The sequence below is a fragment of the Meriones unguiculatus genome, chromosome 17 (genome assembly GCF_030254825.1).
Source record: "Meriones unguiculatus strain TT.TT164.6M chromosome 17, Bangor_MerUng_6.1, whole genome shotgun sequence".
NCBI classification, from domain to species: Eukaryota; Metazoa; Chordata; class Mammalia; order Rodentia; family Muridae; genus Meriones; species Meriones unguiculatus.
The window spans coordinates 11089379-11161467 of NC_083364.1; the positions used below are offsets into that span (position 1 = coordinate 11089379).

Below are 72089 nucleotides of genomic sequence, written 5' to 3' on the forward strand. Positions count from 1 at the left end.
ATGATATTAAAAGTCAACTACCCATAACCCCATTCACCCAATCCTGCACTGCCAAGCTTGCCACCCCCACGCCTCCCTTGCTTTTTCCTTTAAAAACCCCATGCCTTTTTCTCTCGGGGCTGTTCCCTGATGGTTTGGAAAGCAGCCCCATCACTCATTGGCCTGAATAAATCTCTTCTGTTTGTGGCAATCCATCTCCAAGTTACCTTCATCTGTCTCTCTGGTAATTGGGCTCTCGGTGGGCCTAACACCTGTTCACACTGGGATTTAATAAATATCAGTATACTGGCACCGAGACCAAAATTTCTGTATCTAGTTAAGACATTTATGATGCACAAGCCAGCGATGATCAGCAGAAACAGAAGTGTCTGGTGTTCTGCAATAGCTGAAGACAGAGTTATCACCCGGAAAAACAAGGAAATGAGAATGGCAACCATGGGCTTCCCCTGTTCTGGGTCATTTTTTTGTCTGCAGTGTACAGGGTTTGTTTGTTTGCTTGTTTTTGTTTTTGTTTTTCTGAGAGTACAGGAATCTCTAATGATTGCTGAGTGGTTTGCATAGAACAACATTTTCTCTTACAGCCACACAATCACCTCCTTGTTCTGCACAGAGTATGGTGAGTGCTCTATCATGTTGCAAAACTGCTTCATCTAATGGATCAACATGCTGATGGATCTTGATCTAGTTGGGTTTTACAGGTACCTTTTTTTTTTTTTTCAAACAAGGGAGCCTGGAAGTCAATATGAGCCAGCCTGGTTTGTTGGGTAGACACTCCAAGTAGCCATTTGTCTTCCTTGCCAGAGAGTTTCCTTTGGACTGAACCTTTTCAGTCTTTTGTTGAGGATAAGGGGTGACATAGATGATTTTGTAAATGGGCCTCAACTGAAATTAGGATGCCATTGTAGGGGCCCAGGAAGGCTGGAATGTTAACCAAAGCCTGGGAGGGGATTCATTCAGGAAATGGGGCACTCATCAGAAGCATCTGGTTTCCTGATCAAGGTAAAAGACAGGAAGCAATCATGGCAGCTGGACTGGAGTACATCAGGCTCTCCACTTTTGTGGACTGCCTGGGGCTTGGGTGCTGTAGATCACTTTTGGAGTGGTCTGTTTTCTGATTCTGGTTCCTGGGTGGTGACTGTCAGGTGGGTGGAAATCTGCCGAGACATATTCAGACTAGGGACAGAAGCTAAAGTTAAGGAACTTAAAGGAAACTCTTACATTTGGAGCCCCCCCCCAACACAGACACACACACATATTCCATCAGGAACAGGCAAAAGTTGGGGAATCTTAGTCTGTTGATTGCAGTTCAATTGACCTGTGACAGGTAGATAGATGCAAGTTGCAAACTCCGTGAGGCTCACATGAATTCTTTTAAGTTACAAAAGAGGAACTTCTGGAGCCTTCTACTTTTAAGTCATAATAAAAGCATGGGGATTTAAAAAAAAAATTATCTGGGGTTAAAAACATCAACATTCTTTTCTTTGTCCAGAGGTCTGGACAGAGGTGGTTTTAACATGATGAGAAGTAATTTTAGTATCAGAACTCCATTGATTACTATGTTAAAACTTTGAATTTTTGAAGTCTTGATATCACATATTTTTTGTTTTGGTTGTTCTTTTTGGTTTTTCAAGGCAGCCCTGGCTGCGATATTGAGCTTCTCCCAGGATGAGGACAGGTCTTGGCTAAAGTGCCCTGTCTTCACCTCAGAGGTTTGGAAGGAGAGCAATCTCAGCATGCAGATGTATGAACAGGTTCCGGCTTACACTGTTGGATCTTGTCTTGGACATCTGCTTTCCAGTTCTCTCGGACAACCTCACTACACCATGCAAGGAACAGCAGGCACAGGATCTTGCAAAGTATGTTCAAAAAACTCCAAACTTTATTAAATAAAAACTTTATTGAATAACAACACAAATGTAAGATTTACTGCTAATAAAAAATTAAAGTTTCCTGTATAAAAATAGATTATCATGTAGTTGGCAATATTCACACTAAATATATTAAGTCTATACCAATAGTGGGGCTAAGGTGACAGAATATAAATATTAACATGACATATTAAATTTCAGCTTAATATATACAAAGAAAACATCTTCAAAAATAGCTTAAGAATATATATATTTATATATATAATATATAAAATATATTTTTATTTATATATAAATATTTGTTTATTTACATATATATATATAAATATATATTTATTTATTTTTTTGGAATAAACAGTTTAGTACAGCCCTCAGCAGGGTGAGGCTTCAAGGAGTCCCGGGTTTACAATGCACATCTAGCATTAGTTACTCCTCTCCCGAGAATAAAATAGATGTCTTTACTTCCAGGCTGGGAAGTGTCTTGAGATGTCTCCGGCGCGTTTCTTACTTCTCCTGGATTGCTCGGATCCCGTGAACAGCAGCACACTGCGACGCTTCTGTAGTAGCACACAGTACCGGAAGGCAACCGGAGATTCACTCGGAGACAGGCAACTGGTGGCCTTCCTTTCAGAAATAACTAATGCAAACAAGCAGTCGAGAACGAAAGGCCGAAAATCGCCAGAGGCCGTCCACTGCCAGTTAGCTAAAACTTGTGAACAAAAACAGCAAAATTCAATCCAGCGTCGACCTCAGTCACAGATAAATCTTGACAGCTGCGTGCTTGTGAGCATGCGCTGTGCAGTCCGGATAGTTTCTAACTTTCGGTGGGCACACGTGTCTTCTGTTGTTGTTGTTGTTTCTGTCCCGACAGGGTTTCTCTGTGCAGCCGCGGCTGTCCTGGCCACAGTCTTTACACTCAGAACTTGTTCAAGGCTCTTCCACACCCAGTACCTGCAGTCCTTAGCCTCACCTGGGAAAGAGCTCGGAGCAGCTGCCTCGCAGTGGCCGCCAGGGGGCGCTGCTACAGTAAGCGCTTGTGCAGGATCTCCCACACCATCTTCTTCCTGAAAAGAGGCATGTGCTGCTGGGAGAAGGTGATGGGCTGGTCCCTGGAAATGTAATCTGCATATTTACAGGCGAACACGCCGCAGTCGCCCCCGTTCAGCTGCTGAGGAATCTCCTCTGCCGACATGCTGTGTTGCTTCCACTCCACAGGGCTCAGGTCGCTGTTCCTTCTCGCTTTGCTCTCCTCCCGCAGATAGCAGAAAAGCAGCTCAAGGATGTCGGGTCTCTTCTGTCCCGTGGAGTCCATGTAGACAATACTCTTCTTTCTTAAGTCTGTGACCGCCAGGCTCCAGTGCATGCCCAGGTGAACTGGGACCAGGATAAGTTCCTTGGCAAAGATGTTTACTGCCCGGGTCCATCTTCTGACTGACCTGTAGCCACCAGACTTTAACTTGGTGTAAAAGAAGGTATTAAATATGTGAAGTGCCCGGTAGCCTTGACTTTGATTTCTTTCCATGAGAAGATTCATGTAAAAACTGATGACTTTGTCGTTGAGCCACTGGGTGTTCCTTAGGGTCCACAGGTCTCCTCGAGTCATTTGCAGTTTGAAGGCACAGCTCAAGATCTCATCTTTTGACCCAGGGCCTAGCGCACTGCTGATTTCTTTCTCCATGTCCACTGTGACAGCAGGACCACGGTCCAGCCCTCTGCCCTTCTCTTGGTCTTCAAGAGCCTTTTTCTTGACCTCAGGTGTTGACACTTTGCTGCTGGGCATGCCATTGCTGACACTGTCTGTGCAGATTTGAGGTGTTTCCGATTCATGATTCTGCCCTTCAGCACAACCTTTGAGAGTCTTGGAGGTGTCCATGGTGCTTGTGTGAGTGCTGTGAGGGCCAGAGCTCACGGGGACGTCAGGTTGGAGGAGTTCCAACAGTCCTGGGCACTTTTCATTGTGGTGTTTCTCAACTTCTTCCTCCCTGTTGCTGTGGGGGGGCTTGAGACCCTGGCCTCCACCCACAGACTCCTCAGTCACAGCCTGTTCTGGGGGGCCTTTGGCACACTCTGGGGCCATTAGCTGTAACGGACCCTTTTCCTGGGGTGACCATATTCAGCTCTTGTCAGGCTCTTCATCCCCAAGCTCTGTTTCATGCTGTTCCTGTTTCAGCTTCTTCCACGACTGGACTGGCTCTTCTGAGCACACATCATCCTCTTCCTCTTCTTGGCGTTTCCTCTTCTGGCCTTTCTCTGGCTGTTCAGGGCTTATCGTTTTACCCTGCTTGCAAGGCTGCCTTATAGAGGGACTACTTGTATTGTCTTTGCTCAGCTTTTGGCTGCCGGCCATGACACAGCTTTCCGATGTCCAAGTCAAAGTGCAGGTCAGCTGGGCGTTCTGTGGGAGTTCTTGGGTTGTCCTCTTGATGGCTGAAGGCACCTTAGTCTACTGGGAGATGTCTTATCCACACAAGATAAGGTGGTTCAAGGTCAGAAACCGCAGGGGAAGAACACAGGTTTCCTTTGGCGCTGGGGTCAGTTAGGCCACCAAGACAGAAGGAGGTGGCAGTGTCAAAGGACACTTCTCACATAGCTGATCTTCTCTAATCTTGTCTTTCGGGTGGCATTTCCTCAGTCCCCCTATAGAAAGGTCTGTGGAGTTCCCACTCTGCGTTTTGTTTTTCCCTACTGAGGGAGAAGGATCGCTCTAGGGCACAAGGAGCCTCTGTAGAACCTGAAATTGTGGAAATCACAATGAGTGTCAGAGTCTTTCAGCCAAAGACAGCAGTCAACACACGTTAGAAGCAAGACTACTGTGTGCCTCCCTCCACTGTCACCAAGGATCTGGAAGGCCAGTTTCCACAAAAAACTGTGGTTTATGATGTGGTTTTATGCACCAGGGCAACATTCATTGGTGAATGGAGGCCCTGCCCACCATCTACCAGGTCTAGGGTCTTAAAGCTTGTTTTCATTCCTGGAATTCCTGTTGGAACTCCTGCTGGCTGAAGCAAACCCAAGATCAGTAAGAACTCAGAGGAGCAGAAGTTCAGCACATATCATGAATAAATAAATGTAAAAAACCCCCAAGTGCTGGGATTAAAAGCGGCAGCACCACTGCTTGGCTGGACAGATTTTTCAGGATGACTCAGCAGAGATGGCTCCGTGGTGAAGAGCGATGCTTTTCTAGAAGACCACACATTGATTTCCAACCCTGTCTTTGCAGCTTACAATCACCTGTAACTCCAGTGCCAGGGGAGCCGACACTCTCTTCTGGCTTTAAGCAGGAAACGCGCACACACACACACACACACACACACATACACACACTGCTCTTAAATATGTGAGAGTAAAACACTCATACACATTAAAAATAAATCTTAAAAAAATAAAAGCTAGGATTTGTACTAAGCCTATTTCTCTTTTCCCCCCAGAAAAACAGTGTCCCGGAGAACTAAGTAAAAATCATTGCTAAAATGTACAAAAGAAAATTAGAAAAAAAATGTAATAAATGAAAAGATAGTTATCCTTTCTAAAAGCTTTTAGAAATAGTTTGAGAAGCTTCTATGTCCTTAAACCTTGAAAGACAGAGACCAAACCATGTGTTTAAACTTGCTTGTAGCTGCTTTTCTCACACCCAAAAATCTAGACACATAACCAATCTCCATAAAACTCATATAACATGTGATTGATCAGTGGCGAAGCTTTGTAGATTATATATGATTTGATCGTTGCCAAACAGAACGGAGGACCAAGGAGATGGCTCAGCCCGTTTAGCTGCTCCCTGGCAACTCTGACCAGTTCAGGGCAATTCCTGAGTCACTCAAAATAAAAGACAGAACCCAGTCACCCGAATTATTCTCCGACCTCCACGTGTGCTGCGGCAAGCCAACAGTTGCCGCACCCCCAATGCAAATAAATAATGAACTGCAATAAACCCTGCCAGGTGAGCAAAGAGAGTGGCATTTTATCCTAGTGGATCACAGTGGAATGGCCATGCCTCTCACCCTGCAAATTCAGGCAACGGCCACAAGAGGGCAGAGAGAAACCACAGAGAAGAGCGCGCCTCTCAGCTCTTTCCTGCCTTCCTCTCTGACCCAAAGGAGCTTCTCAGAACAGAGAACTGCAGGGGCAGAACCAAAGCATCTGGACAACTGGGCTCCCCTTGATTACAAGGCTGGCAGGTTTAATCAGGGATCTCGAGAGTAACAGAACACACACACACACACACACGATAGATAGATAGATAGATAGATAGATAGATAGATAGATAGATAGACAGACAGACAGACAGATCGATGAGTTTAGATAGATGACTTACAGGCTGAAGTCCATCTAGTCCAGAGATGGCTGCCTATGAATGGAAGGTCCAAAAGTCCAGTAGTTTTTCAGCCCATGAGTGTGGATGTCTCAGCTGGTCTTCAGTAAAGGCTAGAATTCTACACAAGTAGACCGCAAGGACAGTGAAGGAATGGACTTCTTCTCAGTGAGGCAGTAACAGGCAAATAGCAAAAGCTCCCTAGTTCCATCGCCTTTTATAGAGGCTTCTAGCAGAAGGTGTTGCCTGGATTAGAGGCTCGGCTTCCCTCTTCAAAGATGCGGATTAAAATTAAGCAAGGAATCTCTCACAGGTGTGCCTTTTCATTTTGGGGTTTTACATAATACCAGATAACTGGAATCCAGTTGACAGTCAAGAATGGCCGTCTCAGCTGCCTTTTCAAGCCCCACTTCATGTTCTGGACACAGTTTGACATTTTTGACATTTAACCTTGTGTTCTTTCTTTCTGTAGATTCTGGTGTGTGTTTGTCTGTGTTCACGTGTGTACGTGTGTGCATATGTGTGTGTGTGTGCCTGTGTGCAGGCTCTCTCAAAGAAGTCAGCATGTGTGGGTTGAGTTGTGGGGCAGCAGAGCTGGGTTGGAGTGGAGTGGAGCTCAGTTGGTGGAACGCATGGTCCAGCAAATAAGAAACCTGGGTTTGCTTCCCAGACCACACACAAATGCATGTGATGGGGCACGCCTCTTCTCCTAGCGCTCTGGAAGCAGAGGCAGGAGAACCACAAGTTCAAGGTCATCTTAAGCAGTATAGGGCTTTCACAGTCTGCCTTGGATACAAAGAGCCCCGAATGATAAAATATAGGATATAGGAAGGGAGGTTGTAGATCAGCAATTACTGAGCATATGCTGTGCATAAACAAAGGCCACGGTTTAATCCCTACCACCTTCAAGATCCCAGAAGTTTGTTCACTCTACGAAGCTGGCTGTCTAAGCTGGTCCTCAGTATATGTTGAAATCCCAAAGAAGTAGGCTACAATGCCAGTGAAGAAATGCCTCAGCAGCAAGATGGATGAACTTTCCAGACAGAGGGAGAGTGAGCAGACAAAAGACAAAGACTCCCTTCTTCCAGGATCTTTTATGCAGGCTTCCACTGGAAGGTGTGGCCCAAATTTAGGGTGGGTCATCTCACCCCAAAGCATCCCTCTCAAATAACCCAGTCCAGGAAAATCCCGTCTGAAGGGGGACAGCTTCATGGAGGGCAAACCGATTAGATGCCCAGTGCAGAACAGCCTCCTGGAAGCTCCTCACACCAGCAACTTTTTATGGACTTAGCAGGTTATATTAGGGATTATGCATACTGATATACATATTTGCAATGCCATAACAATTAATGAAAGGAGAGGAGGCCATGGATCTGAAGCAGAGTGGGAGGGGAAATGCCAGGGTGTGGAGGGAGGAAAGGGAAGGGAGAAATGTAATTATAGTATAATTTCAAAAATCTTTTTAGAAAGTTAAAAAAAAGAAAAAGAAAAAGAAGGTTCTAAACTAAAAAAAAAAAATTAAAAAAAAAAAGGAAAGAAAATTCCTGACAGATGTGCCCAGGTGCTTGAGTTTTAGTTGATTCCAGATGTGATCAAGTTGACAACCCAAGATTACTCATCATACATGACATGCACACAATGGAAGAATTTTCATATGAAGAAAAATTATGGCTGAACATGGATAAGGTATGTCAAGTGAAATAAACCTGATAAATGCTGTATTATCTCACCTCTGTGTGATAATATAATCTGAAAATCTCTGGTTCATGGAAGAGAAGAATACAATGATGGTTTCCCAAGTCTGGGATGCGAGCAAAAGGAGGGGAAGACAGACCTCAGACACAGGTTATCAGAAGTACTCATCTTGCGTGCCTGAACCTGCTTCCCAGTGGCAAGGTGTTACACGTCCACAGGAAAGAGCAGACAGCAGGAAACAAGAGTCAATCCGGGCTCAGGAAGATGTGTGCTGGGATTACATCCTCGTTGGACCTTGTTCTTCTTTGCAAGCACTTTACTGATCGAGCCTTTTCTCCAGCCTGGATCTTCTAATGTCTTTCATTAAACTCTTTATTTATATGCGTATTGGATCTTTTTGTTTCATTTTTTATTTTTTTCATGTGAACTTAGTTATTTTCTTTTTTTTTCTTTTATTTATTTATTTATTTATTTATTTATTTATTTGTGTTTTTTTTATCAGTTACATTTTATTAACTCTGTATCCCAGCCGTGTCCCGATCCCTCATTCCCTCCCAGTCCCTCCCTCCCTCCCTCATCTCCACCGTGCCCCTTTCCAAGTCCACTGATAGGGGGGACCTCCTCCCCATTCATCTGATCCTGTTTTATTAGGAATCTTCAGGACTGGCTGCAAAGCCCTCCTCTGTGGCCTAACTGGACTGCTCCTCCCTTCGGGGGTGGGGAGACCAAAGAGCCAGTCATTGAGTTCCTGTTAGAAATAGTCCCTGTTCCCCTCACTTTGGGAAACCAATTGGTTACTGAGCTACCACAGGCTACATCTGAGTGGAGGTTCTAGGTTATATCCATACATTGTCCTTGGTTGAATGTCAGTCTCAGAAAAGACCCTGTGCCCAGATATATTTGGTCCTTGTGGAGCTCCTATCCTTTCCCCATCAGACTAACTCCCCTTCTTTCTTATGATTCCCTGTACTCTGCCAAAGGTTTGGTCATGAGTCTTTGCTTTGAAAACACTGCTAGTTAGAGTCTTTCAGATGCACTCAGTAGACTTCTGTCATACGTTCAATGCACATCCCATCTGTCTTTCTAAATGAGGATTGGTCATCTTACCCCATGTCCGCTCAATTGATTATCTTTTTTAGGTGTATAGATTTCATTATGTTTATCATATCTTATAGGTCTATATAAGTGAGTATATCCCATTCTTGTCTTTCTCCTTCTGGGATATTTCACTCAGAATGATCTTTTCTAGATCCCACCATTTGCCTGCAAATTTCATGATTTCCTCCTTTTTGATTGCTGAGTAGTATTCCATTGTATAAAAATACCACAATTTCTGTACCCATTCCACCGTTGATGGACATCTGGGTTGTTTCCAGGTTCTGGCTATTACAAATAGAGCTGCTATAAACATGGTTGAGCAAGTGTCCTTTTTGTGTACTTGAACAAACTTTGGGTATATACCTAGCAGTGGTATAGCTGGGTCTGGAGGAAGCACTATTCCTATTTGTCTTAGAAAGCGCCAGATAGCTTTCCAGAGTGGTTGTACCAGTTTACATTCCCACCAGCAGTGGAGGAGGGTTCCCCTTTCTCCACAACCTCTCCAGCATGTGTTATCGCTTGAGTTTTTCATCTTGGCCATTTTGATGGGTGTAAGGTGATATCTCAGGGTCGTTTTGATTTGCATTTCCCTGATGGCTAATGAGGATGAGCATTTCTTTAAGTGTTTTTCTGCCATTCGATATTCCTCTGTCGAGAATTCTCTGTTTAGCTCTTTTCCCCATTTTTTAATTGGATGACTTGGTTTGCTGCTTTTCAGCTTCTTTAGTTCTTTGTATATACTGGATATTAGTCCTCTGTCAGATAAAGGGTTAGTGAAGATTCTTTCCCAATCTGTAGGCAGTCGTTTTGTTTTGATGACGGTATCCTTTGCTTTACAGAAACTTTTCAGTTTCATGAGGTCCCATTTATTGATTGTTGCTCTTAGAGCCTGTGCTGTTAGTGTTCTGTTCAGGAAGTTGTCTCCTGTGCCAATGAGTTCTAGGCTGTTCCCCACTTTTTTTTTCCAATTGATTTAGGGTATCTGGTTTTATGTTGAGGTCCTTGATCCACTTTGACTTTAGTTTTGTGCAGGGTGATAAATATGGATCTAATTTCATTTTTCTGCATGTAGACATCCAGTTGGTCCAGCACCATTTGTTGAAGATGCTGTCTTTTTTCCATTGAATGGAATTGGCTTCTTTGTCGAATATCGAGTATTCATAGGTGTGTGGATTTATTTCTGGTTCTTCTATGCGGTTCCATTGATCCTCCTTTCTGTTTCTATGCCAATACCATGCAGTTTTTATTACTTTTGCCCTGTAGTACAGCTTGAGACCAGGAATGGAGATACCTCCAGATGATCTGTTGTCGTACAGGATCATTTTGGAGATTCTGGGTTTTTTGTTTCTCCATATGAAGCTGAGAATCTTTTTTTCAAGGCCTGTAAAGAATTGAGTTGGTATTTTGATGGGAATTGCATTGAATCTGTAGATTGCTTTTGGCAGGATGGCCAATTTCACAATGTTAATCCTACCAATCCATGAGCACGGGAGATCTTTCCATCTTCTGATATCTTCTTAGATTTCTTTCTTCAGAGACTTGAAGTTTTTCTCAAACAGGTCTTTCACTTGCTTGGTTAGAGTCACACCAAGGTACTTTATGTTATTAGTGGCTATTGTGAAGGGTGTTGTTTCCCTAATTTCTTTCTCAGCCTTTTTGTCTTTGGTATATAGGAGGGCTTCTGATTTTTTTGAGTTGATTTTGTATCCTGCCACTTTGCTGAAGGTGTTTATCAGCTGAAGGAGTTCTCTGGTTGAATTTTTGGGGTCGCTCAAGTATACTATCATATCATCTGCAAATAGTGACACTTTGACCTCTTCCTTTCCGATTTGTATCCCCTTGATCTCCTTTAGTTGTCTTATTGCTCTGGCTAGGACTTCAAGTACTATGTTGAAGAGATATGGGGACAATGGACAGCCTTGTCTTGTCCCTGATTTCAGTGGGATTGATTTAAGTTTCTCTCCATTGAGTTTGATGTTAGCTATAGGCTTGCTATATATTGCCTTTACTATGTTTATGTATGTTCCTTGTATCCCTGATCTCTCCAAGACTTTAAACATGAATGGGTGTTGGACTTTGTCAAATGCTTTCTCAGCATCTAAGGAGATGATCATGTGGTTTTTCTCCTTCAGTTTGTTTATGTAGTGGATTACATTGATGGATTTCCATATGTTGAACCACCCTTGCATGCCTGGGATGAAGCCTACTTGGTCATGGTGGATGATATCTTTGATATGTTCTTGGATTCGGTTTGCAAGTATTTTATTGAGTATTTTTGCGTCAATGTTCATAAGAGAGATAGGCCTGAAAGTCATAAGAATTACCAAGATGCTTTGCTTCAGAGTGACCTCACTTTGTGTCCTGTAGGAGAGAACACAGAGTGTTACAGAATATATGAGGCCTGCTCGTTTGGCTCCATTCCTATGGTAGAAGATGTGATGACAGCTGGCCACTGTGGAAACATGTCCAGTCACCACAGCGCTCCTCTGCAGTTACTCAAGGCCATGGGTGCCCCCCTTATCTTCATCAAGGACTGGAAGGAGCTTCCTGCCATTTTAGAAAAGGAGAAGACTGTAACTTTACAAGAAAAGATTCAAAGAAGAAAAATGTTACTTCACTGGTACCAACACTTCAAAACAGAACTAAAGTGGAAATTTACTAATATTTTAGAATGCTCATTTTTTATGAATAATAAAGGTTAATCATACCTAGCTGTAAGTGTGTGTTCTTAAGTGTGAATATGTATAGCACTTGATAAGGCAGCTCCATCAACTCAGTTTCACGGAAGGGACCACATGTTCTCCTTTTTGGCTAATGCTGTATACAAGATCAAAGAAATGGTGATATTTTACTGAGGCTGACCTGGCAAGATACTGACACAGGCAGCCTGAGGGGGTCACAATCAAAGTCACATTTAAGTGGGATTCATTTAAATGGAACTGGAATTCTTCGTTTCATATTTTTTTAAGGTAATGCGAATACCCCATTTTTTAAAAAGATTTATTTATTTATCTATTATGCAGTATTCTGCCTGCATGTGTGCCAGCGGGCCAGAAGAGGGCACCAGATCTCACAAATGATGGTTGTGAGCCACCATGTGATTGCTGGGAATTGAACTCAGTAACTTTAGAAAAGCAGCCAGTGCTCTTAAACTCTGAGCCATCTCTCTAGCCTGGACCTGGGATTCCTATCACCCATGGTGCTGTTGGGGTTTATTCTGTATTTGTACCTGAGAAAAGCAATGTGAGACAAGAGGCTGAAGTACTAGAGAGGAATTGTTGCCTGAGCCCAGAACAGACTCGGAGGTACAGAGGGCTCAGTGGTGAATCCTAGCTCTGCTGCTAAATAGTATATTAAAAAAAAATCACTACCTGCCTAGGCCTCAGTTTCCTCATCTTTAAAATGTGTTAGTTCTTAGATCCCTGGAATGGAATAAACTCTTATTGAGATGATTATTTAAAATTGCTTAACAAAAGGGCCTCTGGCTTAGGCCTTGTCTTAGTCACTCTTCTGTTGCTGTAAAGAGACACCATGACCAAGGCAGCTTACAAAAGAAAGCCTTTCCCCGGGGGCTTGCTAACAGGTTTGGAGGGTGAGTCCATGGCCACCACGGTGTCACACAGGGTGGCAGGCAGGCATGGGGGTGGAGCGGCAGTGAGGGCTTCCATACTGAGACAGCAACCGAGAGACAAACAGAAAGAGGCCTAAACACTCAAACAGCAGAGCCTATGGGGACAAACTCAAACCACCTCGGCCCTATAGTTGAAGCATCTAGAGGCTAAGAAAGGAGGAGTGCTTCCTCCCGGGGATTGAGACCAGCACAGGTACCGCAGGAAGCATCGGCCTAGAGCCTCAGCCACAGCAGCCGAGCAGTTTCTACACACCAACTGCATTTGATCATCGCTATAATCTGTGCCTCTTACTGTTCCTGTTGAGAGAGATGCTGTGTGGCTCAGCTGTCCTCAAACTCATGGTGCCTCCTCTCCTCGACCACCACACTCAGCTTCAACAGACTTTAACAGGAAACATTTTAAAAATGAGAGACAATGCCTTACACACACTTAATTTCACCAGGGTCTCTGTAATGCAAACTTACCTGGAAGTTGTGATAAGGTATCCCGTGAGAAAGAGTACAAGAGATAACGGGTTTTATTCTGAATTCCAGTCCATCTTGGGGAAGGGATTTCAGGGGGAACCTGGGGTATTTTGTTCGATCTTGAGAGAATTAAATGCTCATAGTCAGTTTTGCTTAGCTTTTTATTCAGTCCAGGAGCCCAGGCAATGGAATAAGCCCCATACAAGGTTAAGGTGGGTTTTCCCATGTAGGTAATCCTTCACAGGCGTGCCTACAGGTTTGTCTCCAGATGCCTCTGGCCCCCCACAAGTTGACAACATTAACTACCACTGTGTTCACTCAGCAATCAATATGACATGTTGAGTGTTTGTGGCTTAACATTTCCAAGTTGGGAATTAATCGCTAAAAGTGAGCATTTTGCACACATTCTCACAAGAACCCTACAAGATGACACCAATATTGCCCTAATATTCCTATAATGGAATCTGGAGGGTAAAGATTCTGTAAATCAGACATAATGAGAATGTAATTTCAGCACACATCTTCCTGCTCCCGGATTGACTCTTCTTTCCCGCTGTCTGCTGTTTCCTGTGGACCTGTAACTCCTTGCCACTGGGAAGCAGGTTCACACATGCAAGATGAGCACTTCTGATCATGGCTTTATACTGATGGATGTTGTTCCTCACCTGGCCTTCAGTGCCATCATCTTTCTCAGACTTAAGAACCAAACCGACTCCCAAATTTGAAAATGGTGAACAGCTAAAGTCTGGGGTACCTGAAGTCTGGTTCCTCCATCAGTCCTGTGTGACTTGGCTCCACCTTGTGGTGGCTGTTTTCTTAGCCCTCTGCTCCTCTCTACTGCCTCCTAATTCACATCTTTTCACTCTTCAGAGGTATGTGATGAGAACTTTGCCTGCTGGTGAGATTCCAGCCCTCTCTGGATAGTCCAAGTTTCCAGAAGCAGAGCTTCCTGTCCCATGTGACCCTTTACCCTTGGTGTAAGTAGGGGTATTCACCAGGGCCTGTGGCCAAACATTGTCACTTACAGAAGCATTGCTTTGCTTCAGTGCCGAGTAATTGAATGGTGTCAGTGTGTGTGTGTGTGTGTGTGTGTGTGTGTGTCTGTGTGCGCACTTGCATGTGTATATATGCATCTATACATGTGAAGGAAATAGGCTGACATCACGTGTTCCTCAGCCCCTTTCCACCTCAGCTCTTGAGTCAGGGTCTCCCTCCTAACCTGGGGTGCACCCATTTGGCTAGGTTGATTAGGCAGTGGGGCCCAGGTGTTCTCCTGCCGCCTTCCCAGCTGGGAACCTACAGACTCACCCCATCACACTGAGGACTTTTTACATTTGCTGGAGATCCAAACTCATGCTTTCATGGTGGGCGCTTGACCAACTGACCCATCTTCCCAGACTCTGAAACAAATTTTAAAATAGCAAATGGAAATGCACCGTTGGTGCCAAGTTCACATACACGTTCAGACATGCACAGCCGAGCTGCAGTTAAGACTGAGTGCAGGGTAGCACAGCCCTCTTTGTCATGAAAAGAGCAGAAATTTTCATGGAAATGCTCTGCTAGTGCTAATTCTCATCTTGACCTGCCTGAGTGAGCTCAAGCGACTGACCTGCAAGAGATCACACAGCCCCCTCCCTTTGCAAGTTTGATTCCAAAATGTCTTTCTTCTAGAATGTAGGAAAGGCCAGGCACATTTTGAGGCTTCATCAAAAGAAGATTGAAGAGTTTTGTTTGTAATGAAATGAGTTGATGTTTAAAAAAAAAAGAAAAAAAAGGAAAAAAAGCTGTTTCTTTTTATTTATTCACTTTCCTGCCAATTGTAGCTCCCTTCCTCCTCTCCTCTTTATCCCACCCCCTCACTCTTTCCCTTGCCCCCCTCCCCTTCTCCTTGGAAAGTGGGAGCCCCCACCATCACCGACCCACGCCAGCATATCAAGTCGCCTTAGGGCTGCATGCACTTACACGTTCAGTGATAGTGTCTGGGATCCAGTCCTGGGACATGTCATAACCAACATCAGAGCACTTTAGAGTCTGTCTTAGACTCAGACACACCACTTTACAATTAAGACGACACTTCTCAGGACCAATGCGCATATGGGGCACAGGGAGATCTCGTCCTTCTTCAGAGGAAAGCCTGAGATGCTGAAGTTCCAGTAAGCTCTGAGGAGGTGTGCTACGAAGGCCATTCTGAGGAGCAAAGACACCATAAGTTCCAAATATTGACTGGGGAAAAAATTTCTCCAGGTGAGTCTACTTATGTGAAGCTCAGAACTAAAGCACATCAAGAGTTTTACTACCTGAGTGCCCGTGATGGTGCTGACAAGACATTTTTCATTGAACACATCTCTAAAAACTAATTGTTTCTTCAGTACAAGACAGAAAAAAAAAGATAAAGTAAATGGGCAGGTATAGATAAAGCTGGGATTACAAGCACCAGGTGGCATTGCCCTTATCTCATGCCTTCCTAACTTTTTGTTTCATTGTTGCTACAGCAGGCCTGAGGCCAGCAGGATTGTCCACTGGGTAATAGTGCTGGTCAGGTGAGCCTATGAACCTGAGATGTAGCCTTGGGATCCAGCATGCAATGAGGCTCAGCTTCTAAAGCTTGTCCTCTGGCCTCCACAAACACACAATGGGACACATTCATGCACTCATACATGTATGCACACACACACACACACACACACACACACATTGCACACACCTATGCTCTCTACAAACATACTCTGTCCACACACATACTCTCTCTCTTGCTAATTGATAATTTAAAATAGAAAAACTTAAAATTAAATCAGGCTTGTAGAATTGTGGTGTGTCCACCAGGAAAAACTGCTTGGACACAGGGTTCAAGCTGATAGAAAATATTGGTGAGCTGGCAACTACAGTGAGCACTCAGGATCCTAGGGTAGCCCTCAGCTTTTCTCAAGGTGAGCTTTTAAGCACAAAGCCCATAACCTGTGTCTGAGGTCTGTCTTCCCCTCCTTTTGCTTGCATCCCAGACTTGGGAAACCATCATTGTATTCTTCTCTTCCATGAACCAGAGATTTTCAGATTATCTTATCTCACAGAGGTGAGATAATACAACATTTATCAGGTTTATTTCACTTGACATACCTTATCCATGTTCAGCCATAATTTTTCTTCATATGAAAATTCTTCCATTGTGTGTATGTCATGTATGATGAGTAATCTTGGGTTGTCAACTTGATCACATCTGGAATCAACTAAAACTCAAGCACCTGGGCACATCTGTCAGGAATGTTCTTTTCTTTTCTTTTTTTATTTTAGAACCTTCTTTTTCTTTTTCTTTTTTTTTTTTAACTTTCTAAAAAGATTTTCGAAATTATACTATAATTACATTTCTCCCTTCCCTTTCCTCCCTCCACACCCTGGCATTTCCCCTCCCTACTGTGCTTCAGATCCATGGCCTCCTCTCATTTCATTAATTGTTATGGCATTGCAAATATGTATATCAGTATGCATATTCCCAAATATAACCTGCTAAGTCCATAAAACATTGCTGGTGTGAGGAGCTTCCAGGAGGCTGTTCTGCACTGGGCATCTAATCGGTGTACCCTCCATGAAGCTGGCCCCGGTCAAACGGGATTTTCCTGGACTGGGTCATTTGAGAGGGATCCTTTTGGGTCAGATGACCCACCCTAAATTTGGGCCACACCTTCCAGTGGAAGCCTGCATAAAAGATCCTGGAAGAAGGGAGTCTTTGCCTTTTGTCCACTCACCCTCCCTTTCTCTGGCAAGTTCATCCATCTTGCTGCTGAGGCATTTCTTCACTGGCATTGTAGCCTACTTCTTTGGGATTTCAACATATACTGAGGACCAGCTTAGACAGCCAGCTTTGTAGACTGAACAAACTACGGGGATCTTGAAGGTGGTAGGGATTAAACCTTGGCCTTTGTTTATGCAAGGCATACGCTCAGTAATTGCTGATCTACAACCTCCCTTCCTATATCCTGTATTTTATCATTCGGGGCTCTTTGTATCCAAGGCTGACTGTGAAATCCCCACGTTGCTTAAGATGACCTTGAACTTGTGGTTCTCCTGCCTCTGCTTCCAGAGCGCTAGGAGAAGAGGCGTGCCCCATCACATGCAGTTGTGTGTGGTCTGGGAAGCAAACCCAGGGTTCTTATTTGCTGGGCCAAGCGTTCCACCAAGTGAGCTCCACTCCACTCCAGCCCAGCTCTGCTTCCCCACAACTCAGCCCACACATGCTGACTTCTTTGAGCAAGCCTGCACACAGGCACACACACACATATGCACACACGTACACACGTGAACACAGACAAACACACACCAGAAGCTACAGAAAGAAAGAATACAAGGTTAAATGTCAAAAATGTCAAACTGTGTCCAGAACATGAAGTGGGGTTTGGAAAGGCGGCTGTGACGGCCATTCTTGACTGAGAACTGGATTCCAGTTATCTGGTATTATGTAAAACCCCAAAATGAAAAGGCACACCTGTGAGGGATTCCTTGCTTAATATTAATCCTCATCTTTGAACAGGGAAGCCGTGCCTCTAATCCAGGCCACACCTTCCGCTAGAAGCCTCTATAAAAGGCGCTGGAACTAGGGAGCTTTTGCTATTTGCCTGTTACTGCCTCGCTGAGAAGAAGTCCATTCCTTCACTGTCCTTGCAGTCTACTTGTGTAGAATTCTGGCCTTTACTGAAGACCAGCTGAGACATCCACACTCATGGACTGAAAAACTACTGGACTTTTGGACCTTCCATTGATAGGCAGCCATCTCTGGACTAGCTGGACTTCAGCCTGTAAGTCATCTATCTAAACTCATCTATCTATCTATCTGTCTATCTATCTATCTATCTATCTATCTATCTATCTATCTATCTATCTATCGTGTGTTTGTGTGTTCTGTTACTCTCTAGATCCCTGACTAAGCCTGCCAGCCTTGTAAACAAGGGGTGCCCAGTTGTCCACATGCTTTGGTTCTGCCCCTGCGGTTCTCTGCTCTGAGAAGCTCCTTTGGTTAAGAGAGGAAGGCAGGAAAGAGCTGAGAGGCGCGCTCTTCTCTGTGGTTTCTCTCTGCCCTCTTGTGGCGGTTGCCTGAATTTGCAGGGTGAGAGGCACAGCCATTCCACAGTGATCCACTAGGATAAAAGGCCGCTGTCTTCGCTCACCTTTCAGAGTTTATTGCAGTTCGGTCATTTATTTGTGTTGGGGGTGCGGCAACTGCTGGCTTGCCACAGCACATGTGGAGGTCGGAGAATAATTCGGGTGACTGGGTTCTGTCTTTTTATCTTGTGTGACTCAGGAATTGCCCTGAACTGGTCAGAGTTGCCAGTGAGCAGCTAACCGGGCTGAGCCATCTCATTGGTCCTCAGTTCTGTTTGGCAACGATCAAATCAAATATAATCTACAAAGCTTCGCCACTGTTCAATCACATGTTATGAGTTTTATGGAGATATGGTTATGTCTCTAGATTTTTGGGAGTGAGAAAAGCAGCTACAAGCAGGTTTAAACTCATGGTTTGGCCTCCGTCTTTCAAGGTTTAAGGACATAGAAGCTTCTCAAACTATTTCTAAAAGCTTTTACAAGGGATAACTATCTTTTCATTTATTACATTTTTTTTCTAATTTTGTTTTGTACATTTTAGCAGTGATTTTTACTTAGTTCTCTGGTACACTGTTTCTCTGGGAAAAAAAAAAAGAGAGAGAAATTGGCTTAGTACAAATCCTAGGTTTTATTTTTTTAAGATTTATTTTTAATGTGTATGAGTGTTTTACTTTCACATGTGTAAGAGCAGTGTGTGTGGGTTTCCTGCTTAAAGCCAGAAGAGAGTGTCAGCTCCCCTGGCACTGGAGTTACAGCTGATTGTAAGCTGCAAAGACAGGGCTAGGAATCAAACTGTGGTCTTCTAGAAAAGCATCACTCTTTACCACGGAGCCATATCTGCTGAGTCATCCTAAAAAGATCTCTCCAGCCAAGCAGTGGTGCTGCTGCTTTTAATCCCAGCACTTGGGGGTTTTTACATTTATTTATTCATTATATTTGCTGAACTTCTGCTCCTCTGAGTTCTTACTGATCTTGGGTTTGCTTCAGCCAGCAGGAGTTCCAACAGGAATTCCAGGAATGAAAACAAGCTTTAAGACCCTAGACCTGGGGATAGTGGGCAGGGCCTCCATTCACCAATGAATGTTGCCCTGGTGCATAAAACCACATCATAACCAGCTTGTGGAAACTGGCCTTCCAGAGCCTTGGTGACAGTGGAGGGAGGCACACAGTAGTCTTGCTTCTAACGTGTGTTGACTGCTGTCTTTGGCTGAAAGTCTCTGACACTCATTGTGATTTCCACAATTTCAGGTTCTACAGAGGCTCCTTGTGCCCTAGAGCGATCCTTCTCCCTCAGTAGGGAAAAACAAAAGGCAGAGTCGGAACTCCACTGACCTTTCTATAGCGGGACTGAGGAAATGCCACCTGAAAGACAAGATTAGAGAAGATCAGCTATGTGAGAAGTGTCCTTTGACACTGCCACCTCCTTCTGTCTTGGTGGCCTAACTGACCCCAGCGCCAAAAGAAACCTGTGCTCTTCCCCTGCGGATTCTGACCTTGAACCACCATGTCTGGTGTGGATAAGACATCTCCCAGTTGACTAAAGGACCCTTCAGCCATCAAGGGGACAACCCAAGAACTCCCACAGAACGACCAGCTGACCTGCACTTTGACTTGGACATCAGAAAGCTGTGTTGCAGCAGGCAGCCAACACCTGAGCAAAGACAATCCAAGTAGTCCCTCTATAAGGCAGCCTTCCAAGCAGGGTAAAAGAATGAGCCCTGAACAGCCAGAGAAAGGCCAGAAGAGGAAATGCCAAGAAGACAAAGAGGATGATGTGTGGTCCGAAGAGCCAGTCCAGTCCTGGAAGAAGCTGAAACAGGAACAGCATGAAACAGAGCTTGGGGATGAAGAGCCTGACAAGAGCCGAATATGGTCACCCCAGGAAAAGGGTCCGTTACAGCTAATGGCCCCAGAGTGTGCCAAAGGCCCTGAGGAAGAGGCTGTGACTGAGGAGTCTGTGGGTGGAGGCCAGGGTCTCAAGCCCCCCCACAGCAACAGGGAGGAAGAAGTTCAGAAAAACCACAATGAAAAGTTCCCAGGGCTGTTGGAACTCCTCCAACCTGACGTCCCCGTGAGCTCTGGCCCTCACAGCACTCACACAAGCACCATGGACACCTCCAAGACTCTCAAAGGTTGTGCTGAAGGGCAGAATCATGAATCGGAAACACCTCAAATCTACACAGACAGTGTCAGCAATGGCATGCCCAAAAGCAAAGTGTCAACACCTGAGGTCAAGAAAAAGGCTCTTGAAGACCAAGAGAAGGGCAGAGGGCTGGACTGTGGTCCTGATATCACAGTGGACATGGAGAAAGAAATCGGCAGTGTGCTAGGCCCTGGGTCAAAAGATGAGATCTTGAGCTCTGCCTTCAAACTGCAAATTACTCGAGGAGACCTGTGGACCCTAAGGAACACCCAGTGGCTCAACGACAAAGTCATCAATTTTTACATGAATCTTCTCATGGAAAGAAATCAAAGTCAAGGCTACCCGGCACTTCACGCATTTAATACCTTCTTTTACACCAAGTTAAAGTCTGGTGGCTACAGGTCAGTCAGAAGATGGACCCGGGCAGTAAACATCTTTGCAAAGGAACTTCTTCTGGTCCCAGTTCACCTGGGCATGCACTGGAGCCTGGTGTTCACAGACCTAAGAAAGAAGAGTATTGTCTACCTGGACTCCTTGGGACAGAAGAGACCCGACATCCTTGAGCTGCTTTTCTGCTATCTGCGGGAGGAGAGCAAAGCGAGAAGGAACAGCGACCTGAGCCCTGCGGAGTGGAAGCAACACAGCATGTCGGCAGAGGAGATTCCTCAGCAGCTGAATGGGGGCGACTGCGGCGTGTTCGCCTGTAAATATGCAGATTACATTTCCAGGGGCCAGCCCATCACCTTCTCCCAGCAGCACATGCCTCTGTTCAGGAAGAAGATGGTGTGGGAGATCCTGCACCAGCGCTTACTGTAGCAGCGCCCCCTGGCGGCCACTGCGAAGCAGCTGCTCCAAGCTCTTTCCCAGGTGAGGCTAAGGACTGCAGGTACTGGGTGTGGAAGAGCCTTGAACAAGTTCTGAGTGTAAAGACTGCGGCCAGGACAGCCATGGCTACACAGAGAAACCCTGTCGGGACAGAAACAACAACAACAGAAGACACGTGTGCCCACCGAAAGTTAGAAACTATCCGGCCTGCACAGCGCATGCTCACAAGCACGTGGCTTTCAAGATTTATCTGTGACTGAGGTCGATGCTGGATTGAATTTTGCTGTTCTTGTTCACAAGTTTTAGCTAACTGGCAGTGGACGGCTTCCGGTGCTTTTCGGCCTTTCGTTCTCGACTGCTTGTTTGCATTAGTTATTACTGAAAGGAAGGCCACCAGTTGCCTGTCTCTGAGTGAATCTCAGGTTCCTTCCGGTACTGTGTGCTACCACAGAAGTGTCACAGTGTGCTGCTGTTCACGGGACCCGAGCAATCCAGGAGAAGTAAGAAACGCACCGGAGGCATCTCAAGATACTTCCCAGCCTGGAAGTAAAGACATCTATTTTATTCTCCGAAGAGGAGTAACTAGTGCATTGTAAACCCGGGACTCCTTGAAGCCTCACCCTCCTGAGGGCTGTACTAAACTGTTTATTCCAAAAAAATAAATATATATATTTATATATATATGTAAATAAACAAATATTTATATATAAATAAAAATATCTTTTATATATTATATATATAAATATATATATTCTCAAGCTATTTTTAAGATGTTTTCTTTGTATATATTAAGCTGAAATTTAATATGTCATGTTAATATTTATATTCTGTCATCTTAGCCCCACTATTGGTATAGACTTAATATATTTAGTGTGAATATTGCCAAATACATGATAATCTATTTTTATACAGGAAACTTTAATTTTTTATTAGCAGTAAATCTTACATTTGTGTTGTTATTCATTAAAGTTTTTATTTAATAAAGTTTGAAGTTTTTTGAACATACTTCTCAAGATCCTGTGCCTGCTGTGCCTTGCATGGTGTAGTGAGTTTGTCCGAGAGAACTGGAAAGCAGATGTCCACGACAAGATCCAACAGTGTAAGCCGGAACCTGTTCAACATCTGCATGCTGAGATTGCTCTCGTTCCAAACCTCTGACCTGAAGACAGGGCACTTTAGCCAAGACCTGTCCTCCTCCTGGGAGAAGCTCAATATTGCAGCCACGGCTGCCTTGAAAAACCAAACAGAACAACCAAAACAACAACAAAAAAAAATATGTGATATCAAGACTTCAAAAATTCAAAGTTTTAACATAGTAATCAATGGAGTTCTGATACCTAAAATTACTTCTCATCATGTTAAAACCACCTCTGTCCAGACCTCTGGACAAAGAAAAGAATGTTGATTTTTTTAACCTCAGATAATTTTTTTTTTAAATCCCCAAGCTTTTATTATGACTTAAAAGTAGAAGGCTCCAGAAGTTCATCTTTTGTAACTTAAAAGAATTCATGTGAGCCTCACGGAGTTTGCAACTTGGATCTATCTACCTGTCACAGGTCAATTGAACTCCAATCAACAGACTAAAATTCCCCAACTTTTGCCTGTTCCTGATGGAATAGGTGTGTGTGTGTGTTTGGGGGGTGCTCCAAATGTAAGAGTTTCCTTTAAGTTCCTTAACTTTAGCTTCTGTCTCTAGTCTGAATATGTCTCAGCAGATTTCCACTCACCTGACAGTCACCACCCAGGAACCAGAATCAGACAACAAAGCACTCCAAAAGTGATCTACAGCACCCAAGCCCCAGGCAGTCCTACAAAAGTGGAGAGCCTGGGCTTGCTAGGTGATGTGCTCCAGTCCAGCTGCTGTGATTGCTTCCAGTCTTTTACCTTGATCAGGAAACCAGATGCTTCTGATGAGTGCCCCATTTCCCAGGCTTTGGTTAACATTCCAGGCTTCCTGGGCCCCTACAATGGCATCCTAATTTCAGTTGAGGCCCATTTACAAAAGCATCTATGTCACCCTTATCCTCAAAAAAAGACTGAAAAAGTTCAGTCCAAAGGAAACTCTCTGGCAAGGAAGACAAATGGCTACTTGGAGTGCCTACCCAATAAACCAGGCTTGCTCATACTGACCTCCAGGCTCCCTTGTTTGAAAAAAATAAATAAATAAATAAATAAAAAGGTACCTGTAAAAATCAACTAGATCAAGATCCATCAGCAGGTTGATCCATTAGCTGAAGCAGTTTTGCAACATGATAGAGCACTCACCATACTCTTTGCAGAACAAGGATGTGATTGTGTGGCTGTAAAAGAAAATATTGTTCTATGCAAACCACTCAGCAATCATTAGAGATTCCTGTACTCTCAGGAAAACAAAAAGAAAAACAAGCAAACAAACAAACCCCGTACACTGCAGACAGAAAAATGACCCAGAACAGGGCAAGCCCATGGTTGCCATTCTCATTTCTTTGATTTTCCGGGTGATAACTCTGTCTTCAGCTACTGCAGAACACCAGACACTTCTGCTTCTGCTGATCATCGCTGGCTTGTGCATCATAAATGTCTTAACTAGATACAGAAATTTTGGTCTGGGTGCCAGTATACTGATGTTTATTAAATCCCCATGTGAACAGATGTTAGGCCCACCGAGAGCCCAATTACCAGAGAGACAGATGAAGGTAACTTGGAGATTTTTTGCCGCAAACAGAAGAGGTTTATTCAGGCCAGTGAGTGATGGGGCTGCTTTGCAAGTGAGCAGGGAACAGCCCCGAGAGACAAAGGCATGGGGTTTTTAAAGGAAAAAGCAAGGGAGGCGTGGGGGTTGCAAGCTTGGCAGTACATGATTGGGTGAATGGGGTTATGGAGTAGTTGACTTTTAATATCATTGGTTCGTTTTAGGCACCCACGTCCAGTCAGGCCTGCCCCCGACATCTGGTGGATATCTGATCTTCAAGTTACACCCAGAATGTCCTGGATGGGGGAGCTGTGGCCATCCGGACCAGTTGCCAGGCACCCTATCTCATACTGCAGGCCTGGACATTCTTCTGCAGCAGGGTGGGTCTTTTCCCCATTCACCCACTTCTCCTTGTGTCTGTGTCCTTCTGCTTTCTGGAAAACTACCAGGAGAACTTAGTTTAATTAATATGGGGTATAGAATTCATAAAGAAACCTGTAAAGCTAGCCTGTTCCTTTCACAGGTAACCACCACAGGGTCAAGAACTTACTCAGGATACAACTTAAGTGGGGGATGGAAGTGATGGTGAACATTATGTTTAAAGTTACTGTGCTTAAGAGAACTATCAAACAAAAAGCGTGTCTAGCCTGTAAGTCCTACTTGTCCAAGGACAGAGGAGGTCTCAGAATGCTTGGGGTTGTTGTTGTGATTGCCTGGTCTTGTTCATGGAGGATACAGACAGTGTGTGGTCACTCCTGTGAATAAGCTTGTTTGCCCTTTGACTGCACCTAGATGGAGGTGTCTGAGGATATGCAGGCAGGAAGTCTGCCAGTGTTCCTGCCTCTAGGTGCACAAGGCCAGGATGGACACAGCCTGTGAGACTTTAGGAACACATGATTATTGTACCTTGGGACTGCATCTTGAGAGCACTCTCAGGCACAGTCTTCACACCGGGGGTATCTGGTGCTAGCATCTGAATGAAGTCTCTTCTTTGTTAAAATTTTAATAAATAGATAAAGAAATAAAAAAGCTTTGTTTTCTGAAAGTACGGAGATCTGTGTTTTTGGAAGTTGAATGAAGTATTTCCAAATGTACATTTTCAACACTGGTATCTTCAAATATAAGTCTCAGCCTTGTTTTAAGTGCTGTACCAAACTGTTTATTCGAAAAAGGGTACTCAACTTAAAGCTACTTTAACATTTTTGGTACAGATTAAACTGAAATTAATTTGTTACTCATTAAGAGTATTATTCCCCTTCACATCCTCACTGTGATTTAGTATTTAGCCTCAATAGTTCCAGTTTCATAATAATCAGTTTTACATGTAATAGTTTAACCTTTTCTGTTCATTGCATAATTTATAATGGTATTATGAAGTCTTTATTTTAAAAAGTCCAGAGATGTCCAGAACATACTTTATAAGATTATGCTCACACTGTTGCTTTTATGATCCATTCAAGATTTTCTGACACAACCTAGGGAGCAGATAGCTAGGGGATAACCCATCATCATTCCTGTCATTCAAGCATCCTACATCAAGTTCTGATTACAGTACTTAAGGGCTTTGTTGCCTGAAGTTCTCCAATCTTCCACATTTCTTCTGCAACTCACTTCCAAAGTATTAAGAATCACATGGTCAGGGTATTGTAACAACAGCCCAACTCCCATTACCGATTTTCCGTATTAGTTCCTTTTCTTGTTTACTATGAAAAAATGTTTTGACAAAGCAAGGAGAGAGTTCATAATGTATTCCACAATTCAAGGGTATAGTTGATATATATAGGAAGACCTAGTTGGTAGCTGGAGCTCAAGCAGTTGGTCACATTGTCAACTGGGACCAGAATAAGTTCCTTTGCAAAGAGGTTTAGTGCCTGTGTCCATCTTTTGACTAACCTGTAGCCCCCGTTCCATTTTTAATTGGATTATTTGCTTTTTTTTTGTTATCCAGTTCCTTGAGTTCTTTACATAGTTTGGATATTAGTCCTCCATCAGGTGTGGAGTTGGTAAAAATATTTTTGCATTCTATAGGGTGCTACTTTAATTGATAGTGTCCTTTGTATTACAGAAGGTTTACAGTTTCTTGAGGTTCCATTTATCCTAGTGCCTGTGAGATTGGTGTTCTGTTCAGAAATTCATCTCCTGTGCCAGTTAAGTACAGAGCTGTTGCCTGCTCTTTCTCCTATCCAGTTCAGTGTATCTGTTTTATGTTGACTGAACACAGCTGTATCTGTTGGTCTGGACAAGTTTTGAAAGGTATTTCGGTGAATAATAGTACTATTGAACTTTTAGCATGATTTCAGCAGAACCCGTTGTAAAAGATTTTAGATCACCTTTTAAATTTCCTCAAGCTCCCCCAAAGCATCTATTTTGCCTGTTTCCCTCCTTTTATCACAAATTCAATTCTGCAAAAAGGGATAGACCTGACACTCTTACAGATAAACACTGAAAATCCTTTCTTTCTTTTTTCATCCTGAGATCCAAGGTAATTGGCTGCTGGACTGATGGGACACACAGCAATCACCAGCTAAGATAGTGTCATCAAACCATCTTCTGTAAGACAGCAAGCAGCAGTAAGCTAACAGCTCCAGGAACATGACCTGGTGTCTCAGGTATTGCCAAGTTGACAACTGTTGGCTCCTAACCTTCCATGCTTACACTATCCTGCCATCTTCCTAGGATGAACACTCACCATCCTGAACTCTAGTCACAGCATGGAGTCTGTTCTAAAGGCTGTGGAGCCATTAGAAGGGGACTGGCTGGCAAAGCAGGTCCTGTGAGACTTTTACACACCTCTCTGTAGTCTGGCGTTCTTCTACCTGGTCAGCCATGATGCAAATAGTTGATGCCTGACAGTTCTGCTAGCCTGGATACATTTATTCTTGCCTCCTTTCTGGCCTTGGTACCCTGCAGATGTCAGAAACTATGAGCCAAAATAAACTTTCCAAACTTGTTCCTGCCGGCTGTCTTGTTACTATGTTAAGGACACAGATGCTTTTCATTCTGAGAAGAGAGTATGACCAGTTAGTTGGCTTGAGAAAAATCCTCATGGAAACTGAAGTTTTTAATGTTTTTTTTTTTTTCTGACTGCAATAACCAGTGTTTTAACATATAATGCTGTTTCTCTAAAGTTTGCAATTTCTAATATCGGTACATAAAATAGAACGTGTTATCAAGTGCAATGTTTTGGGACTGTATACATTGTGTACTAGCCACAACTTGCTAATTCACATACAAATCACCTCAGAGTTGATACAGTTTGTGAAAGCACGTAACACCCACTCAGGCACCTTTCAATTATATTAAAATAATTTCCATGTTGTATAGAAGAGCCATTAAGTTCATTGATGCTATCTAACCTTGCAGCCATTGTTCAGCATATATCCTGCTATTGACATGACCAGATGTCAGCCCTAGTAAATAGTACTCTATCAGTTAGTTCTTTATTTTATGTGTCATATGCACTTGTGTGCATGGAAGACAGAAGAACATGTCAGGACCTACTGAGCAATACTTACAGATGGCTGAGTGTGTGCCATGCATGCTGGGCACTGAACTCAGGCTATATGCAAGGATAGTGAGCACTTTCAAACACTGAGCCAGCACTCCAGCCCCTAAAGTGGGTTAAAGTCATTGAGCACGGTCAGTAAATGCTGGCTTCTTGATCTCGGTAGAATTGAACCTGAGTCACCTGTCTACCTATCCATCCATCCACCAATCTATCTATCCACCTATTTGATGTGTTTGTGTGTGCATGCTGTTGGGCGGTCACATGACAGCCCATGAGACTCACTTCTCCCCTACCGTGTAGTTTCTGGGCAACTGAACTTAGCTCATCAGCCTTGGCAGTAAGCACCTTTAACCACTTAAGGATCTTGCCTGGTCAGCCTCAGTAAAATATCGCCATTTCTTTGATCTTGTATACAGCAGTAGCCAAAAAGGAGAACATTTGGTCCCTTCTGTGAAACTGAGTTGATGGAGCCGCCTTATCAAGTGCTGTACATATTCACTCTTAGGAACACACACTTACAGCTAGGTATGATTAACCTTTATTATTGATTAAAAAATGAGCTTTCTAAAATATTAGTAAATTTCCACTTTAGTTCTGTTTTGAAGTATTGGTACCAGTGAAGTAACATTTTTCTTCTTTGAATCTTTTCTTGTAAAGTTAGTCTTCTCCTTTTCTAAAATGGCAGGAAGCTCCTTCCAGTCCTTGATGAAGATAAAGGGGGCACCCATGGCCTTGAGTAACTGCAGAGGAGTGCTGTGGTGACTGGACATGTTTCCACAGTGGCCAGCTGTCATCACATCTTCTACCACAGGAATGGAGCCAAACGAGCAGGCCTCATATATTCTGTAACACTCTGTGTTCACTCCTACAGGACACAAAGTGAGGTCACTCTGAAGCAAAGCATCTTGGTAATTCTTAAGACTTTCATTTGTCTCCTGAGGCTACCACCTAGGAAATTAAACAAACAACAAGGAAATCCCTGTAAGGTTTTACTTTCCTATGGCATCTTTTTTGAAGCAAATCTTTTAATGTCATTTATCAAAAATGTGAACACATCAGAGAGATGATAAATATGAGAGGCATTGAAAATGTTGGGCCAAACACATTTCTTAAAACTTCTTTAAGGTTTGGGGGTGTGGGTATAGCCCAGCTGTTAGAACTCAGACCTAGTATTGATCATCATCTATCCATAAACTGGGTATATAATTCCCTAATTCTACAAGTTGGGAGGCATAGGAAGAATCAGGAGTTTAACATCATCCTGGGCTAAATACCGAGTTTGAGGCCAGCCTGTGCTACGTAAGACTACCTAAAAAAAATTTTTTTTTGTTTTGAACATTTGGAAATAATCTGAACATTTTATTACTTTATATTTAAAAATATCCAGTGATCAATCTTCGAATGGGTAGTATTCATTCAATCGTATTTCCGGAGTGTTGTGTCCTCTTGTCTTACTCTGATGCAGCTGTGCTTTATCCAGTGGTGGGCATTAGGTCTTTCAGTTAAGTCAGGACATTTTCTAGAAAGTCTGAAGCCCCAAGAACTGGTAGGGAGGCCAGCAAGGTGGAAGTAGGGGAACTTAGGTGAGCAGTCAAAAACCATAAAGTCTGCTTACAGAAGACTCAACTGTAGTGTTCTGAAGAGGGAACGACATAAGCAATAAACATTTTAAGAATCAATCTGGCTGTGGTCTTGAGAATGGAATGAATATATAGGCCACATACATGCAGAAGCTGAGCCTGGCATTCTTTTCTATTCGTATTCTCTTAGTGAAATAAGCTCCAATCTCTAAAGGGAGACTGAGGAGGTGTCAAGAGGTTAGGACAGAAGGTATAAAGCAGTCTTTGAGGACGAAGGGGGAATACTTTAGGAAATATAGGAGTGATGGGTTCTTCAGCTTTCATACTGTCTAAACTTATGCACAGCTGCGTGAGTATGGCTATGGGGTGGGCAGAAGGGGAGACTAGACAGGTAGGGCTCGCTAGATGGGGGAATTAGAAAGGGGAACATATATGCAAGGCTGGTTGACTGTAGAATTTAAGCTGTGTAATTCAGAAGTTGATACAGGGACAGGAAGAACAATCTGGGCATAGTAAAAACCATGTTGTAAATTCCAGCTGAACTGTGGAGTCCCATAACAGAGAATGAGTTGGAATGGCAAGATAGGATGATTACCAACAGAAATGCTAGAATTCCAGGTCATGGAGAAACCTTGTGGTATGTGAAATGCAAGTGGTCATTTAGGAAATGACCATAACAGGAAATGGCTGATCGAAGCCTATGATCTATGAAGGGGAGAAAGGAAAGAAACCTTATACCAAGGTGATAGAAGGAATGGCTAGACTTAGAAGTCACCAAGAATTCAGACAAGACTGGTGTCAGCCAGAGGGGCAATGGAGCTCCAGTCTTTAAGGAATCAGGGAGGTAATGTGAAGGTGAAGGCTCAGGGCTACAGAGTTCCAGTTACACACACTGGCATGAGACTGAGAACTGGGGTTCCGGGTGCAGAAGGACAGAATGGTCTAGAAGCAGCAGGAGCACAGAGGGTACTACCTGACTTCTAGCTCAGCTCAACCAGAACCATTTTATTAGTGCTTGTCCTCCAGTAAGACTTTGCTCTCTCATACCACCTCTCACTCACCAGCCCTTCAGCTGCTGTGTAAGCACCCCCCTGCCTTATGTCCTTTGCCTTGGCTCCCCTCTCTAAATGGACCCTGCTGACTCTTGTGCCCTCTTCAGGCCTGTATATAATATAGCCCTCCACCTGGTGCTCTCCTTCGCTACCTGAAAACAAATGTTCTACCCTCCACCTCAGTCCTCTCTGTGGCCTTCTTGTCTTTAATTCTCTTCTCACATGTCATTACCATCTCCTGACACACACTGTTTTACTTGTCTCCTCCAACAAGTGCTATGAGGGCACTGTTTCTGTTTTGTTTTCACTGTTTTTATGAGTAAGATGGTTTTTGTCATTTGGAAGTTGTTTGGTAACTCAGAGTAAATGAATTTAATACAATTACATTAACAGTAATTGTATTAAATTCATAGTAATTAGTGATATCCATCTAGAAGGCAATTTCTGTCACAATTAAAAAATAAATTTCTAGATCTAGAAGCATATGTTTTAGGCATCCATTCCCTGGCCACTCAGCTTTATACTCCATGTGTTTATTTAATAGCAAAAGAAATTATTTCAAAATGACTTTCATTACTCCATCAATACTTGCTTCCTGATTATAATGGGAAAGACTGGAGAAAAGCCAGTTTCCTAAGTTTTAGTTACTACTGTACCTTTAGACAGGAGGCTGGAATAAGCAGTTACCACTGTTTCTCTGGAAACCTATTTGTACACAAGGTGACATTCGGATTGGAGAGCAACAGGAAGGAACCATGCAAACATTGAAATTACTGCTCTCTTGCAGAAACCCAACAAAGTTTATCACCTCCATCTTGTTTCAAAATGTTCATTAGTGCTTGTCTTGATGAGTTTTCATAGACAGTTCCTAAAAAATTACATATGTAGTGCCTCTCATCATGCAGCATCGACCAGCTGGCTTCAACCACGGGAAACTTTCTGTATCTATAAAAGCAAGTAATGAATTACTATATGGTAGGATGCCCCTCAGCTTGGCTTGTTAAGCCATCTGTTAAGGACAATGATTTCTAAGCACATTGTACACCATAGACATAAACAGTCCTATTTGTCCACTAAAAAGAAAATATACTGTTATAATCATGATCTCTGAAGAGTTAATTTCAAAAAAATTCCAAAGAATAAAACAATGAATAAAACCTGTGTTGGTATAACATTCTTTTGAAATGTATACACCTTACCCTTGTTCATTCAAATGCTGATTTCCCCCCCCCCCCATCTGTCTGGTTTCAATCTGGATATTGCCTTGTGATACTTATTTTAAGCATACTGTCTCAACTGTGTGCAAACATCCCAAAATAAAGAAATTAGACACAATATTGAGCTGAAAGGAGCCAGAGGACAGGAAAGAGGGGAGGAGCCAGAGGGCAGTGGGAGGAGAGGAGAGCTAGGAGAGAGAGCTGGAGGAGAGATCTTGGAACTACATGGAGATGTCCTGGACATAATATTTCACAAAAAGCAAGTATAACATGGGAAATCTAAATGTTAGGAAACTATGAGGGCTTGGATGTTTAGGATGGAGTAATTATTGCCCAGCACTGTGTTCTAGGTTAACTAAATAAAGCCAGTCTCTATGTGGTGATTTGGTTATACAGATGTTAGGACTATCAGCAGTTTATTAGAAGATATATTAATCACTGCTTACAACAAACCTGTTATTCTACAGAGGGGGCTCATTCCATGGGCACTGGTTTGCATATAAATGTGTGCCTGTAGTCTATCCTGTACACAAGATTATTATGGCATTTTGGGTCAAATAACTTTTTGTTTTAAAGAGTGCCATACACTGCACCATGTTTAATAACATTCCTGGGCTCTACCCCCTTGACACCAGTTGTTATAATTCCCCCTCTTCAGTTGAGACAACCAAAAGGTTTCCGGATGCTACCCAATGTCTCCTCATCGGGAACAGGGTGAGGTTGGCAACACCAAAATGACTATGCTTCTGTCTTCTATTAGGCTAGTAGGTGATGTCATACAATGTGGAAAATGTATAAACATTTCTACAAATACAGGCTCTTTTCAATAAATAGATTTTTCTGAAGGTTGGGTGTACTTACAAAGTTTTTGAAATTTTAAGGCTGGTCCCAGCCTAAACCTGTTCGCCTGGAATGTTGTCCACATAGGGGTGGGAATACCTGTCCCTGGCATTTCTCTAGTGACATTTGTACAGCTAAAGCAGTCTGAATTCAGACATGGTGGTAACCAGTGACATAATAACGAATGTCGGATTTAATTCTATCAGTGAGATGATTCACTTCCTCAGCAAATATCTGAGTACCTACTGTGTATAAGCATTATTTTAAAATTTACTTTTTTTAAATTTATGTGTATATTAGTATATTTGTGTGCCTGCTTGTCTCCACGTGTAGCCAAGCACCCACAGAGTTCAGAACAGGGATTCAGAGCCTTGGAACTGTAATCACACATGGCTATGAGACACAGCATGTGGGTGCTTAGAACTGAATCTGAGTTTCCTATATGAGCAGTAATCGTTCTTAACTGCCCCAGCCACCTCTATAGCCCATTTCTACAGAACTATTTTAAATCTGGGAAGAAAACTCCTGACCTCAGAAAGTTTATATACTACTGAGAGCCTATCTCTTACTATTAAAAATCTATCCACAGAAAGTTTAAAAAATGTTTTCCATTTTTTTTAAACTGGAGGATGATTATATATTGAGGATCCTAAACTATCATTTAATTAACCTCTGCTTTTACAGTTGAGATTAACATCAAGTCAGCCAATCACAAACCCAAGGGAAGTCTATACAGTATATAAAAATATTGCCACAACAGTATTTGTTTAAACTAGAATTATGGCTCTGTCTTTGTTCATTCTCTGCTAAACCTCTCTTCAGGGCACTATTAAGCTTAAATTTTTATCCTGTATCCATTTTTAGAACAAACAAGTACTCTTCATTTCTCCTCAGAAGATGGTAAAATACAACAAAGTAGTTACTATTGCCACTGAGGCTCTAGGCCACTCTTTTTGATGGTAGGAAAGATAGGCCTGCCTCATCACCAGTGAACCTACTGCCATTTAAAACACCATCTTCATGTGTGATGCATTAAATCTACCACTTTCTTTCAAATATGCAAATATTTCATAATCAAATATAACAGTGTATCAGAGGAAAAGATAACTGACTAGATTTGGATTTCTGCTTAATCGCACATGGGGAGGCTAAAGTCATAAATTCTATTATGCCAAATTGTCAAGCACATTACTAATTATCTAAGTCTGTATAAAATCTACAAACAAATTTGCAAATTCCAAATAAATTCAAATTCACATTATGAGTTTAAAAATAAAATAAAATAAAACACCATCTTCCCTGTTCTCTTCAGAACACCCAAGGGATGCCTTTCTTATCTTGTACTTACGTTGCTACACCTAAAGGCCACTGGAAAACATCTGCGCCATTAATCCAAGGGCTGTCGTATGTAATGAAAAGTAGGTCCACAAAGCCTCCATTTCTTTTGAGGAACTGCATTATCCAGTCATTGTCACAGTATTCATTTCCAAGCAAGACAACAGCCAGATGCTGCAGTTTCTGGGTTTGCATTAAATTCTGTGCATAAAGTAACCACTGGGTGGCATGGGAGATCTTTGCTTTTTCTCTTCCATTTAACACAAGGACCACATTGTCCACGTCTATGGAGAAGTACCCTGGAACCACACCCGGGCCAGTGATGAAGCTGTTGAAAACAACACACCACAAGCAAGAGATAAACAAAACTGAACAAAGAAAATTTCAATCGTTTTATATAAAATCTAGAATAAGATTTAATTAATATTCTTGTTGGAAGTGCAATTTGTATAATGCAAGTTCTTCTGAGCAAGTGGGACAGAATAATAGAAAGCTTTGGATGTAGAAATTCAGCTAGTATATGAGAGTGGACTCTCATTTCTTCACTGAAGGCAAGGCATTAAGATACAATGTAAAGGAATGCATCAAGCTTCAGGAGATTCTGAGCATAATTAAAAGGATTTATGTGCATGCGTGCCAAGGCGTGCTTGTGACAGCCAGAGGACAACTTGGAGGAGTTGGTTCTCTCCTTCCACCATGCAGACCTTGGGGTTGAATTCAGGTTGTCTGAGTTAAGGGCAACCACTTTTACCTGGCAAGTCATCTTACCAGCCCTTAAAGGATAATTTTATGTAAATATGAAAGTACATAAAAATAAGTATGGAAAAATACTTATATATCTTCCATCAGTAGAAATATAAAAATCTGAGTGAGATTATACATTAAATTCCTAATAGCAATTCTTTAGTGAAGAATAAAAAGAGTAAGAAACAAAGAAAAGGTTTTATTGGAAACTATTCTGTTAGGAGGAAAGTTAAACATAGAGAATTCCTGACAGCTGAGATATATTAAGTCTGAATGGTTAGCAAGTTGGAGAATGTTGTATTTTCTTCTTTGCAATATATTTTTAAGAGTCTTCATAAAAGGAATAGACATGCTCCAAAACTCACACTGTCATCTGCTGCCCCAAGCAATCACTGCCGCCGAAGTGTTCTGAACTTTGGGAGTCAAAGTGCAAGGGAATGAGCAGTTGGGAAGTGAAAACAGTGAGTGTGGACAAGTGTTCTGAAATCCCGGATGAGGATCAACGGAGAGTAGTGGGGGAGGAAAATGAAGGAGAGAGAGGCAGCACCTGACAGAACATGGTCTGAGAAGAGAAGCATGGAATGCACAGAACATCCTGGAGTAGGGAGATCACCTCCTAGAGAGCTCAGGGTGAGGGAAGGCCCCGAGAGAGATTGGGTAAATATGCCTGCGCATCTAGTTAAGGCAGAGAATTACGGATGCCCTCACTCTCGGTGTGCTAGGAATAAGAATGTGCGCCCCACTCCCTGTCCATGTGGGGCTGGGATCCAAGCCCAGATGTGCGCATGTTCAGTGAGAGTTCTACCAACTGAGCTGTATCTCCAACCCCTAGCTACTACACTTAAAACACGAAAATTTCCTACTATACACTAACATTATAAAAATAAGGCTTGTGTATGAGTAGTATAATGTACAGAATGAGTGCTATGTTCTAATTATCTAAGGTTATTACTGAAAATCCATTAACTGAAAATAATCATGTACAGAATTCTAATTTGCTCTTGTGGGTTACTCAGCATATGTGTAAGCATCAAAACTTACAATTTTCAATATATTTTTCTACTACTTTCCTCAACTGAAAAATGTCTTCAGAGTAAGCACTTCCACATAGAGAGCCCAGAGGAATCATTTCAGTCGAAATAACTATGCAAACAGTATAGTTTTGGAATTCACACAAGTTAGCACCAGTGTAACTTGACTGAGACTACAACTTGCGATTCCATAAGACTTCATTCATTTTGGATACATTATCTACTACTTTTCACTGTTTAATAAGGTATTTTAAAAGTCTGTCACAGAACTTGAGTATAAAGTTCTCTAAGAGGAAAGAACATGGTTTCTTCCATGATGACGTAAAATCTTGCATACAAACCTAAGAAAGGCAAACTGGGCTTAGCCTTTCTTGGTGGTAGTTAACGATGTTTTGGTTTAATCCCTTTTCTATCACTGTGGTAATACCAAGTAATCATAAGCTTAGGGTGACAGGCATGACTGTGCCTTCAGGGAAGAAATGAGAGTCTCACATATTCCATTCTATAGACTAGTTGAATTCCAGAAACTTCTCTGCAATGTTAGTCCACTGACATGTTCACTGCTCAACTACAAACACAGAAAGCAATTTATCCATGCAATAATTTTTTTTTTTGGACTGGCCATTAAACCCAAGGTGTTGCACATTCTATGACAGCCTTCCTGCCACTAAGATCCACTTACTCTTTCAAGCAGTGAAATCTAACTAGTGTGAAGTTTAGGAGTATACACACAACCTACAATGAGATTAGAACAATGAGGCTAAATACCTGTTTACACTGCATGCATGATTTGAGAGAGTAGCTTTGAGAGAGTCAAGCAATGACAGGCTCGGGAGCTACCTGAGTTGGCAAAGTGCTTGTGCCGTGAGCATGAGGATCTAAGGACAACTCTTGAACTAAGATAAAAGGCTGATGTCGTGATGGAGAGGCAGATCCCTGGTGCTCACTGTCCAGACAGCCTAGCCTAATCACTCAGCTTCTGGGAGAAACCTGTTCTCAAAACCAGCTGGTAGCTGCAGGCTGCCGAGGTGTGTATGTGGGCACACATGTGAACATAAGGTTGAAGGGAGAAGTGGTGGGTTGTACAGAGAAGGAACTGGAGGGGAGGGAATGCAGGTTGGACTGGACCATGTATTCATGATCTAACATGTATTCATGTCCTCATGTACTACCAGTATATAAAATATTTAATTGAAGACAAACAGGGACAAGCCGGGTTCAGTGATGTACACCTGTAATCCCAGCACTGAGGAGGCAGAGGCAGGCAGATCGTTTTGATTTTGAGGCCAGCCTGGTCTACAAAGCAAGTCCAGGGCAGCCAAGGCTACACAGAAAAACACTGTCTTGAAACAACAATAACAAAAACGAAGTAAACATGTAAAAACAACTAATATTTATTTCCGTTAAAAGCCAACGGGAAACAGTAACTTCATGATAAAACTATGTTTTTTCTAATTAAAATCATCTTAATTCTATTTGAAACTTAAGAAATTATACAGTGATAAGTAAGTTAAATAAAAGTAAAATCCTTGAAAGTGTAGGCAATGCACTGGTGTTTTCGAATCCAAAAATCAAAACAGAAACAGTGTTGAATTATGTAAATCATAGTAGATATGACATAAAATGTTTTAATAAGTAAAAGTTGGACTCTGAGTATTTCCAGGGTAACCTAACAACGAATGAAAAGAAAATCATGAAAGTAATGTTTACTTTCGTCCTCTAAGGCATAGAACACTGTGTTCATTTACCAGTCAAGTGTATGAAATGTGGAACATGAAGTTTTCCATATCATCGGCTAAAACAAAAGTGAAATAAGACTCCCAAGGATTTATTTACAGACTTTTAGTTTCTTTCTTCTCTGCACTGGGGACTGACCCCGGGGCCTGGCACATGCCAGGCAACTCATCTGCCACTGAGGCAGGTCTCCAGCTTTCCCTCCAAAATTACCTTGAAATGTCTAATTTAATAAGAAAACCTTTACTAAATTGTAAGCAGGACCTATTTATTCATTCATTCATTCACAGGATAGAATTCTGTTTTCTTCCCAAGCTGAAGCATAAAGATATAAAATAGGTTTATAGAAGTATAAATATACTGTGCATACTATATGATAAAAATATAGAGCATACTTATGAGAGTATATTCCCTCCAGTAGGTCCATGAGGCGTCACGAGGCAGGCAAGGTCAGTGTTGACTAACAGTACCTGTACTGTGTTCTTCCTACAATCAATTGTCCTTCCCTCCATTGCGCAGTCACGGCCAGGGGATCAAGAGTGCCTTCGAAAACATGTTCCCACAGATACAAACCTGGTAGTCAAAGAACAAAACCAGACACATCTACTGTCTTAGCCATTTTAGAATGTTAGGAAAATGTATATTTTATTCTTTTCTCTTTTGACTCTGACCAGAGACATTTCTCTCCATGGTCGGTTGCAGGCGGTGACCTAGACAATCCTCGGTCACGTGTGGCAGCTTACTGTATGCGGGGTTGACTTCAGTGGCTGTAGTTGTAAAGATGACAGGACATTTTACTTATACCAAGGAACCCCAAATGTCACTGAACCCTGGCTACCCATCATATTCTGAAGCAAAATGTATATTATAAACTAAAATACCATCATTATTAGAATTAATTTAATATCGTGACTGGAGAAACTAAATGTCTTGTGCTGAAGCCACAAGTACACCAAAGCATTCAGTGTGTCAAGGGGATAGATATCACCTCCCCATTTGTTCAGACATCCTTGAAGGCATGATCCCCTCTGCAAGCTGACAGACACTTCATCCTGTCTCCTAAGGGCAACCAGGATGCTTTGTTTTGTTACAGGAGGTAACATTAATATGCAGGCCTACAACCTCTGAGAACCCCTTGTCAGTTATTTTGAAAGATATTCTTTGGTCCATTTCCATTATGCCATGCTCTTAAACCACACTAACAACCAGTGTGAAAATGTGGGCCATTGGATAAAACATCCAAATGTGTCAGGCTAAATAATGCCCTGCTTCTCCAGGTCATACCCTAATCTCTAGATCCTGTGACTATTGTCTTACACAGCAGAGTGTCTCAATGTGACCTAGCTGCTGAGGTGCAGAGCCTTCCAGAGACAGACTCCCGCCTTGAGGAAGGCAGAAGCTGTAATGTTCTCAATTGCTCCTTCGGCAGTTCGCTATAACAGCCTCAGCAACCTGTGCTATGTGGGTAGAACAGGGTACCTGGAAGGGAGGGGCCACTGTAACAAACAGTTACATGTGGAAGGGGTTTGGAAACTGGAAAATGGGGGGGCTGGAAGAAATCTGAAGAGTAACTTTTTTTATTTTTATTTTTATAAGCAAAGTCTACTTTAGATTGCCTGAAACAGACTGCAGAATAATTCAGATGCTCACAGTTCATTTAGTGAGCAAGACTCAGAAGAGAGCAAGGAACACAGTACAGAAAACCTACATTGCCTTAAGTACAGACTCCCCGAAACTGACTTCGTTAAGGGAAATACACAATCTAGCAAATTCCAAACCAGGACAGGACACAGTTTACACCGTTCAAGCTTTTCCTCTTACAGTGACTTACCAATGGCTGCTTTGACCCACATTTGTACACTGTGTTCGTGTTTCTCTTTTGTGGGTTTATTTAATATTTGCAGACGATCTCCTGGGCTCCTCCAAGGGGCTTGGGTCACTTCTCCAGCCCCATCCCCTGCAGCACACACACCTTGTCTTCTAAGCTCCAGAAGGCTCTATTCCATTGCTGTTGCTCTTCTTGGTGGTCATCTTATGTTACTGCAACTGGGATGGAATTCCCCAATAGCCTCTCAAAGGCTCTCTGCATGGTCCCTTTAATCCTGGGTCTTCAACTGCTGCTGAGGCTGCACCTTCAGCAGTGGCCTCTCCTGGCTTCCTACAGAGCCAAGTCTCAGCTGATATCCACACTCCTTCAGGCCTTCAAAACCAGTACCACCTGGGTGACTCGTACACTACCAAGTTCTGTTGCCAACAGCCTTGGCCACCTCTGGAACACAGCACCTGTGTGTTGACCCCGAGAAAACACTTTCCAGAAGGCTTTACGTTAATGATGCTGGGCTCTTAAGCACTGCTAGTTCCTCAGCTGAGGCTGACCAGCACTGATTGTCTCAGTCACACAAAGCTTTCTCTTCAATGGTGCTGGTCTTGTGTTCATCACAGCTGATTCTTCAGCTCCAGCTGTTCAGACACCACAGATTCCTCACACAAATGGCCCAGCAGAGTCTTTGCTTTCCTCTGAACCTTGCAAGCCAGGCCTCTATTATCAGCACCTCTCTCAACATCCTTATCTTCCAAGCTCCAGCAGCTGCCCACTAAGCTGTCAACACTCAATGGTTTTTTCATCCAAAGTTTTAAGTCCTTCTGCAATCCTCCCAAAACATCACGGTCAGCTCAGTCTCACAGCAACACCCCACAATCCTGGTACCAACTTGTCTTTGTTTGGGCTGCTATTACTACAATGAAACACTGTGACCAACAAGAAAGTCAGGGAGGAAAAGGTTTATTTGACTTACATATCACTGAAGGAAGTCAGGACAGGAACTCAAGCAGGGCGGGGACCTGGAGGCAGGAGCTGATGCAGAGGCCATGGAGGGGTGCTGCTTACTGGATTGCTCCTCATGGCTTGCTCAGCCTGTTTTCTTAGAGAATTAGGACCATCAGCCCAGGGATGGCACCATTCAGGATGGGCTGGGCCCTTCCTCATCAATCACTAATTAAGAATATGACCTACAGCTGTATCTTATGGATCAATTGAGGCTCCCTCCTTTGAGATGACTCTAGCTCATGTTAACAAAAGACTAGCCAGGACAGATACCAAGGGACCTTGGGGATCTTCCTGCCTCTGCCTTTCCATCCCTGGGATTACTGTGTCCTGGGACAGAACTGGGACCTTTGGACCTTGTTCTTCTTTGCAAGCAGTTTACTGATCAAGCCTTTTCTCCAGCCTGGATCTTATAATGTCTTTCATTAATCTCTTTATTTATATGCATATTGGATCTTTTTGTTTCATTTTTTATTTTTTTGTCATTTGAATTTAGTTATTTTCTATTGTGATTTCTGAGAAACCTGGGCAGTTTTAGTAGCACAAAAACTTTTATAAATGTTGATAAGAGTAGAAAGGCTCTTTAGTCTAAATTTTAAATCATATATTAAGTTTTTTTTAATTATCCTCTTCATAATAAACTACTGGTATTTTGACCCAGAGAATATCTAAAATTTATGATACCATACATTCTATTTTTCAGTACCCGTGTTGTTATTTTTCCCGTTGTTAGTACCTGAGGAGTGTAAATTAGTTATTAACATTTTTTCCATCCCCATGGAAGAATCTTATGTACTTGTCTTGTTGTTTGGTCTGATCTGTGGCCATCTAAAATTGCTTTGGTTAAGTTTTGTTTCGTTGTGTTTTTTGGTCTCATGGCCAGTGTCCAGTAAAACTGACATGCATCTCTCTTTAGAAAACTGTTGGAATCTGGAGAATGTTCTTAAACACATGTGCAGTCAGCAAGTAGTTTTTTTAGCACCCTACATCCTCATCACTTGTTTTAGCAATGTGGGAGAGCAAACAGAACCTTGGTTATGTCAAAATCCAGTGTGTGGCCACCTCTGTCTTGTAGATGACCCCTGTGTGTGCCTGACTGCTACCACGAGCAGGTGCTGGTTAATACTGAGTGGCATAGGTCATCCTACAAACAGGCACCATGCCTGGAAGATGGTAACATAGTCAACCTGGAGAAACATTATTAAAAATCATAAATCTTTCGGGTTTTGGATCAAGGACCTCAACATAAAACCAGATACCCTAAATCAATTGGAAAAAAGTGAGGAACAGCCTAGAACTCATTGGCACAGGAGACAACTTCCTGAACAGAACACCAACAGCACAGGCTCTAAGAACAACAATCAATAAATGGGACCTCATGAAACTGAAAAGTTTCTGTAAAGCAATGGATACTGTCATCAAAACAAAACGAATGCCTACAGATTGGGAAAGAATCTTCACTAACCCTTTATCTGACAGAGGACTAATATCCAGTATATACAGAGAACTAAAGAAGCTGAAAAGCAGCAATCCAAGTAATCCAATTAAAAAATGGGGAAAAGAGCTAAACAGAGAATTCTCGACAGAGGAATATCAAATGGCAGAAAAACACTTAAAGAAATGCTCATCCTCATTAGCCATCAGGGAAATGCAAATCAAAACGACCCTGAGATATCACCTTACACCCATCAAAATGGCCAAGATGAAAAACTCAAGCGATAACACATGCTGGAGAGGTTGTGGAGAAAGGGGAACCCTCCTCCACTGCTGGTGGGAATGTAAACTGGTACAACCACTCTGGAAAGCTATCTGGCGCTTTCTAAGACAAATAGGAATAGTGCTTCCTCCAGACCCAGCTATACCACTGCTAGGTATATACCCAAAGTTTGTTCAAGTACACAAAAAGGACACTTGCTCAACCATGTTTATAGCAGCTCTATTTGTAATAGCCAGAACCTGGAAACAACCCAGATGTCCATCAACGGTGGAATGGGTACAGAAATTGTGGTATTTTTATACAATGGAATACTACTCAGCAATCAAAAAGGAAGAAATCATGAAATTTGCAGGCAAATGGTGGGATCTAGAAAAGATCATTCTGAGTGAAATATCCCAGAAGGAGAAAGACAAACATGGGATATACTCACTTATATAGACCTATAAGATATGATAAACATAATGAAATCTATACACCTAAAAAAGATAATCAATTGAGCGGACATGGGGTAAGATGACCAATCCTCATTTAGAAAGACAGATGGGATGTGCATTGAACGTATGACAGAAGTCTACTGAGTGCATCTGAAAGACTCTAACTAGCAGTGTTTTCAAAGCAAAGACTCATGACCAAACCTTTGGCAGAGTACAGGGAATCATAAGAAAGAAGGGGAGTTAGTCTGATGGGGAAAGGATAGGAGCTCCACAAGGACCAAATATATCTGGGCACAGGGTCTTTTCTGAGACTGACATTCAACCAAGGACCATGTATGGATATAACCTAGAACCTCCACTCAGATGTAGCCTGTGGTAGCTCACTAACCAATTGGTTTCCCAAAGTGAGGGGAACAAGGACTATTTCTAACAGGAACTCAATGACTGGCTCTTTGGTCTCCTCACCCCCGAAGGGAGGAGCAGTCCTGTTAGGCCACAGAGGAGGGCTTTGCAGCCAGTCCTGAAGATACCTGATAAAACAGGATCAGATGAATGGGGAGGAGGTTCCCCCTATCAGTGGACTTGGAAAGGGGCAGGGTGGAGATGAGGGAGGGAGGGAGGGACTGGGAGGGAATGAGGGATCAGGACATGGCTAGGATACAGAATTAATACAATGTAACTGATAAAAAAAAACAATAATGTTTATTCCAATAAAATTTAAACTGGGGTTAGCTAACGTAAGATTCAAAAAAAAAAAAAAAAGAAAAGTGTTGGAAGATGCTTGAATTATAAAAATGATTAGTAGTTTAGACATTATTATCATCATTGGTATTGTTTGTTATTATAACCATGATACAATTATGCAGATAAAATCATTGAATTATAGGAAAAAAAAAACAAATCATAAATCTTGCCGGTTTTGGAAAAAGAACTCAATCTTTGTAATACATTTCTTCGATGCTGTAGCTTCTTAACATAGCAACAAAAGAAGTCAGTAGAACAAAATGAGTAAACTGTCATTAATACAAAAGAAGTCAGTAGAAATAAACTGTCCAACATTTGCAAAATTTTGCAGTCGAACAGTTCTGCCAAAATAACTTTCTTCTAAAAGGCAGATGGGAAACTGCACTTACCTATAGTTAACAGAAGAGGGCACTGCAGGCAGACTTTTAAAATATATGACCATGGTATTAGAGGTTCCTGATCTAGTCTAACAAATTCTTTAAAAAATAGATTATAGAAGTTGGGTGCTTATGTGTCAGTGAATTTGTGATGTTTGTTCTGAGAAAAAAAAAATAATGTTACAAAGAGAATTCTGGGTTTGTTATTAAAGAGATCTGTGTTCGTATATGTGGCTAATCTTTTATGAGCAAGCTGTTTCTAGGTCACTCCAACTGAGGGAACAAATGGAATAAAGATGATAAAAAGAAAGATTTCTCTGTGTTGGCCCCATCAGCTGTGCACTGAGGCTTGTCCCCTCCCTACTCTTCCTGCTCTCTGATGTTCGAGTGACCTCCTCCTTCATCATGGTTGGCTGTGCTAATGTCTTCCACAAGCCACACCTGGCTAAACCCAGACAAATAGCACTGTTCCTCGCTCTGGGAGACGTGTACACTGCCACAGTGATGTAGATGCCAAAGGGCACGTGGCAATGTCAGTTCTGCTGATAGGGCATGCATGCGGCCATAGGGCGACTTGATATGCTGGCGTGGGTTGGTGATGGTGGGGCTCCCACTTTCTAAGGAGAAGGGGAGGGGGCAAGGGAAAGAGTGAGGGGGTGGGATCAGGAGGAGAGGAGGAAGGGGGCTACAATTGGCAGGAAAGTGAATAAATAAAAAGAAACAGGTTTCTTTTTTCTTTTAAACATCAACTTATTTTCATTACAAAAAAAACTCTTTAATCTTGTTTTGATGAAGCCTCAAAATGTGCCTGGCCTTGCCTACATTCTAGAAGAAAGACATTTTGGAATCAAACTTGCAAAGGGAGGGGGCTGTGTGATCTCTTGCTAGTGGGAGGCTTGAGCTCCCTCATGCAGGTCAAGATGAGCATTAGCACTAGCAGTGCATTTCCATGAAAATTTCTGCTCCTTTCAAAATCAAATAGGGCTGTGCTACTCTGCACTCAGTCTTAACTGCAGCTCGGCTGTGCATGTCTGGAGAAGCCCAACCTTGAACTCTAGAAGCAATATTTATCTGTGTGCTGTGTTCTCACACAATAGGAGTAGGACAGTTGGGATCTCTAAGCACTAATTCATTTTCACACCACACTGCACCAGGACTCACCTTCTTGTGTCAGCTGTTTATTTATTTTTGACACGCTGCTTTAAAAGATAACAGTTTGAAAACTCCCAGGTTGGTGATGCAGCTTGATTTCCATGTCAGTATTCTGGGGCTTCTGACTAAACTTCCCTGTTATTAATCAACATCTAGACTTACGGGTTAGTTCTATAATTTCATAGTGGGCAGGGTAAGTTTCACTTCTTATCCCTACCAAAATGTCACCAATGTTTGGCCCTCCTAGCTCACACATTTTGACTTGTTTGTCCAGGTCTTCTACTAGTGTGACAACATTTCCGGTTCCTTGAACTGTACCTCATGTGACACAATGTCAAATCATTCCCCTAATACTTTCAGGGAGAGCCACTGTGGAAAACAGCATGTCATTTTCCTACAGCCTGGCAATGTAGAGTTGCCAAAGAAAATAAAGTTTCCATCTTACTATAGTTCCAAAAATGGGAATTAACTTAAGTCCAATAGAAGCATACACAGAATGTTTATGATAAAATACAATGAGAACAAATGAAAAGGAAAGACCCAAATTGCTGAGGACAGATAGCATATGTGTTCATCAGAGAACATGTGCTTGAGGTAACAATTATTCCCTAAATTATTGATGGACTTCAGTAAATCCAAATAGATAATGAATCTTGAGGCTTTAGAAACACGGACAATTAAAAGCACATGAGGGAAGCACAAGAATGACAACAGTGTGGAAAAGTGAAAGAAATATGGAGGAGGCACAGTACTCCAGACAGAATAAAGCCACAGCGACTAAGGCCCTGTGTTGTCAGTGAGCCCAAGCATTCAACAGAACATCTTAATGTCGATGTGCAAGTGAACAGTTAGTTGGTTTTTGACACTGGTGAAAAGACAATAAAGAAAAGGTAAATTTTTTTCAAGAAATGGTGTTGGAATAATTAGATATCCATGAGCAAAATAGTTACAATTTTTGAAGCCTATGAAAAGTTACCTTGAAGAGGACTGTAGATTAAACATAAAATTATTATAAAGTGTTTAAAAGAAACCATAGAAAATGATCTCCTTTACCTTGAGGATTGATGGTAAGTTTCCATATATGACTCCAAAAGCAAAATCTCCGAAAAAAATATCAACAGCAGCTGATTGGAAGAAAATGTTTGCGAGTGATATACACGAACAATGCAAAATGTAATCCCAGTGCAAGAAAACCAATGCCTGGTGGAAAAAATGGACAAAATATTGGAAGATATTTGTGTCATTTTTTTCTTTTATGTGAAAAACAAACAAACAAACAAAACAGGGGACAAAAGCAAGCTAAGAGCAGCCAGGTGTCTGTTGGGTCCTGGTCTGCAGGTCCTGGCGAGCGGGAGCCCCAGCCCGCGAGGCCATGCCAACTCGGGCGAGCGATGGCTGGGGGGTCCGGGGTGGGGGCGGCTCCCGGCCGCTTCCTCTACGGCCGCGGGGCGGACGCGGGGATTGCGCCAGCGCCGCGCACCATTGTTGAGAGCCTCGCGGGGGTCGCGACGCGCCGGCCGCCGCCGCCTCCTCCCTTCCTGCCGGAGCCCCGGGGCTGGGACGCCGCCGCCGCTGCCGACGCCCGGCAGGCCGAAGGGATGGCCGTCCCCGCGCGAGTCCGATTGGCGGGGCTCGAAGGGCGGCGACGGCGATGCCCCTCGGACGCGCCCGGTTCAGCGCCGGCGGGGAACGCGTCTCCGGAGCCGGCGCCAGGAGGGTCCTCTGCTGCCTTGGTCGCCAGGCGCCTGGGCTCGGTCTCCACCGCCCACCGGTCGCTGCTGCCCCCTCGCGGCCGCGACCACACGCGCACCCGGAGCCGCGACCCCGCCCGGAGGCCGCCCAGCCCTCGGAGGGTGCTCAGCCCTGCGCTCTAGGCGCTGGAGGACGGCCGCGGCTGCCGGGGACCACAGCACTTCGGCGAAGCGGGGCCCTGTCGCCAGTGGGGACCGCGCTCCGGGCCGACCCTTTCCCCGCCCTCGCCCCGGTCCCGGCTCCAAGCTCGTCCTGGAAGATGGAGGCCCCTTGTGGCCAACCCGAGTGGGGCCCGCGCACCAGCGATGACCGCCCTGGGCGGAGGCCGCTGAGCCTCGCTCCTCCTGGGCTCCGCGCGGTGGTCTGTGCCCAGAGACTCCTCTGAACCTAGGGACAGACTTTCTTGCCGCCTTCTGTGTGGGCCCTCCACAGTTTTTTCCAGTGGAGGAAGTCCAGAGTCGGGTGTCGCCCTTAAAGAATCCAAGATGCTAGATCCCAGGAGGCAACTGAACATTGGACTGTGAAGGACCTGCCTGTCAAAAAGCACAAGAGGGCGAAGCTGTCCAGTTGAGGCAGGGAGGAAAACTGCCTGAGCACCATCGCACTCTCGATCCCAGATGTAGCTCAGGTACTAGGATGACAGGGAAAGAGCGGTATACTTGGCATTGGTCACACTTAGGTGTCGCTGGCTTTCATCCGGCTGTGTTTACCCTTTAGGACCTTTTCTGGCCCCTCTCAACCAGTTTATCAAATGCTGAGTGATATATAGCAAAGGCATGTCTGATGCCAAAATGTTTTCACTGCAAGATCTAAAGGTCAGAGAGACTGTTAGCCTGCTCCCTTAGTCGGTGAACAAACATAAGCCAAGAACGGGGAGTCGGCATTAGGCAGCTCTCCTGAAGTATCTTAACCATATATTGCAGAAACAAAGTGTTGCAGGCTGTGGGAATAATGGTGTCATCCAAGTTCAGGACTTGGGGAGATAGACGGGAGGAAAAGCAGACTGTGCGTGAGGCAGGTTGGGGAATAAGGTGTTACAGAAAAACAGCTCTTCAACAATTGATTGTTAGTTTGCAGTGGTGGGGAATTAACCAAGGCCTCATACATGCAAGACTATCCCTGAGCCATCACCACCCCTCCTCCACCTCTCTACCCCACCTCCCACCCATCACTCTGCAGCCCCCTGTTCCTGCATTTAAAGGTTGAATAGTAAGTACTTGGCCATCTATGAGAGAGGAAAATGCATTCCAGAGAAAAGACAAATTTTACCCTCGGTCACTGCAAATGACTTTTCCAGAGATCCACGCAAAGTTTAGGTATGATAGAAGACAAAAAATACTTCACATTTTTTAAACATATGCAGGTGCACTGACCTGGCATTTCTTAACTTGCTAATTGCCTCGATTTAATTTTTAGCGATGTTCTGTTCTATATCAGAATAGGGTGTAAGAGTAAGGCTCTTTTATTTTGGACATCAGGTCTCATGTAGACCAGGCTGACCTTGAACTTGTTTATTGAGACAAGATCTCATGGAGCCCAAGATGGCCCCAAATTTGCAAAGTAGTAAAGAGTGACCTTGAACTCCTGATGCCTCTGTTTTTACCCACTAAATGGTGAGATTATAGGCAGATGACTCCACAGCTGGTTTTCTGTAGTCCTGGGGAACAAACCCAGGGTTTAGGGCATTCTAGCTAAGCCCTCTGGCAGCTGAGCTCCAGCCCCAAAGGACTTGTTTTTCTGTGTACTGCACATGAGGTTAGACTGTGATTTTTTTGATGCTAGGAAGTGGGGGGGCTAGGACTACCGCTGAGCCCTCAGGGTCTGAAACTCAGTTCTGGGCTGCCCTGATGGCATGAGTATCTGACGAAGGAGCCGGTGTACAGCGAAGCTCCAGAATGCTCAGCGCAAGGGAGCCCTCCTGTGCCGAGCAGAGCACCGGGAGCCTTTTAAGCAGAAAAGTGCCATGAAGAGATTGGTGTCCTGTAATGATAACTGGCAGAGAAAGGATGGGTCAGCATGGGGAGAGCAAGAGCTGACACAGGCAGCCTGAGGGGGTCACAATCAAAGTCACATTTAAGTGGGATTCATTTAAATGGAACTGGAATTCTTCGTTTCATATTTTTTAAGGTAATGTGAATACCCCATTTTTTAAAAAGATTTATTTATTTATCTATTATGCAGTATTCTGCCTGCATGTGTGCCAGAAGGCCAGAAGAGGGCACCAGATCTCAGGATAGATGGTTGTGAGCCACCATGTGATTGCTGGGAATTGAACTCAGTAACTTTAGAAAAGCAGCCAGTGCTCTTGAACTCTGAGCCATCTCTCTAGCCTGGACCTGGGATTCCTATCACCCATGGTGCTGTTGGGGTTTATTCTGTATTTGTACCTGAGAAAAGCAATGTGAGAGAAGAGACTGAACTACTAGAGAGGAATTGTTGCCTGAACCCAGAACAGAGTCGGAGGAACAGAGGGCTCAGTGGTGAATCCTAGCTCTGCTGCTAAATAGTATATTAAAAAAAAATCACTACCTGCCTAGGCCTCAGTTTCCTCATCTTTAAAATGTGTTAGTTCCTAGATTCCTGGAATGGAATAAACTCTTATTGAGATGATTATTTAAAGTTGCTTAGCAGAAGGGCCTCTGGCTTAGGCTTTGTCTTAGTCACTCTTCTGTTGCTGTAAAGAGACACCATGACCAAGGCAGCTTACAAAAGAAAGCCTTTCCCCGGGGGCTTGCTCACAGGTTCGGAGGGTGAGTCCATGGCCACCAAGGTGTCACACAGGGTGGCAGGCAGGTATGGGGGTGGAGCGGCAGTGAGGGGTTCCATACTGAGACAGCAACCGAGAGACAAACAGAAAGGGACCTAAACACTCAAACAGCAGAGCCTATGGGGACAAATCCAAACCACCTTGGCCTTACAGTTGAAGCATCTAGAGGCTAAGAAAGGAGGAGTGCTTCCTCCCGGGGATTGAGACCAGCATAGGTACCACAGGAAGCATCGGCCTACAGCCACAGCCACAACAGCGGAGCAGTTTCTACACACCAACTGCATTTGATCATCGCTATAATCTGTGCCTCTTACTGTTCCTGTTGAGAGAGATGCTGTGTGGCTCAGCTGCCCTCAAACTCATGGTGCCTCCTCTCCTCGACCACCACAATCAGCTTCAACAGACTTTAACAGGAAACATTTTAAAAATGAGAGACAATGCCTTACCCACGCTTGATTTCACCAGGGTCTCTGTAATGCAAACTTACCTGGAAGTTGTGATAAGGTATCCCGTGAGAAACAGCACAAGAGATAATGGGTTTTATTCTGTATTCCAGTCCATCCTGGGGAAGGAATTTCAAGGGGAACCTGGGGTATTTTTTTCAATTTTGAGAGAGTTAAAAGCTCATAGTCAGTTTTGCTTAGCTTTTTATTCAGTCCAGGAGCCCAGCCTATGGAATAGAGCCCCACACAAGGTTAAGGTGGGTTTTCCCATGTAGGTAATCCCTCACAGGCAAGCCTACAGGTTTGTCTCCGGATGCCTCTGGACCCCCACAAGTTGACAACATTAACTACCACTTTGTTCATTCAGCAATCAATATGACATGTTGAGTGTTTGTGGATTAACATTTCCAAGTTTGGGGATTACTTGCTAAAAGTGAGCATTTTGCACACATTCTCACAGGAACCCCACAAGATGACACCAATATTGTCCTAATATTCCTAAATGGAATCTGGAGGCTAAAGATTCTGTAAATCAGACATTACGAGGATGTAATCCCAGCACACATCTTCATGCACCCGGAGTGAATCTTCTGTCCTGCTGTTTGCTGTTTCCTGTGGACCTGTAACTCCTTGCCACTGGGAAGCAGGTTCACGCACGCAAGATGAGTACTTCTGATCACGGCTTTATACCGATGGATCTTGTTCCTCACCTGGCCTTCAGTGCCATCATCTTTCTCAGACTTAAGAACCAAACCGACTCCCAAATTTGAAAATGGTGGACAGCTAAAGTCTGGGCTACCTGAAGTCTGGTTCCCCCATCAGTCCTGTGTGACTTGGCTCCACCTTGTGGTGGCTGTTTTCTTAGCCCTCTGCTCCTCTCTATAGCCTCCTAATTTACATCTTTTCACTCTTCAGAGGTATGTGATGAGAACTTTGCCTGCTGGTGAGATTCCAGCCCTCTCTGGATAGTCCAAGTTTCCAGAAGCAAAGCTTCCTGTCCCATGTGACCCTTTACCCTTGGTGGAAGTAGGGGTATTCACCAGGGCCTGTGGCCAAACAGTGTCACTTACAGAAGCATAGCTTGCTTCAGTGCCGAGTAATTGAATGGTGTCAGTGTGTGTGTGTGTGTGTGTGTCTGTGTGTGCACTTGCATGTGTATATATGCATCTATACATGTGAAGGAAATAGGCTGACATCACGTGTTCCTCAGCCCCTTTCCACCTCACCTTTTGAGTCAGGGTCTCCCTCCTAACCTGGGGTGCACCCATTTGGCTAGGTTGATTAGGCAGTGGAGCCCAGGCATTCTCCTGCCTCCTTCCCAGCTGGGAGCCTACAGACTCACCCCATCACACTGAAGACTTTTCACATTTGCTGGAGATCCAAACTCACGCTTTCACGGTGGGCGCTTGACCAACTGACCCATCTTCCCACCTTGAAACATATTTTAAAATAGCAAATGGAAATGCACCGTTGGCGCCAAGTTCACATACTTTTTAGCTATAATTGTGGCTTTAATGAATTTCCTTTCTGATGGGCCGTCCTGGGACCCCCCCTTAAATGAAAGGGTACATTCTTGTGCCCCCAATGGGACTGGTTACAAATGAAGCAGGGGAAGCCATCATGCTCCCTTGTGTTTAGGGATCGGACCAGAGCATCGCAGCACACATCAGGCTCTCAACACACGTCCAGCACTGTCTGGACTCCCAGTGACCCCTGACCTCACAAAGTGCTTGCACTTACACATTCAGTGGATAGTGTTTGGCATCCAGTCCTGGGACATTTCATAACCAACATCAGAGCACTTTAGAGTCTGTGTTAAACTCAGACACACCACTTCACATTTAAGACGACACATCTCAGGACTAATGTGCATATGGGGCACAGGGAGATCTTGTCCTTCTTCGGACGGAAGCCTGAGATGCTGAAGTTCCAGTAAGTTCTGAGGACGTGTGCTACAAAGGCCATTCTGAGGAGCAAAGACACCATAAGTTCCAAATATTGACTGGTGAAAAGAATTCTCCAGGTGAGTCTACTCATGTGAAGCTCAGAACTAAAGCACATCAAGAGACTACCTTATGAAAAAGTTTTACTACCTGAGTGCTAGTGACAGTGCTGCCAAGACATTTTTCATTGAACGCATCTCTACAAACTGTTTCTTCAGTACACTTTTCGTCTTCACCTACTCACCTGTAAGAGCATCGAGCTTGTACTCAGGTCCATCTGTTTCCATGCTGCACGTGTCACAGTTCAATTACAATGGATTGGCCTTCTTTCTGCTCATCTCGATAATTCTGAACACCTACCCCAACCAGCCTCTCATTAGGACAACTGTTTTCTGCTCTTAGAATCATACTAAGGTTTCCCATGTGTCTGATGCACAATGTAGTCAGAATATGAATATTCCAGGAGTTTCTACCGATGAAAATATTAAATCCCATCCCTTATTTTAACAAGATTGTGTTAGCACTCCAAGGAACGCAGCAAGAGTTAGGCCAGACAAGAACTGTCAGCTGCAACTCAACAGTGAGGATGACCAATAGCCTCTCAAAGGCTCTCTGCATGGTCCCTTTAATCCTGGGCCTTCAACTGCTGCTGAGGCTGCACCTTCAGCAGTGGCCTCTCCTGGCTTCTCACAGAGCCAAGTCTCAGCTGATCTCCACACTCCTTCATGCCTTCAAAACCAGTACCACCTGGGTGACTCATACACTACCAAGTTCTGTTGCCAACAGCCTTGGCCACCTCTGGAACACAGCGCCTGTGTGTTGACCCCGAGAAAACACTTTCCAGAAGGCTTTGAATTAATGATGCTGGGCTCCTAAGCGCGGCTAGTTCCTCAGCTGAGGCTGACCAGCACTGATTGTCTCAGTCACACAAAGCTTTCTCTTCAATGGTGCTTGCTGGTCTTTTGTTAATCACAGCTGATTCTTCAGCTCCAGCTGTACAGACACCACAGATTCCTCACACAAATGGCCCAGCAGAGTCTTTGCTTTCCTCTGAAACTTGACAAGCCACGCCTCTATTGTCAGCACCGCTTTCAACATCCTTAACTTCCAAGCTCCAGCAGCTGCCCACTAAGCTGTCAACACTCTATGGTTTTTTCGTCCAAAGTTTTAAGTCCTTCTGCAATCCTCCCAAAACATCACGGTCAGCTCAGTCTCACAGCAACACCCCACAATCCTGGTACCAACTTGTCTTAGTTAGGGCTGCTATTACTACAATGAAACACTGTGACCAACAAGAAAGTCAGGGAGGAAAAGGTTTATTTGACTTACATATCACTGAAGAAAGTCAGGACAGGTACTCAAGCAGGGCAGGGACCTGGAGGCAGGAGGTGATGCAGAGGCCATGGAGGGGTGTTGCTTACTGGCTTGCTCCTCAGGGCTTGCTCAGCCTGCTTTCTTAGAGAACTAGGACCATCAGCCCAGGGACTGCACCATTCAGGATGGGCTGGGCCCTTCCTCATCAATCACTAATTAAGAATATGACCTACAGCTGTATCTTATGGATCAATTGAGGCTCCCTTCTTTGAGATGACTCTAGCTCATGTTAACAAAAGACTAGCCAGGACAGATACCAAGGGACCTTGGGGATATTACTGCCTCTGCCTTTCCATCCCTGGGATTACTGTGTCCTGGGACAGAACTGGGACCTTTGGACCTTGTTCTTCTTTGCAAGCACTTTACTGATCGAGCCTTTTCTCCAGCCTGGATCTTCTAATGTGTTTCATTAAACTCTTTATTTATATGCATATTGGATCTTTTTGTTTCATTTTTTATTGTTTTCATGTGAACTTAGTTATTTTCTATTGTGATTTATGAGAAACCTGGGCAGTTTTAGTAGCACGAAAAACTTTTATAAATGTTGATAAGCGTATTAAGGCTCTTTAGTCTAAATTTTAAATCATACATTAAAAAATTTTTTTACTTATCCTCTTTATAATAAACTACTGGTATTTTGACTCAGAGAACATCTAAAATTTATGATACCATACATTCTATTTTTCAGTACCCATGGTGTTATTAATCCTGTTATTAGTACCTGAGCAGTGTTAATTAGTTATTAACATTTTTTCCATCCCCACGGAAGAATCTTATGTACTTGTCCTGTTGTTTGGTCTGATCTGTGGCCATCTAAAATTGCTTTGGTTAAGTTCTGTTTTGTTTTGATTTTTGTTCTCATGGCCAGTGTCCAGTAAAACTGACTTGCATCTCTCTTTAGAATACTGTTGGAATCTGGAGAATGTTCTTAAACACATGTGCAGGCAGCAAGTAGTTTTTTAGCACACGACATCCTCATCACTTGTTTTAGCAATGTGGGAGAGTAAACAGAACCTTGGTTTTGTCAAAATGCAGTGTGTGGCCACCTCTGTCTTGTAGATGACCCCTGTGTGTGCCTGACTGCTACCACGAGCAGGTGCTGGTTAATACTGAGTGGCATAGGTCATCCTACAAACTGGCACCATGCCTGGAAGATGGTAACATAGTCAACCTGGAGAAACATTATTACAAATCATAAATCTTGCGGGTTTTGGAAAAAGAACTCAATCTTTGTAATACATTTCTTCCATGCTTTAGCTTGTTAACATAGCAACAAAAGAAGTCAGTAGAACAAAATGAGTAAACTGAAATTAATACAAAAGAAGTCAGTAGAAATAATCTGTCCAACATTTGCAAAATTTTGCAGTCGAACAGTTCTGCCAAAATAACTTTCTTCTAAAAGGTAGACGGGAAACTGCACTTACCTATAGTTAACAGAAGAGGGCACTGCAGGCAGACTTTTAAAATATATGACCATGGTATTAGAGGTTTCTGATCTAGTCTAACAAATTCTTTAAAAAATAAATTATAGAAGTTGGTTGCTTATGTGTCAGTGAATTTGTGATGTTTGTTCTGATTTAAAAAAAAAAACAGAATGTTACAAAGAGAATTCTGGGTTTGTTATTAAAGAGATCTGTGTTCGTAAATGTGGCTAATCTTTTATGAGCAAGCTGTTTCTAGGTCACTCCAACTGAGGGAACAAATGGAATAAAAACGATAAAAAGAAAGATTTCTCTGTGTTGGCCCCATCAGCTGTGCACTGAGGCTTGTCCCCTCCCTACTCTTCCTGCTCTCTGATGTGCGAGTGACCTCCTCCTTCATCATGGTTGGCTGTGCTAATGTCTTCCACGCGCCACACCTGGCTAAACCCAGACAAATAGCACTGTTCCTCGCTCTGGGAGACGTGTACACTGCCACAGTGATGTGGATCCCAAAGGGCACGTGGCACTGTCAGTTCTGCTGATAGGGCATGTAAGCGGCCCTAAGGCGACTTGATATGCTGACGTGGGTTGGTGATGGTGGGGGCTCCCACTTTCTATGGAGAAGGGGAGGGGGACAAGGGAAAGAGTGAGGAGGGGGTGGGATCAGGAGGAGAGGAGGAAGGGGGCTACAATTGGCAGGAAAGTGAATAAATAACAAGAAACAGCTTTTTTTTTTCTTTTTTCTTTTAAACATCAACTCATTTTCATTACAAACAAAACTCTTTAATCTTGTTTTGATGAAGCCTCAAAATGTGTCTGGCCTTGCCTACATTCTAGAAGAAAGACATTTTGGAATCAAACTTGCAAAGGGAGGGGGCTGTGTGATCTCTTGCTGGTCCATGGCTTGAGCTTGCTCAAGTAGGTCAAGATGAGAATTAGCACTAGCAGTGCATTTCCATGAAAATTTCTGCTCCTTTCATAACAAAGAGGTCTGTGCTACCCTGCACTCAGTCTTAACTGCAGCTCAGCTGTGCATGTCTGGAGAAGCCCAACCTTGAACTCTAGAAGCAATATTTATCTGTGTGCTGTGTTCTCACACAATAGGAGTAGGACAGTTGGGATCTCTGAGCACTAATTCACTTTCACACCACACTGCACCAGGACTCACCTTCCTCTGTCAGCTGTTTATTTATTTTTGACTCGCTGCTTTAAAAGATAACAGTTTGAAATCTTCCAGGTTGGTGATGTAGCTTGATTTCCATGTCAGTATTCTGGGGCTTCTGACTAAACTTCCCTGTTATTAACCAACATCTATACTTTCGGGTTAGTTCTATAATTTCATAATGGGCAGGGTAAGTTTCACTTCTGATCCCTACCAAAATGACGCCAAAGTTTGGCCCTCCTAGCTCACACAGTTTGTCTTGTTTGCCCAGGTCTTCTACTAGTGTGACAGCATTTCCGGTTCCTTGAACTGTACCTCATGTGACACAATGTCAAATCATTCCCCTAATACTTTCAGAGAGAGCCACTGTGGAAAACAGCATGTCATTTTCCTATAGCCTGGCAATGTAGAGTTGCCAAAGAAAATAAAGTTTCCATCTTACTTTAGTTCCAAAAATGGGAATTAACTTAAGTCCAATAGAAGCATGCACAGAATCTTTATGATACTATACAATGAGAACACAATGAAAAGGAGAGTCCCAAATTGCTGAGGACAGAGATCGTATGTATTCATAAGAGAACATGTGCTTGAGGTAACAATTATTCCCTAAATAATTGATAGACTTCAGTAAATCCAAATAGATAATGAATCTTGAGGCTTTAGAAACATGGACAAGTAAAAGCACATGAGGGAAGCACAGAATGACAACAGTCTGGAAAAGTGAAAGAAATATGGAGGAGGCACAGTACTCCAGACAGAATACAGCCGCAACGACCAAGGCACTGTGTTGTCAGTGAGCCCAAGCATTCAACAGAACATCTTAATGTCGATGTGCAAGTGAACAGTTAGTTGGTTTTTGACACTGGTGAAAAGACAATAAAGAAAAGGTAAATTTTTTCAAGAAATGGTGTTGGAATAATTAGATATCCATGAGCAAAATAGTTACAATTTTTGCAGCCTATGAAAAGTTACCTTGAAGAGGACTGTAGATTAAACATAAAATTATTATAAAGTGTTTAAAAGAAACCATAGAAAATGATCTCCTTTACCTTGAGGATTGATGGTAAGTTTCCATATATGACTCCAAAAGCAAAATCTCTGAAAAAAATATCAACAGCAGCAGATTGGAAGAAAATGTTTGCGAGTGATATACACGAACAATGCAAAATGTAATCCCAGTACAAGAAAACCAATGCCTGGTGGAAAAAAATGGGCAAAATATTGGAAGATATTTGTGTCATTTTTTTCTTTGATGTGAAAAACAAACAAACCAACAAACAAAACAGCGGACAAAAGCAAGCTAAGAACAGGGAGGTGTCTGTTGGGTCCTGGTTTGCAGGTCCTGGCGAGCGGGAGCCCCAGCCCGCGAGGCCATGCCAACTCGGGCAAGCGATGGGTGGGGGGGTCCGGGGTGGGGGCGGCTCCCGGCCGCTTCCTCTACGGCCGCGGAACGGACACGGGGACCGCGCCATTGTAGCGCACCATTGTGGAGACCCTCGCGGGGGTCGCGCCTCGCCGGTCGCCACCGCCTCCTCCCTTCCTGCCGGAGCCCCGGGGTTGGGACGCCGCAGCCGCTGCCGAAGTCCGGCAAGCCGAAGGGATGGCCTTCCCCGCGCGAGTCCGATTGGCGGGGCTCGAAGGGTGGCGGCGGCGACGCGCCTCGGACGCGCCTGGTTCAGCGCCGGCGGGGAACGCGTCTCTGGAGCCGGCGCCGCGAGGGTCCTCTGCTGCCTAGGTCGCCAGGCGCCTGGCCTCGGTCTCCGCTGCCCACCGGCCGCTGCTGCCCCCTGGCGCCCGCGCCCACACGCGCACCCGGAGCCGCGCCCCCGCCCGGCGCCCTCCCAGCCCTGGGCACCCACTTAGCTCTGTGCTCCTGGCACTCAGATGAAGGCCACAGCTGTCCGGGCCCCCGGCACTTCGGCAAGGCGGGGCCCTGTCGCCCGAGGGGACCGCGCTTATAAAGGCTTACAGGCTGTGTCCATCCTGGCTTCGTGCACCTAGAGGCGGGAACACTGGCAGACTTCCTGCCTGCATGTCCTCAGACACCTCCATCTAGGTGCAGTCAAGAGCAAGCAAGCTTGTCCACAGGAGTGACCACACACTGTCTGTATCCTCCATGAACAAGACCAGGCAATCACAAGAACAACGCCTAGCATTCTGAGACCTCCTCTGTCCTTGGACAAGTAGGACATACAGGCTAGACACGCTTTTTGTTTGATAGTTCTCTTAAGCACAGTAACTTTAAACATAATGTTCACCATCACTTCCATCCCCCACTTAAGTTGTATCATGAGTCAAGTTCTTGACCCTTGGTGGTTACCTGTGAAAGAACAGGCTAGCTTTACAGGTTTCTTTATGAATTCTATAACCCATATTAGTTAAACTAAGTTCTCCCGGTAGTTTTCCAGAAAGCAGAAGGACACGGACAAAAGGAGAAGTGGGTGAATGGGGACAAGACCCACCCTGCTGCAGAAGAATGTCCAGGCCTGCAGTATGAGATAGGGTGCCTGGCAACGGGTCCGGATGGCCACAGCTCCCCCATCCAGGACATTCTGGGTGTAACTTGAAGATCAGATATCCACCAGATGTCGGGGGCAGGCCTGACTGGACGTGGGTGCCTAAAACGAACCGAAGATATTAAAAGTCAACTACCCATAACCCCATTCACCCAATCCTGTACTGCCAAGCTTGCAACACCCATGCCTCCCTTCCTTTTTCCTTTAAAAACCCCATGCCTTTGTCTCTCGGGGCTGTTCCCTGATGACTTGGAAAGCAGCCCCATCACTCATTGGCCTGAATAAATCTCTTCTGTTTGTGGCTATCCATCTCCAAGTTACCTTCATCTGTCTCTCTGGTAATCGGGCTCTCGGTGGGCCTAACACCTGTTCACACTGGGATTTAAGAAATATCAGTATACTGGCACCGAGACCAAAATTTCTATATCTAGTTAAGACATTTATGATGCACAAGCCAGTGATGATCAGCAGAAACAGAAGTGTCTGGTTTTCTGCAATAGCTGAAGACAGAGTTATAACCCGGAAAAACAAGAAAATGAGAATGGCAGCCATGGGCTTCCCCCGTTCTGGGTCATTTTTCTGTCTGCAGTGTACGGGGTTTGTTTGTTTGCTTGTTTTTGTTTTTGTTTTCCTGAGAGTACAGGAATCTCTAATGATTGCTGAGTGGTTTGCATAGAACAACGTTTTCTCTTACAGCCACACAATCACATCCTTGTTCTGCACAGAGTATGGTGAGTGCTCTATCATGTTGCAAACCTGCTTCAGCTAATGGATCAACCTGCTGATGGATCTTGATCTAGTTGGTTTTTACAGGTACATTTTTTTTTTTTTTTCAAACAATGGAGCCTGGAGGTCAGTATGAGCCAGCCTGGTTTGTTGGGTAGGCACTCCAAGTAGCCATTTGTCTTCCTTGCTAGAGAGTTTCCTTTGGACTGAACCTTTTCAGTCTTTTGTTGAGGATAAGGGGTGACATAGATGATTTTGTAAATGCGCCTCAACTGAAATTAGGATGCCATTGTAGGGGCCCAGGAAGGCTGGAATGTTAACCAAAGCCTGGGAGGGGATTCATTCAGGAAATGGGGCACTCATCAGAAGTATCTGGTTTCCTGATCAAGGTAAAAGTCAGGAAGCAATCATGGCAGCTGGACTGGAGTACATCAGGCTCTCCACTTTTGTGGACTGCCTGGGGCTTGGGTGCTGTAGATCACTTTTGGAGTGGTTTGTTTTCTGATTCTGGTTCCTGGGTGGTGACTGTCAGGTGGGTGGAAATCTGCCAAGACATATTCAGACTAGGGACCGAAGCTAAAGTTAAGGAACTTAAAGGAAACTCTTACATTTGGAGCCCCCCCCCCCCAACACACACACACACACATATTCCATCAGGAACAGGCAAAAGTTGGGGAATCTTAGTCTGTTGATTGCAGTTCAATTGACCTGTGACAGGTAGATAGATCCAAGTTGCAAACTCCGTGAGGCTCACAGGAATTCTTTTAAGTTACAAAAAATGAACTTCTGGAACCTTCTACTTTTAAGTCATAATAAAAGCTTGGGGATTAAAAAAAAAATTATCTGGGGTTAAAAACATCAACATTCTTTTCTTTCTCCAGAGGTCTGGACAGAGGTGGTTTTAACATGATGAGAAGTAATTTTAGGTATCAGAACTCCATTGATTTCTATGTTAAAACTTTGAATTTTTGAAGTCTTGATATCACATTTTTTTTTTTTTTGTTTTGGTTGTTCTGTTTGGTTTTTCAAGGCAGCCCTGGCTGCGATATTGAGCTTCTCCTAGGGTGAGGACAGGTCTTGGCTAAAGTGTCTTCAGGTCAGAAGTTTGGTAGGAGAGCAATTTCAGCATGCAGATGTATGAACAGGTTCCGGCTTACTCTGTTGGATCTTGTCTCAGACATCTGCTTTCCAGTTCTCTCGGACAACCTCACTACACCATGCAAGGAACAGCAGGCACAGGATCTTGCAAAGTATGTTCAAAAAACTCCAAACTTTATTAAATAAAAAGTTTATTGAATAACAACACAAATGTAAGATTTACTGCTAATAAAAAATTAAAGTTTCCTGTATAAAAATAGATTATCATGTAGTTGGCAATATTCACAATAAATATATTAAGTCTATACCAATAGTGGGGCTAAGGTGACAGAATATAAATATTAACATGACATATTAAATTTCACCTTAATATATACAAAGAAAACATCTTCAAAAATAGTTTAAGAATATATATATATTTATATATGTAATATATAAAATATATTTTTATTTATATGTAAATATTTGTTTATTTACATATATATATATAAATATATATATATATTTATTTTTTTGGAATAAACAGTTTAGTACAGTCCTCAGCAGGGTGAGGCTTCAAGGAGTCCCGGGTTTACAATGCACATCTAGCATTAGTTACTCCTCTTCCAGAGAATAAAATAGATGTCTTTACTTCCAGGCTGGGAAGTATCTTGAGATGCCTCCGGTGGGTTTCTTACTTCTCCTGGATTGCTCGGGTCCCGTGAACAGCAGCACACTGTGACGCTTCTGTAGTAGCACACAGTATTGGAAGGCAACCGGGGATTCACTCGGAGACAGGCAACTGGTGGCCCTCCTTTCAGAAATAACTAATGCAAACAAGCAGTTGAGAACGAAAGGCCGAAAAGCACTGGAAGCCGTCCACTGCCAGTTAGCTAAAACTTGTGAACAAGAACAGCGAAATTCAATCCAGCGTCGACCTCAGTCACAGATGAATCTTGACAGCTGCGTGCTTGTGAGCATGTGCTGTGCAGGCTGGACAGTTTCTAACTTTCGGTGAGCACACGTGTCTTCTGTTGTTGTTGTTTCTGTCCCGACAGGGTTTCTCTGTGCAGCCGTGGCTGTCCTAACCTCAGTCTTTACACTCAGAACTTGTTCAAGGCTCTTCCACACCCAGTACCTGCAGTCCTTAACCTCACCTGGGAAAGAGCTCGGAGCAGCTGCCTCGCAGTGGACGCCAGGGGGCGCTGCTACAGTAAGCGCTGGTGCAGGATCTCCCACACCATCTTCTTCCTGAACAGAGGCATGTGCTATGTGCTGCTGGGAGAAGCTGATGGGCTGGCCCCTGGAAATGTAATCTGCATATTTACAGGCAAACATGCCGCAGTCGCCCCCGTTCAGCTGCTGAGGAATCTCCTCTGCCGACATGCTGTGTTGCTTCCACTCCGCAGGGCTCATGTCGCTGTTCCTTCTCGCTTTGCTCTCCTCCCGCAGATAGCAGAAAAGCAGCTCAAGGATGCCGGGTCTCTTCTGTCCCACGGAGTCCAGGTAGACAATACTCTTCTCTCTTAGGTCTATGACCACCAGGCTCCAGTGCATGCCCAGGTGAACTGGGACCAGGATAAGTTCCTTGGCAAAGATGTTTACTGCCCGGGTCCATCTTCTGACTGACCTGTAGCCACCAGACTTTAACTTGGTGTAAAAGAAGGTATTAAATGCGTGAAGTGCCGGGTAGCCTTGACTTTGATTTCTTTCCATGAGAAGATTCATGTAAAAATTGATGACTTTGTCGTTGAGTCACTGGGTGTTCCTTAGGGTCCACAGGTCTCCTCGAGTCATTTGCAGTTTGAAGGCACAGCTCAAGATCTCATCTTTTGACCCAGGGCCTAGCGCACTGCCGATTTCTTTCTCCATGTCCACTGTGACATCAGGACCACGGTCCAGCCCTCTGCCCTTCTCTTGGTCTTCAAGAGCCTTTTTCTTGACCTCAGGTGTTGACATTTTGCTTTTGGGCATGCCATTGCTGACACTGTCTGTGCAGATTTGAGGTGTTTCCCATTCATGATTCTGCCCTTCAGCACAACCTTTGATAGTTCGAGGTGTCCATGGTGCTTGTGTGAGTGCTGTGAGGGCCAGAGCTCACGGGGATGTCAGCTTGGAGGAGTTCCAACAGCCCTGGGCACTTTTCATTGTGGTGTTTCTCAACTTCTTCCTCCCTGTTGCTGTGGGGGGGCTTGAGACCCTGGCATTCACCCACAGACTCCTCAGTCACAGCCTCTTCCGAGGGGCCTTTGGTACACTCTGGGGCCATTAGCTGTAATGGACCCTTTTCCTAGGGTGACCATATTCGGCTCTTGTCAGGTTCTTCATCCCTAAGCTTTGTTTCATGCTGTTCCTGTTTCAGCTTCTTCCAGGACTGGACTGGCTCTTCGGAGCACACATCCTCCTTTTCCTCTTCTTGGCATTTCCGCTTCTGGCCTTTCTCTGGCTGTCCAGGGCTCATTCTTTTACCCTGCTTGCAAGGCTGCCTTATAGAGGGACTACTTGGATCGTCTTTGCTCACATGTTGGCTGCAGGCCTTGACACAGCTTTCCGATGTCCAAGTCAAAGTGCAGGTCAGCTGGGCGTACTGTGGGAGTTCTTGGGTTGTCCTCTTGATGGCTGAAGGGTCCCTTAGTCTACTGGGAGATGTCTTATCCACACCAGACATGGTGGTTCAAGGTCAGAAACCACAGGGGAAGAGCAGAGGTTTCTTTTGGCGCTGGGGTCAGTTAGGCCAGGAAGACAGAAGGAGGTGGCAATGTCAAAGAATACTTCTCACATAGCTGATCTTCTCTAATCTTGTCTTTCAGGCAGCATTTCCTCAGTCCCCCTATAGAAAGGTCTGTGGAGTTCCCACTCTGCGTTTTGTTTTTTCCCTACTGAGGGAGAAGGAACCCTCTAGGGCACAAGGAGCCTCTGTAGAACCTGAAATTGTGGAAATCACAATGAGTGTCAGAGACTTTCAGCAAAAGACAGCAGTCAACACATGTTAGAAGCAAGACTACTGTGTGCCTCCCTCCACTGTCACCAAGGCTCTGGAAGGCCAGTTTCCACAAGCTGGTTATGATGTGGTTTTATGCACCAGGGCAACATTCATTGGTGAATGGAGGCCCTGCCCACCATCTACCAGGTCTAGGGTCTTAAAGCTTGTTTTCATTCCTGGAATTCCTGTTGGAACTCCTGCTGGCTGAAGCAAACCCAAGATCAGTAAGAACTCAGAGGAGCAGGAGTTCAGCACATATAATGAATAAATAAATGTAAAAAACCCCAAGTGCTGGGATTAAAAGCTGCAGCACCACTGCTTGGCTGGAGAGATCTTTTTAGGATGACTCAGCAGATATGGCTCCATGGTAAAGAGTGTTGATTTACTAGAAGACCACACTTTGATTCCTAGCCCTGTCTTTGCAGTTTACAATCAGCTATAACTCCAGTGCCAGGGGAGCTGACACTCTCTTCTGGCTTTAAGCAGGAAACACACACACACACACACACACACACACACACATATACACACACTGCTCTTACATATGTGAAAGTAAAACACTCATACACATTAAAAATAAATCTTACAAAAATAAAAGCTAGGATTTGTACTTAGCCAATTTCTCTTTTTTTCCCCAGAAAAACAGTGTACCAGAGAACTAAGTAAAAATCTTTGCTAAAATGTACAAAACAAAATTAGAAAAAAATGTAATAAATGAAAAGATAGTTATCCCTTGTAAAAGCTTTTAGAAATAGTTGGAGAAGCTTCTATGTCCTTAAACCTTGAAAGACAGAGACCAAACCATGTGTTTAAACCTGCTTGTAGCTGCTTTTCTCACTCCCAAAAATCTAGATACATAACCATATCTCCATAAAACTCATATAACATGTGATTGAACAGTGGCGAAGCTTTGTAGATTATATTTGATTTGATCGTTGCCAAACAGAAGGGAGGAACAATGAGATTGCTCAGCCCGGTTAGCTGCTCACTGGCAACTCTGACCAGTTCAGGGCAATTCCTGAGTCACACAAGATAAAAAGACAGAACCCAGTCACCCAAATTATTCTCCGACCTCCACATGTGCTGTGGCCAGCAGTTGCCGCACCCCCAACACAAATAAATGACCGAACTGCAATAAACTCTGCAAGGTGAGCAAAGAGAGCGACTTTTATCCTAGTGGATCACTGTGGAATGGCTGTGCGTCTCACCCTGCAAATTCATGACACGGCCACCAGAGGGCAGAGAGAAACCACAGAGAAGAGCGTGACTCTCATCTCTTTCCTACCTTCCTCTCTGACCCAAAGGAGCTTCTCAGAGTAGAGAACCACAGGGGCAGAACCAAAGCATCTGGACAACTGGGCTCCCCTTGTTTACAAGGCTGGCAGGCTTAGTCAGGGATCTCGAGAGTAACAGAACACACACACACACACACACACACACACACACGATAGATAGATAGATAGATAGATAGATAGACAGACAGACAGACAGATAGATGAGTTTAGATAGATGACTTACAGGCTGAAGTCCAGCTATTCCAGAGATGGCTGCCTATGAATGGAAGGTCCAAAAGTCCAGTAGTTTTTCAGTCCATGAGTGTGGATGTCTCAGCTGGTCTTCAGTAAAGGCCAGAATTCTACACAAGTAGACCGCAAGGACAGTGAAGGAATGGACTTCTTCTCAGGGAGGCAGTAACAGGCAAATAGCAAAAGCTCCCTAGTTCCAGCACCTTTTATACAGGCTTCTAGCGGAAGGTGTTGCCTGGATTAGAGGCTCGGCTTCCCTCTTCAAAGATGAGGATTAAAATTAAGCAAGGAATCCCTCACAGGTGTGCCTTTTCATCTTGGGTTTTACATAATACCAGATAACCTGGAATCCAGTTCACAGTCAAGAATGGCCGTCACAGCTGCCTTTCCAAACCCCAATTCATGTTCTGGACACAGTTTGACATTTTTGACATTAACCTTGTGTTCTTTCTTTCTGTAGCTTCTGGTGTGTGTTTGTCTGTGTTCACGTGAGTACGTGTGTGCATATGTGTGTGTCTGCCTGTGTGCAGGCTCTGTCAAAGAAGTCAGCATGTGTGGGCTGAGTTGTGGGGCAGCAGAGCTGGGCTGGAGTGGAGTGGAGCTCACTTGGTGGAACTCTTGGCCCAGCAAATAAGAACCCTGGGTTTGCTTCCCACACCACACACAACTGCATGTGATGGGGCATGCCACTTCTCCTAGCGCTCTGGAAGCAGAGGCAGGAGAACCACAAGTTCAAGGTCATCTTAAGCAACGTGGGGATTTCACAGTCAGCCTTGGATACAAAGTGCCCTGAATGATAAAATACAGGATATAGGAAGGGAGGTTTTAGATCAGCAATTACTGAGCGTATGCCGTGCATAAACAAATGCCACTGTTTAATCCCTACCACCTTCAAGATCCCCGCAGTTTGTTCAGTCTACAAAGCTGGCTGTCTAAGCTGGTCCTCAGTATATGTTGAAAACCCAAAGAAGTAGGCTGTAATGCCAGTGAAGAAATGCTTCAGCAACAAGATGGATGAACTTGCCAGAGAAAGGGAGGGTGAGCAGACAAAAGGCAAAGACTCCCTTCTTCCAGGATCTTTTATGCAGGCTTCCACTGGAAGGTGTGGCCCTAATTTAGGGTGGGTCATCTGAACCCAAAGGATCCCTCTCAAATGACCCAGTCCAGGAAAATCCCGTCTGAAGGGGGCCAGCTTCATGAAGGGCACACCGATTAAATGCCCAGTACAGAACAGCCTTCCGGAAGCTCCTCACAAAAGCAACATTTTATGGACTTAGCAGGTTATATTTGGGATTATGCATACTGATATACATATTTGCAATGCCATAACAATTAATGAAAGGAGAGGAGGCCATGGATCTGAAGCAGAGTAGGGATGGGAAATCCCAGGGTGTGGAGGGAGGAAAGGGAAAGGAGAAATGTAATTATAGTATAATTTTGAAAATCTTTTTAGAAAGTTAAAAAAAAGAAAAAGAAAAAGAAGATTCTAAAATAAAAAAATAAAGAAAAGAAAAGAAAAGAAAAGAAAAGAAAAGAAAAGAAAAGAAAAGAAAAGAAAAGAAAATTCCTGACAGATGTGCCCAGGGGCTTGAGTTTTAGTTGATTCCAGATGTGATCAAGTTGACAACCCACGATTACTCATCATACATGACATGCACACAATGGAAGAATTTTCATATGAAGAAAAATCATGGATGAACATGGATAAGGTATGTCAAGTGAAATAAACCTCATAAATGTGGTATTATCTCACCTCTGTGAGATAATATAATCTGAAAATCTCTGGTTCATGGAAGAGAAGAATACAGTGATGGTTTCCCAAGTCTGGGATGCGAGCAAAAGGAGGGGAAGACAGACCTCAGACATGGGTTATCAGAAGTACTCATCTTGCGTGCGTGAACCTGCTTCCCAGTGGCAAGGAATTACAGGTCCACAGGAAACAGCAGACAGCAGGAAAGAAGAGTCAATCCGGGTGCAGGAAGATGTGTGCTGAAATTACATCCTCGTTATGTCTGATTTACAGAATCTTTAGCCTCCAGATTCCATTATAAGAATATTAGGGCAATATTGGTGTCATCTTGTGGGGTTCTTGTGAGAATGTGTGCAAAATGCTCACTTTTATCGATTAATTCCCAACTTGGAAATGTTAAGCCACAAACACTCAACATGTCATATTGATTGCTGAGTGAACACAGTGGTAGTTAATGTTGTCAACTTGTGGGGGTCCAGAGGCATCCGGAGACAAACCTGTAGGCACGCCTGTGAAGGATTACCTACATGGGAAATCCCACCTTAACCTTGTTTGGGGCTCTATTCCATAGGCTGCGATCCTGGACTGAATAAAAAGCTAAGCAAAACTGACTATGAGCATTTAATTCTCTCAAGATCGAACAAAATACCCCAGGTTCCCCCTGAAATCCCTTCCCCAGGATGGACTGGAATTCATAATAAAACCTGTTATCTCTTGTACTCTTTCTCACGGGATACCTTATCACAACTTCCAGGTAAGTTTGCATTACAGAGACCCTGGTGAAATCAAGCGTGGGTAAGGCATTGTCTCTCATTTTTAAAATGTTTCCTGTTAAAGTCTGTTGAAGCTGAGTGTGGTGGTCGAGGAGAGGAGGCACCATGAGTTTGAGGGCAGCTGAGCCACACAGCATCTCTCTCAACAGGAACAGTAAGAGGCACAGATTATAGCAATGATCAAATGCAGTTGGTGTGTAGAAACTGCTTGGCTGCTGTGGCTGAGGCTGTAGGCCAATGCTTCCTGCGGCACCTATGCTGGTCTCAATCCCCAGGAGGAAGCATTCCTCCTTTCTTAGCCTCTAGATACTTCAACTATAGGCCCGAGGTGGTTTGAATTTGTCCCCATAGGCTCTGCTGTTTGAGTATTTAGGCCTCTTTCTGTTTTTCTCTCGGTTGCTGTCTAAGTATGGAAGCCCTCACTGCTGCTCCACCCCCATGCCTGCCTGCCACCCTGTGTGACACCGTGGTGGCCATGGACTCACCCTCCGAACCTGTGAGCAAGCCCCCTTGGAAAGGCTTTCTTTTGTAAGCTGCCTTGGTCATGGTGTCTCTTTACAGCAACAGAAGAGTGACTAAGACAAGGCCTAAGCTAGAGGCCCTTCTGTTAAGCAATTTTAAATAATCATCTCAATAAGAGTTTATTCCATTTCAGGGATCTAAGAACTAACACATTTTAAAGATGAGGAAACTGAGGCCTAGGCAGGTAGTGATTTTTTTTTTAATATACTATTTAGCAGCAGAGCTAGGATTCACCACTGAGCCCTCTGTACCTCCGACTCCGTTCTAGGCTCAGGCAACAATTCCTCTTTAGTAGTTCAGTCTCTTCTCTCACATTGCTTTTCTCAGGTAGAAATATGGAATAAACCCCAACAGCACCATGGGTGATAGGAATCCCAGGTCCAGGCTAGAGAGATGGCTCAGAGTTTAAGAGCACTGGCTGCTTTTCTAAAATTATTGAGTTCAATTCCCAGCAATCACATGGTGGCTCACAACTATCTATCATGAGATATGGTGCCCTCTTCTGGCCCCCTGGCACACATGCAGGCAGAAAACTGTATACATAATAAATAAATAAATAAATAAATAAATAAACAAATAAATCTTTTTAAAAGATGGGGTATTCACATTACCTTAAAAAAAAAAAACACAAAATGAAGAATTCCAGTTCCACTTAAACGAATCCCACTTAAATGTAACTTTGATTGTGACCCCCTCAGGCTGCCTGTGTCAGCTCTTGCTCTCCCCAGGCTGACCCATCCTTTCTCTGCCAGTTATCATTACAGGACACCAATCGCTTCATGGCATTTCTCTGCTTAAAAGACTCCAAGTGCTTTGCCTGGCACAGGAGGGCTCCCTTGCACTGGGCATTCTGGATCTTCTCTGGACACCGGCTCCTTCGTCAGATCCTTGTGCCTTCAAGGCAGCCCAGAACTGAGTTTCAGACCCCCAGGGCTCAGTGGTGAGTCCTAACCCCCCCACTTCCTAGCATCAAAAAAATCACAGTCTAACCTCATGTGCAGTACACAGAAAAACAAGTCCTTTGGGGCTGGAGCTCAGCTGTCAGAGAGCTTCGCTAGAATGCCCTAAACCCTGGGTTTATTCCCCAGAACTACAGAAAACCAGATGTGGAGGCATCTGCCTATAATCTCACCATTTAGTGGGTAAAAACAGAGGCATCAGGACTTCAAGGTCATTCTTTCCTACTTTGCAAATTTGGGGCCATCGTGGCCTCATGAGATCTTGTCTCAATAAACAAGTTCAAGGTCAGCCTGGTCTACATGAGACCTGATGTCCAAAATAAAAGAGCCTTACTCTTACATCCTATTCTGATATAGAACAGAATATCGCTAAAAATTAAATTGAGCCAATTAGCAAGTTAAAAAATGCCAGCTTAGTGCACCTGCATATGTTTAAAAAATGTGAAGTATTTTTTGTCTTCTATCATACCTAAACTTTGATTGGATCTCTGGGAAAGTTACTTGCAGTGACAGAGGGTAAAATTTGTCTTTTCTTTGGAATGCATTTTCCTCTCTCATAGATGGCCAAGTACTTACTATTCAGCCTTTAAATGCATGAACTGGGGCTGCAGAGTGATGGGTTGGAGCTGGGGTAGAGAGAGGGAGGAGGGGTAGTGGTGGCTCAGGGATAGTCTTACATGTATGAGGCCTTGGTTATTTCCCCACCACTGCAAAGTAACAATCAATTGTTGAAGAGCTGTTTTTCTATAACACCTTATTCCCCAACCTGCCTCACGCACAGTCTGCTTTTCCTCCCGTCCATCTCCCCAAGTCCTGAACTTGGATGACACTATTATTCCCACAGTCTGCAACTCTTTATTTATGCAATACACGGTTAAGATACTTCAGGACAGCTGCCTAACGCCGACTACCCGTTATTGGCTTGTGTTTGTTCACCGGCTAAGGGAGCAGTCTAAAAGTCTCTCCGACCCTTAGATCTTGCAGTGAAAACATTTTGGCATGAGACACGCCTTTGCTATATATCACTCAGCATTTGATAAACTGGTTGAGAGGAGCCAGAAATGGTCCTAAAGGGTAAACACAGCTGGATGAAAGCCAGCAACACCTAAGTGTGACTGATGCCAAGTTTACCACTCTTTCCCTGTCATCCTAGTACCTGAGCTACATCTGGGATCTAGAGGGCGATGGTGCTCAGGCAGTTTTCCTCCCTGCCTCAACTGGACAGCTTCGCCCTCTTGTGCTTTTTCACAGGCAGTTCCTTCACAGTCCAATGTTCAGTTGCCTCCTGGGGTCTAGCATCTTGGATTCTTTAAGGGCGACACCCAACTCTGGACTTCCTCCCCTGGTAAAAACTGTCGAGGGCCCACAGAGAAGGCATTAAGAAAGTCTGTCTTTAGGTTCAGAGGAGTCTCCGGGCGCAGACCACACAGTGCAGAGCCCAGGAGGAGCAAGGCTCAGCGGGCTCCGCCCAGGGTGGTCTCCGCTGGTGCATGGGCCCCACTCGGGTTGGCCACAAGGGGCCTCCATCTTCCAGGACGAGCTCGGAGCTGGGACGGGGGCGAGGGCGGGGAAAGGGTCGGCCCGGAGCGCGGTCCCCTGGGGCGACAGGGCCCCACATCGCCAAAGTGCCCGGGGCCCGGGCAGCGGCGTCCTTCCTCCAGGCGCCATGAGCACAGGGTGAGCCCGCGCTGAGGGCTGGACAGGGCTGCCAGGCGGGGGCGCGGCTCCGGGTGTGCGGCTCCGGGTGCGCGTGTGGCCGCGGCCCCCAGGGGGCAGCAGATGCTGGTGGGCATCAGAGACCGAGCCCAGGCGCCGGGCGACCAAGGCAGCAGAGGACCCTCGCGGCCCCGGCTCCACAGATGCTTTCCCCGCCGGCGCTGAATCTGGCGCATCCGAGGCGCATCGCCGCCGTCGCCCTTCGAGCCCCGCCGATTGGACTCGCGCAGGGATGGCCATCCTTTATGCCTGCCGGGCTTTGGCAGCGGCGGCGGTGTCCCAGCCCCGGGGCTCCGGCAGGAAGGGAGGAGGCGGCGGCGGCCGGCGGGGCGCGACCCCCCCGAGGGTCTCAACAATGGTGCGCGGCGCTGGCGCGGTCCCCGCGTCCACCCCGCAGCCGTAGAGGAAGCGGCCAGGAGCCGCCCCCACCCCGGACCCCCAGCCATCCGCTCGCCCGAGTTGGCACAGCCGGCCTCGCAGGCTGGGTCTCCTGCTCGCCAGGACCTGCAAACCAAGACCCAACAGACACCTCCCTGCTCTTAGCTTGCTTTTGTCTGCTGTTTTGTTTGTTTGTTTTTCACATCAAAGAAAAAAAATGATACAAATATCTTCCAATATTTTGCCCATTTTTTCCACCAGGCATTGGTTTTCTTGTACTGAGACTACATTTTGCATTGTTCGTGTATATGACTCGCTAACATTTTCTTTCAATCTGCTGCTGTAGATATTTTTTTCAGAGATTTTGCTTTTGGAGTCATATATGGAAACTTATCATCAATCCTCAACGTAAGGGAGATCATTTTCTATGGTTTCTTTTAAACACTTTATAATAATTTTATGTTTAATCTACAGTCCTCTTCAAGGTAACTTTTCATAGGCTGCAAAAAGTGTAACTATTTTGCTCATGGATATCTAATTATTCGAACATCATTTCTTGAAAAAATTTACCTTTTCTTTATTGTTTTTGCACCAGTGTCAAAAACCAACTAACTGTTCACTTGCACATCGACATTAAGATGTTCTGTTGAATGCTTGGGCTCACTGACCACACAGTGCCTTGGTCGCTGTGGCTTTATTCTGTCTGGAGTACTGTACCTCCTCCATATCGAGCAGCATTGTGGAGACACTCGCGGGGGTCGCGCCCCGCCGGCCGCCGCCGCCTCCTCCCTTCTGCAGGAGCCCCGAGGCTGGGACGCCGCCGCCGCTGCCGACGCCCGGCAGGCCGAAGGGATGGCCGTACCCCCGCGAGTCTGATCGGCGGGGCTCGAAGGGCGGCGGCGGCGACGCGCCTCGGACGCGCTCGGTTCAGCGCCGGCGGGGAACGCGTCTCCAGAGCCGGCGCCGCAAGGGTCCTCTGCTGCCTTGGTCGCCTGGCGCCTGTGCTCTGTCTCCGCCGCCCACCGGCCGCTGCTGCCTCCTGGCGGCCGCGGCCACACGCGCACCCGGAGCCGCGCCCCCGCCAGCGGCCGCCCAGCCCTAGGCGCGCCATCAGCCCTGCGCTAGCGGCGCCTGGAGGACGGCCGCGGCTGCCCCGGCCCCCGTCACTTCGGCGAGGCGAGGCCCTGTCGCCCGAGGGGACCGCACTCCGGGCCGACCCTTTCCCTGCCCTCTCCCCGGTCCCAGCTCTGAGCTCGTCCTGGAAGATGGAGGCCCCTTGTGGCCAACCAGTGTGGGCGCACCAGCGGTACCGCCCTGGGCGGAGCACGCTGAGCCTTGCTCCTCCTGGGCTCCAAGTGGTGGTCTTTGCCCGAAGACTCCTCTGTTTTACTTGTCTCCACCAACAAGTGGCATGAGGGCACTGTTTTTGTTTTGTTTTCACTGTTATTAAGAGTAAGATGGTTTCTGGCATTTGGCAGTTGTTTGGTAACTCAGAGTAAATGAATTTAATACAATTACGTTAACAGTAATTGTATTAAATTCATTGTAATTAGTGATATCCATCTAGAAGGCAATTTCTGTCACAATTAAAAAATAAATTTCTAGATCTGGAAGCATATGTTTTAGGCATCCATTCCCTGGCCACTCAGCTTTATACTCCATGTGTTTATTTAATAGCAAAAGAAATTATTGCAAAATGACTTCCATTACTCCATCAATACTTGCTTCTGATTATAATGGGAAAGACTGGAGAAAAGCCAGTTTCCTCAGTTTTAGTTACTGCTGTACCTTTAGACAGGAGGCTGGAATAAGCAGTTACCACTGTTTCTCTAGAAACCTATTTGTACACAAGGTGACATTCGCATTGGAGAGCAACAGGAAGGAACCATGCAAACATTGAGCTTACTGCTCTCTTGCAGAAACCCAACAAAGTTTATCACCTCCATCTTGTTTGAAAATGTTCATCAGTGCTTGTCTTGATGAGTTTTCATAGACAGTTCCTAAAAAATTACATATATAGGGCGTCTCATCATGCAGCATCAACCAGCTGGCTTCAACCACAGGAAACTTTCTGTGTCTATAAAAGCAAGTAATGAATTACTATATGGCAGGATGCCCCACAGCTTCGCTTGTTAAGCCATGTGTTAAAGACAATGGTTTCTAAGCACACTGTACACCACAGACATAAAGAGTCCTATTTGTCCACTAAAAAG

At 44.3% G+C, this 72089-nt stretch overlaps 2 protein-coding genes and 2 pseudogenes across 2 annotated transcripts; 1 reads left to right on the plus strand and 3 right to left on the minus strand.

Moving 5' to 3' along the window:
* Window positions 1–2889: 2889 nt before the first annotated feature.
* On the minus strand, window positions 2890–3609 carry LOC132648691 (sentrin-specific protease 2-like; the record flags this gene model as incomplete). The annotated part of the gene is made up of 1 exon (XM_060370903.1): window positions 2890–3609. A coding segment is annotated over one exon (720 nt), but the record flags the coding sequence as incomplete, so codon positions are not given.
* Window positions 3610–20399: 16790 nt separating this feature from the next.
* Window positions 20400–21119, plus strand: LOC132648682 (sentrin-specific protease 2-like; the record flags this gene model as incomplete). The annotated part of the gene is made up of 1 exon (XM_060370900.1): window positions 20400–21119. A coding segment is annotated over one exon (720 nt), but the record flags the coding sequence as incomplete, so codon positions are not given.
* A 6731-nt stretch (window positions 21120–27850) lies between these two features.
* On the minus strand, window positions 27851–44344 carry LOC132648660 (ribitol-5-phosphate xylosyltransferase 1-like; annotated as a pseudogene).
* A 16133-nt stretch (window positions 44345–60477) lies between these two features.
* On the minus strand, window positions 60478–61228 carry LOC132648661 (sentrin-specific protease 2-like; annotated as a pseudogene).
* Window positions 61229–72089: the final 10861 nt, after the last annotated feature.